The sequence below is a fragment of the Triticum aestivum genome, chromosome 2B (assembly GCF_018294505.1).
Source record: "Triticum aestivum cultivar Chinese Spring chromosome 2B, IWGSC CS RefSeq v2.1, whole genome shotgun sequence".
NCBI lineage: Eukaryota > Viridiplantae > Streptophyta > Magnoliopsida > Poales > Poaceae > Triticum > Triticum aestivum.
Window position 1 is genome coordinate 169371204 of NC_057798.1, and position 71168 is coordinate 169442371.

Here is a 71168-nt window from a genome sequence, read left to right on the forward strand (position 1 = left end):
GTTTGGAAGAAGGAATTTAACTTCTCGTACTCCCCACCCCAGTCGGATTGGACAGCAATGATTTTTGAGTCAAATTTACGCTCAACAAGTGCTTGGAAATTTTTGAACACTTGAAAGACGTCGGATCTTTTCTTAAGAAGATAGATCCAAGAAAATTTGCTGTAGTCATCAATAAAGCTTACGTAATATGTGTGTCTACCAACGGAGCTAGGGGCAGGCCCCCAAACATCAGAAAAAATTAATTGCAATGGCTGAGTAGAAACACTAGTAGAAATTGGATATGGCAATTGATGACTTTTAGCTTGCTGACAAGAATCACAAATAGTTTCAACATTGCGCTCACCAACATACGGGAGCTTATTTCTCCTAAGGAGTTTTTCAACTAAAGCAAAAGAAGCATGTCCTAAACGATCGTGCCATCGTGTTGACGAGAGTTTGACAACACCAAAAGCTTGTTTATTGAGTCTTGTGTGCTCCGGAATCAATGGGTAAAGCCCTCGAACACATCTACCGCGATAGAGAATTCTCCTCGTGGCCTGATCCTTGATCAAAAAGAAATATGGATGAAATTCAAGAAAAACATGATTATCAAGGGCAATCCTATGAACAGAAAGGAGACTTTTATTGGCACTAGGAACATGCAAGATTTTCTTAAGATGATTTTTTCTACGGGGAGTGTTAAAAATTGAGTGACCAATGTGGTGTATCCTCATACCTTCACCACTAGCTGTGTGGATTTGGTCCTTGCCGCAGTACTTCTCCTTCATGGTCACTTTCTCAAGTTCGTTGGTGATGTGGTTGGTGGCACCACTGTCGACGTACCAGTTGGTGTCGATCCCATAGGAGCCATCCGCAGCAACAGCAACTTTGTCTTCATCTTGAGAGGAGTCGTCGTCGTCGTCGTAGCGGTACCAGCAGTCTTTGGCCGTATGCCCTAGCTTACCACAGATTTGGCAACGAGGAGCATCCGGGCGTGACCTGGTGGAACCACCACGGCGGCCCCTGTTGTTGCCAGATGAGGAGCACCCGCCGCCACCGCGAGTGTTGCTGTTGCCGTTGCCGCCGCCAGAGTTCTTGCCCTTGTTGCGCGGTGGCCCGCGCTGATGAGAGGAGCCGCCGCCACGGCCGCGGTAGGCGGCGTTGGCAGACGACTTGAAGCCGCCCGAGGACTGGAACAGCGCCACGCGCTGATCAAAATTGCTCATCATGGAGAAGAGCTCGTCGATGGAGACCGGCGTGACGCGGGCGTCGAGGGCAGACACCAGGGGCTGGTAGTCCATGTCCATCCCATGGAGAAGATAGCAGACAAGTTCATCATCTGGCAGCGGCTTGCCAGCCGCGGCGAGTTCGTCCGCGAGACCGCGCATGTGGGCGAAGTAGGTGGAGACGGACTGCGTCCCCTTCTGCGCGTTGATGAGGGCCATGCGAATATTGTTCACCCGGCTGAGCGACTGGGACGAGAACATGCCCGCCAGAGCAGCCCAGAGCGCGGGCGACGTGATGATCGCGGTCACCTGCACGAGGACCTCCTTGGACAGGTTGTTGAGCAGGTAACCAAGAACCTGCTGGTCCTCCCTCACCCAGATTGGGTGGAGAGGGTTGGGCGTCGATGACTCCTTCCCGTCTTTGTCCTTGGTGACGAGGAGTCGGGCCGGCTCCGGTGTGGTGCCGTCGGCATAGCCGAAGACACCGGCGCCCCGCAGCTGTGGCACGATCTGGGCGCGCCACAGAACGTAGTTCGTGCGGGTAAGTTTCTCCGTGACCTGCTGCTGTTGAGGTTTGGGTGGGAGGAGCTGGAGGAAGACATGGCTAGGGCACTAATGGAGATGAGCTAGGCTAGATGAGATTGGAAGAGGAGGCTCTGTATACCATGTGCGAGAGCGGAAACGTCTTACCTCGATGTGAGGCGATGTGTTGCGTGTTATATGCAGGGGCGCAGGTTCCCTGGATAGCGCATACATGCGGTTTGAAGAGAATCAGGAGTACAACTTGGAGAGGAAGAATAGAGGAGATAAGGCTAGCTAGTTACAACAGAAAAGAGATAACAAGCCCGGCTCTAACAGCCTCTATACGTATCTACGTTGATCTCCTGCACATATACGCCGCACATATACGCCTTGTTTGACAATAATGCGTCCTGACGAAGAGACACGGGATATATTGTGCGCTATCCCAAAGATGTTAGTATGTGCGTGATTTCGGCTCCCTTATTCAGAGAGCACCGACTCTCTGTATGTACTAATGTACAGGTATGTTTATCTTTGATTTCTAAATGATTGACCATTTTCGTACAGGGAGGGTATACTGGAGGTTGCAATTAAAACATCATACGAAGACGATGGGGAGAAGATGCCGTTGAAGGGCAAGGTGGCCTTGTTCTCCTGCAAGATGATCGTCAACTACTTGTACTCCACGTGGCTCTTGTTGCTCCTCTATGGCATCTACCTCCGCCCATACGCTGTCCGGCCAAACGTGGACGCCGCCGCCCTCGCGGCCTTTGACCTCGCCCCGGACAACATGCTCCGCTACGACCTCGCCGCCAACATCACCTTCTTCAACGACCACCGGGTCTGGGCCATCCGCTTCAACCACTTCTCCGCGAGCCTCTACTTCAACGGCACCAAGCTCAGCCCGCCCGACGACACCTTCCCAAAGTTCAAGGGCAGACTGCGCCGGCACCGCACCGTGCACCCCGTGCTGCGCGGCCGCGCCAGCAACGTCAGCGCCGCCGTGGCGGAGGAGTTCTCCTGGCAGCGAGCGCAGGGGTGGTTCACCGTCGAACTCAGGCTCAGGGCCACGTTGACTTATCTCGTATGGCCCACACGGCACGTCTACTACTATGAGTACGACTGCTGGCTACCTTTCCCAAGCAACACCACGCCGGCGGTGATCGGCGGCGTCAAGTGCAGCAAGGGCAAACGGTTTGGGCTTTCCTGATTTATCTTGCACAGTATGTCGCGCGGCTAGTTTTTTGGTTTCAATGCTAAGTCAGTACTGTCGGCAATGTATCGCGGTGAAAACAAGCTGCTCATATTATATTTCGGTATTGCTATTTCTAAGATTTCTCGGTCAATTGATTGTTCTTGCTCATGGCTGTGTTGAGTTTTATTCATGATAGTTTATGGTGAACAAGTTCGGGGTTTCTAATTCTCAGTCAATGCTATACTCGTGAGATCTTACGTGAAGATCTGTGCAAATTTTGGTTTCAATTTTTTTTTATAAGTCACCCAAACAATTTATACCTTCTATTCATACCTACCAACAAAGTGTTCACTGTGATTTCTATTTCTGTTCACACCAATCAATGTTATTCCAAAAACGAGGTTAATTAGAACCCTAACATCTACCTCGTTACGATTCACACAATCATCTTTATTAAAATTGATGTAAAGCAACAAGGCCAACGATATTCAGCAAGCAGAGATAAGAAAATACGGTATTTCGGTTCTCAAATTTTGTTCAGGGTGATACCCTTTTTTACTACTGAAAACCCCAACTTAGCCAAGTATTTTGTTTTTTGCCGAGTTCATTACATCGGGGAACTCAGCAAAAGTGTTTTTTGTGAAATTCCTAAAAAAAACTACTCGGCAAAAAAGCAAAACTCGGCAAACAGACACTTTGCCAAGGGTCATGGACAAAACTCTCGGCCAAAACGCAAAACTTGGCAAACAGGCCTTTTCATAGTGCTACACTCGGTAAAAGAGCATCTCACTATGATGCACTGTTTTAGCTGTCGAGGTTGCATACGACCTCGAAAAGAAGGTCAGAAAATCAAAGTTGTTCATTTTGACGAGACGGAAATTTTTTATGTTGACAACTATTTTATTTTGGGATTTCTATTTTTATGCCCTAGTTGCTTAGTTCTACTTAGTTTTGCCCCACCCAACTAACATCCCTCACTATTCCCCTCCTCCACTCAGCCCACACTAAAAAATGCCTAAAATGGAGTGTTGTCATCGGGTCAAAGTAGTTGACCGTTATTTGGCTCATATACTGATGTGTGGGACACCCTAGAGCCCACCTGTCAGTGTCGGGTTTATTGGCAAAAAAAGTGTGGAATATAATGATGTAGGATCGAAAGTATGTCTAGAGGAGGGTAATTAGACTACCTAACCAAATAAAACTTAACATTTTCCCAATTTTAGTTGTAGGCAGATTTTAGCAATTCTGACAAGTCAAGTATCACCCTACACATGCAATTCTAAGAGTATAGCAGCGGAAAGTAAAACATTGCACATGTAAGTAAAGGAGGGGTTTGGAGATTTCAAACGCAATGAAGACACGATAATTTTTTGTGTGGTTCCGATAGGTGGTGCTATTGTACATTCATGTTGATGGAGACTTCAACCCACGGAGGGTAACGGTTGCGCGAGTGCATGGAGGGCTCCATCCACGAAGGGTCCACGAAGAAGCAACATTGCCTATTCCACCATGGCTTGCGTCCACGAAGGACTAGCCTCACTCGGGTAGATCTTCACGAAGTAAGCGATCTCCTTGCCCTTACAAACTCCTTGATTCAACTTCACATGGTCTTGGAGGCTCCCAAGTGACACCTAACAAATCTAGGAGGCACTACTCTCCAAAAGGTAATAGATGTTGTGTTGATGATGAACTCCTTACTCTTGTACTTCAAATGATAGTCTCCTCAACTCTCTCTCTCTCTCTCTCTCTCTCTCATAGATTTGGCTTGGGTAGGAGAAGGATTGGAGTGGAAAGAAACTTGAAGAGGCTAGAAATCAAGGTTCAAATGGTAGGAATGGAATCTCCTGATCTCAACACATGAGTAGGTGGTTCTCTCTCAGAAAATGAATGGTGAAAGTTGTGTTTCGTTCTGATGGCTCTCCTTGAGAGTAAGTGGTGGTGGAGGGATATAAATAGGCAGCACAAAATCCAACCGTTACAAGTCTTTGACCCAACTCGGTGGCACCGATCTGAAAATCTCGGTGAGACCGACTAGTGCAAAAGACTTGAACGTTAGCATTTTCGGTGAGACCGATTATACCATCTAGGTGGGACCAAAGTGCAATGGCTAGGTGATACGGAGCATCCCCGACTACCCGCACCGACACTCCATCACCACTGCAAGCACCAAGAGGACCAATGACTAGAGCACGTGCACGCAACATCGAGAACGAGGTCACTTCTTTCCTCTCCGAGTTTCGTTCGGTTTCACTTGAGAATGGGATTCTACCTCAAAGAGATACACTATGCGTTCTTAGGTACATTGGAGATCATCGTGAGGAAGCAAGGATGAAGGCCCAAGCACCCGCGGAACAAGAGAAGGAAGAAGAGGTCAAGAAGAATGAAGGCGAGAAGCTCCTGGACACCCCGGGTGCCCTAACGGAAGGACCCCGGGTGCCTGGACTCAAACACATGGGGAGGTCCGAACCCCCTGGACACCCCGGGTGCCCGGCCATCTCGGCCTTGGGTGCCCGGCCTCTGCCTGGGCTGCACCCCAGCCAGCCCCGGGTGCCCGGCCACAAGGCCTCGGGTGCCCGGCCCTCCACCTGGGCCTCACCCAACCTGCCCCGGGTGCCCGGCCAACCGGCCCCGGGTGCCCGGCCCTTGCCCCGCCAGCCGCTGGGCGCCACCCCGGGTGCCCGGGCTTGGGACCTCCAAGTGCCTGGCCACACTCCAACAAGCCCCTGATCGGTCCGGGTGCCCGGCCGGTTCCTCCCCGGGTGCCCGGACCCTTCTTCTGTGGCCACGCGTTTTAGGGACTTTTTAGTCCTTTGTGCCCCTCTTTCTCCTAGTTTCGTCCCTAGCCTTTATATACTCATCTCCTAGCCCATTTGGAGGGACAGCAAAGTATTTTAGATCACCAAAGAGAGCTTTGCTCCTTGTATCCCCTCCTCTTGGAGATCAAGCCCCCACCTAGGGAAGAATCCTTTGGATTGTCAAGGCCTCCTCTTGGAGAAGATCATCATCAAGACCTCACCTAGTGGGAAGAAATTACCTAGTGCTATTTTCTTTGAAGTGTTCATGTAATCTTGTGGACCTAAAGTATGCTACTCTAGTGGATGTGATATTTGGGTTTGTTTGAGTGTTTTGGTGCCTTGTGTTCTTGAGTGTTCTTCCTCCTTTTCCCCCTCCAAGTGTGAAAAGATCCCCTCTAGGGTTTCACCCTACAACATCTTGCTATCAGAGCAAGGTTGATTCACATCTTGGAGTCCCATCCCCCCATTTGCTAGCTTGATTTTGTTGTTTTTCATCCAAATTCGAAAATCCCCACAAAAATAGCCCCAAAAAAATTTCTTGCAATTTGTTGCATCTTGTGAGATTTGGTTGTTTTGGTCCATGGATTTGATGTTTGGCAAGTGGATCTAGCCCCTCCCCAACAATCCCCACCCTTCCCACCATGAAATCCCTGAAACTTTGCATTTCCCCTAAATTTTCCGCCCAAACCAGAGACCACCGGGTGCCCGCACCTCGAACTACCGGGCACCCGTGCCCCCGGGCTGTTTGCCCCAGCCGACCCCGGGCACCCGCACCTTCCACCCCCGGGTGCCTGCACCCCCCCCCCCCCCCGAATCAGCCCAACTACACCACCAATTTGACCATAACTTCCAACTCCCAAGTCCTTTTTTGTGTTCTTTACCTCGTTTGGAAGCTCTTGACATCCCCCATCCACTCATCTCATTACCACCACCATTAGCCTCCATCCAAAAAATCATCACAAAAACACCCACCTTCCGCATTTGACCGATTTTGAGTTGCAATTTCCGTTTCCTAAGGTGTTTCGGCTACTTAGGAGTGTGTGACATTGTCATCACCATCATCACCTCGGAGTCATATTCACCGCTAACCGTAAGAAAGGACGGTAACCTCGACGACACTTACTTCTTACCTTGCTTTTGCATTGATAGCCCGAGCCATTTTGTGTTGCTTACCCATCAAGACTAGCAAGTTGAGAATTGCCGGGTCACGCTATTGTGCACCGTAGTGATCGTGTTATCATCTTTGTGCCATAAGTCTCTGCCGTGCATATCTTACATACTTGTCTCATATCATACTCGGCTCGAGCATCAAGCATAGAAAAAAAAGTAAGAAAAGCTTTTAAGCAAAAGAGGAGAAACAAAGAGCTTGTAAGCAATAGCATTGAGCCATTTGCATAGTTATATCATCTTGGTCATCGCATACATAGCATAGTTGGGATTGAAGATGGCATGTTTGTCTCATAGGTTGGTGCACAAGCGTATCTTGCCCATTTGAGCAATCGAGCTAGCGTCTCTCTAGCATTCGCACAACAAGAGCATTTTCCATGGTTGCACATTTTGAGCTCAATCCTTGGTTGTGCGGATCCCATCTGTCTTTCGTGTGTGTGTTCCTAGTGATATCTTTGGGTTTGATCTATTTGCTTTACTTGCATTTTTGTGAACATTCTCAACCTTATTGATATCTTGACTAACATTTGCTTGAAATTTTTGCCACCATCCTAACCGAGCTCCTCCATAAGCCTCTCATTTGTAGGTGTGAGAAACAAACCCGGTTCCAATTCTCCTATTGTGGCATTACCTTGAGTGACACTTGTTACATCCTCAATCCTCGGAAAAGGTAACTTTGGTATTGTTCTCTCATTTTCCTACTCACCCCACTTGGTTATGATGGATAGGCCAAACTCATCGGCGAACCCACTTTTCGAGGAGCAAGGTGATGATTTCGGCTTCGTCTCCAAGAACCACTTCTTCATCGCGCAACGAGCGCTTCATCAAGAAAGTGAAGCATTGGGTGAACGCTTGGAGCAACTCGCCTCCGACCTTCGTCAATCGGAAACAAGGAACCGCGACTACATCGACGCCAAGTTCACCACACAAATGGAAGAGCTCCGCAACATGATCGTGCGACGCCCGTCTTCCTCAACCGCTTCTTCAAGACGGCGCCACTCAAGTCACCGTACAAGTCGGCCATCTTCGGACTACTCCTCTTATGATGCAAGTCCTCCACGAGCTCGCTTTCCTCGACGTGATGTTCCTCAAGATCGCCAAGCACAAGAAAATCCGTTCCATGGCAATGGCTTACAAGACCGAGTTCGAGCACGTGAAAGGGTGCGACACCAAGCGCAAGAAGCAATGGAGCAAGAGCAAATACATCCACAAGCGCCACGTCAAGTACCTCAAGAAGATGACACCATCTGTCAAGCACAAGCACTCAAAGCACAACAAGCACAACGCAAGGCCACTAGAGCCATTGAAGAGCGCAACCGCCAAGTGCGAGAACAAGAGGAAGCTCTTCGCCGTGAGATACAAGAAGAAGCTGCCCGACGCGAAGAGCAACAAGAAAGGCGCAACCAAGTGCATATTCCTCGTCCTCCTCCAAGACAAGAGCGACACCAAGCGGAACAAGTGCTTCAAGACCCTCCTCCACTCCAAGAGCGACATCGTGAGGAACGAGCATTTGAGGACCTTCCTCCACGGCAGGAGCGATATCAAAACCGCTACCATGATGAAGAACTCCACTACGGCAAGCTCAAGTTCACCATGCCCAAGTTCTCCGGAAGCAATGGTCCCGAAGAATATCTCTCATGGGCCTTGAAGGTGGACAAGATTTTCCGCCTTCACAACTACGACGAGGAAAAGAAGATCGCCATGGCCTCCCTCGAGTTCCAAGACTACGTCCTCATTTGGTGGGAACAAGTGATCGAGCAATGACATACAAGAGGCGAACCACCAATCATAACTTGGGAAGAAATGAAGGAACTCATGAGAACCCGCTTCGTGCCTACTCACTACACCCGTGATCTCTTCAAGAAGTTGCAACTCCTCAAGCAAGGCACGAAGACGGTGGGAGAGTACTACCAAGAAATGAGATTGCCATGATACGAGCCAATGTCAAGGAAGACGACGAGCAAACAATGGCATGATTCTTGAACGGCCTCAACCACCCAATCAAGCGGATTGCCGACTTCCAACCATACTCAAACCTTCTCGAGCTAGTTCATCAAGCAACCAAGGCTGAGCGACAAGTGCAAGATGACTTCAAATACGCCAAGTACTCGTCCAAGACCTACGGCTCCTACTCTCAAGCTCCTGCGACTTCGGCACCTCCTACCTCAACTAGAGCATCACCAAGTACCGGCGACAAGTCAAGTTCCAAGCAAGCTGCGCCTTCCTCGACTCGTCCTCCGGCAAGCACCTACAAGTCCAAGACTCCTTCATCTTCGACACCTACCGATGATCCCGTCAAGACAAGTTCATTCCAGTGCTTCACATGTGGAGGCTGAGGACACAAGTCTTTCCAATACACCAACAAGCGAACAATGATCTTCAACAATGATGGCACATACGACTCGATGAGTGAAGAAGAAATGGAAGCCATTGAGCATGTGGCCATGCACCGGCGCGTGAACGAAGATGAAGATGGTCAAGTCTTTTGTGACAACGATTCAAGTCCCTCTCTCGTGGTCTCCAAGGTCTTGACGCTCCAACACCACCAAGACGAAGACCAACGGTGCCACATCTTCCACACCAAGGCCAGCATCAATGGGCGCTCCGTCAAGGTCATCATCGATAGAGGTAGTTGTCACAACTTGGCAAGTGAAGAGCTATGTTCCAAGCTGCAATTGGTCAAGAAGAAGCACCCTCGTCCCTACAAGGTGCAATGGCTAAGCGACTCCGGCACCATTCAAGTGGAGCACACGGTGCAAGTTTCTTTCAAGATCGGCGCCTACGAGGACACCTTAGAGTGTGATGTGGTTCCTATGTCCGTGTGCCACCTTCTTTTGGGAATACCTTGGCAATTCGACCGCGACGTCATCCACAACGGACGAACCAACCACTATAGCTTCAAGATAAAAGGCAAGGAGTATGTGCTTCGACCAATGTCACCAAGACAAGTGATCGCCGACAAGCAAGCTTCCACCCATCGTGGAGATACTAGTGAGAGAGTGCACCACCAAAAAGAAAGTGAGAGCCACAAACCAAAATTGAGTGCCTCTTCGCCAAGAGAGAAAAACTTAGTCCTCCTAGCCACAAAAAGAGAGATGAGAGAAGTGTATGAGAACCCATCGAGTGTCATCCACTTTGTCCTCCTATGCAATGATGAGGTGACAAAAACTAACAATCCCAATCCTCTTCCTCTAGTGTTTTCCAACTTGTTGCAGGAATTCGAGGATGTCTTTCCCGATGAGCTACCTCCCGGTCTCCCTCCTCTACGTGGCATTGAACATAGGATCGACCTCATCCCCGGCGCACCTCTTCCAAACAAGGCTCCCTACCGCGTCAACCCCGAAGAAACTAAGGAGATCCAACGGCAAGTACAACAACTCATCGACAACGCACATGTACGTGAAATCTTAAGCCCTTGTGTCGTTCCGGTTATACTTGTGCCCAACCAAGATGGTAGTCTTCGCATGTGCTTAGATTGTAGACCCATCAATGCTATCACCGTTCGTTATAGGCATCCCATTCCTTGCCTAGAAGATATGCTAGATGAACTTAGTGGCGCCACCATTTTCTCAAAAATTGATCTTAAAAGTGGATATTATCAAATCTGCATACAAGAAGGTGATGAATGGAAAACCGCTTTCAAAACAAAATTTGGCTTGTACGAGTGGCTGGTTATGCCTATGGGTTTATCGGAAGCTCCCGGTACTTTCATGCGTCTTATGCACTTTGTGCTTCGTCCTTACATTGGAGTGTTTGTTGTGGTCTACTTCGATGAGATACTTGTTTTTAGCAAATCCATCAAAGATCATCTAGATCATGTTAGGGCTGTTTTGCACACTCTTCGCAAGGAACGTCTTTATGCCAACATGAAAAAGTGCACATTTGGTGTTGACAAGCTTGTCTTCTTGGGTTTCGTTGTTTCCTCAAAGGGTGTACATGTTGATGAATCTAAAATTGAAGCAATTAAAACTTGACCCCAACCCACTAATTTGCAACAAGTGCGTAGCTTTCTTGGCCTCGCGGGTTTCTATCGTCGCTTTGTGAAAGATTTTAGCACCATGGCCGCACCTTTGCATGCCTTGAGTAAGAAAAATGCTCCTTTTGTTTGGGGACCTTTGCAATCTACCGCTTTTGATGAGCTCACATCCTTGCTTACTCATGCTCCGATTCTTGCTTTACCCAACTTTGACAAAACTTTTGAGGTTCATTGCGATGCAAGTGGTACCGGAATTGGTGGAGTTTTGATGCAAGAAAAATGAGCTATTGCATATTTTAGTGGAAAACTATCCGGTGCTCAACTCAATTACCCCATCTATGACAAAGAATTGTATGCTTTAGTGTGTGTGTTGCATGTTTGGAGCATTACTTTAGACCGCATGAGTTTGTCATACATACCGATCATGAAACACTTAAATACCTTAAAGGTCAAACCAAGTTGAACAAACGGCATGCTAAATGGAGTGAATTCATTGAATCTTTTCCCTATGTGATCAAGTACATTAAGGGCAAAGAAAATGTTGTGGTGGATGCCCTTTCCCGCAAATGCATGTTACTTACTCAACTTGAATTGAATGTAGTTGGATTTGATCATCTCAAAGATTTGTATGTACGTGATGTGACTTTTGCTACTCCTTATGCTAAGTGTGTGACGCATACTTCTTGGGAACGATATTATATAAAAGATGGTTATCTTATGAGAGCTAACAAACTATGCATTCCCGAGTCTTCTCTTCATTTGTTACTTTTGCAAGAGGCTCACGGAGGTGGACTCATGGGACACTTTGGGCGCGACAAGACTTTTGCCATGCTTTCCAAGAACTATTATTGGCCCAAGATGTTTCGTGATGTCGGCCGCTTCACCAACCGGTGCTCTACAAGTTGCAAAGCTAAGTCATAATCTCAATCCCATGGTTTACCTTTACCTATTCCACATCAACCTTGGGAAGATATTAGCATGGATTTTGTGCTTGGATTACCTAGGACTCAAAATGGCAAGGACTCTGTTTTTGTTGTTGTGGACCGACTCTCAAAAATGGCTCATTTTATCCCATGCAATAAGATAGACAATGCTTCATATGTTGCCAATCTCTTTTGTAGGGAAATCTTGAGGTTGCACGATGTGCCAAAGACAATTGTGTCGGATCGAGACGTCAAGTTCTTAAGCTACTTCTGGAAGACGCTATGCGCCAAGCTCGGAATCAAGCTACTCTTCTCCATGGCGTATCATCCTCAAACCGATGGCCAAACGGAAGTCACCAACCGGACGCTTGCAACTCTCCTACGCGTGTTGATAAAGAAGAACATCAAGGAGTGGGAGGAGTGCCTACCCATCACCGAGTACGCCTACAACCGTGCAAAACACTCTACCACCGGCAAGTCCCCCTTCGAGGTCGTCTACGGTTTCTATCCTTTGTCGCCATTGGACATCCTTCCTCTACCGCTTCAAGAACGAGCAAACATGGACGCAAGTGCAAGATCCGCCTACCTCAAGAAGATGCATGAAGAAACACGTTCCACGATCGAGCGCCAAGTACAACGACTCACCGCCAAGCTCAACATCAACAAGTCTCCGATGGTGTTCCAACCGGGTGATCAAGTATGGATACATCTCCGCAAGGACCGTTTCCCCAAGGAACGCAAGTCCAAGCTACTCCCGAGAGCCGATGGACCATTCAAGGTGCTCGCACGCTACAACGACAACGCCTACAAGGTCGACATCCCACATGACAAGTACAACGTTAGCGACATCTTCAACGTCAAAAACTTGGCCAAGTACCATGGTGGTGAAGAGCACGATCTGTGGTCGGATCTCTCCCAAGGGGGGGAGATGATACGGAGCATCCCTCGACTACCCGCACTGACACACCATCACCAGCGCAAGCACCAAGAGTGCCAATGACTAGAGCATGTGCACGCAACATCGAGAACGAGGTCACTTCTTTCCTCTCTGAGTTTCGTTCGGTTTCACTTGAGAATGGGATTCTACCTCAAAGAGATACACTATGCGTTCTTAGGTACATTGGAGATCATCGTGAGGAAGCAAGGATGAAGGCCCAAGCACGCGGAACAAGAGAAGGAAGAAGAGGTCAAGAAGAATGAAGGAAGAAGCTCTTGGACATCCCGGGTGCCCGGACTCGAAGACATGGGGAGGTCCGAACCCCCTGGACACCCCGGGTGCCCGGCCATCTCGGCCCCGGGTGCCTGGCCTCTGCCTAGGCTGCGCCCCAGCTGGCCCCGGGTGCCTGGCCAACCGGCCCCGGGTGCCCGGCCCTTGCCCCGCCAGCCGCTGGGCGCCACCCCGGGTGCCCGGCCACACTCCAGCCAGCCCCTGACCAGTCTGGGTGCCCGGCCGGTTCCTCCCCGGGTGCCCGGACCCTTCTTTCATGGCCACACGTTTTAGGGACTTTTTGGTCCTTTGTACCCCTCTTTCTCCTAGTTTCGTCCCTAGCCTTTATATACTCATCTCCTAGCCCATTTGGAGGGACAGCAAAGTATTTTAGATCACCAAAGAGAGCTTTGCTCCTTGTATCCCCTCCTCTTGGAGATCAAGCCCCCACCTAGGAAAGAATCCTTTGGATTATCAAGGCCTCCTCTTGGAGAAGATCATCATCAAGACCTCACCTAGTGGGAAGAACTTACCTAGTGCTATTTTCCTTGAATTGTTCATGTAATCTTGTGGATCTCAAGTATGCTACTCTAGTGGATGTGATATTTGGGTTTCTTTGAGTGTTTTGGTGCCTTGTGTTCTTGAGTGCTCTTCCTCCTTTTCCCCCTCCAAGTGTGAAAAGATCCCCTCTAGGGTTTCACCCTACAACACTAGGGCAGAGCCGCGTATCGGTAGTTCCGATCGTTTTTTCTCGGTGATTCTGAAATGAAACGACTTCATCACAGAAACTTGGCAATGCCTTCTCGGTGAGACCGAGAACCAATTCGATCAGACCGATATGTAAGGATTTTGGCTGTAGCAGTAGGATGATCATCTCGGTGGGTCCGGAATGAATTGTATCAGTGGGACCGAAATGATGAATTAGGGTTTGGACAGATGTGATTGTGGGAAAGTAATGGAGGGATTTTGGAGCAATCTCACTAAGCACTTTGAGCAACAACCTCATCAACAATACCTCATCTCCTTTTGATAGTATTGGCTTTCCTAAGGGACTCAATGTGATCTTGGATCACTAAACCAAAAATGTAGAGTCTTGGGGTAGCCAATTCTTGTGCTTCACATTTTGAGGGGTCCACATCCATTAGTCCATGCCATGCCAATCATTGATCTTTTCTGAAATCTATCATCAATGTTCATTAGATAAATGACATATATGTTGTTATTAATTACCAAAACCACCTCGAGATTAGTTGCACTTTCAATCTCTCCCTTTTTGGTAATTGATGACAACATATAGATCAAAGCTTCGAAAAATACATCGTCGCTTTGAGAAGTATGTGATAAGTAAGAGCTGCCCCTAAATTTGTGCATTATTAAAAATTTGTGTTTGAACGCAAATGCACAATCGATTAGATGTGTTACTCTTCCATGCCACATACATCTTGGTGGAGCACTCAAAATGATAAAGTTGCAAAACAATTAGCACTCATCACCAAGCAAACAAGTGAATGATCATACAAGAGCATATGAAATGGATATCCAAGCAAGCATAGCATTAACGTACGGTATGATCAAGCACACAATAACATAGTCTCATACAAGCATCACACAAAAGTATCTCAAAGTACCATGAACCAAATTGTAGCAAAAACTCAAAGCAAATCAAGCGAGAAAAAGCAAAGCACTCACTCACTCGAAGCCCTATGATTTATACAAATTCTCCCTCTTTGGCAACAAGTACCAAAAAGTTCAGATAAGTATAGAGTTAAATGTCTCTAAGCTTGATCTCTTTGAAGCTCCTGGAGTGCCGGTGTGTGTTGATGTCGGAGTGGAGATGTGTGCATCTGCAAACGCTTCAGACGATGTCTGCTGAACTGGAGGAGGGGAGATGGCACGGGGCACTGAGGGGGCAACCGAAGGTGTAGCTGCTGGAGCACAGACATTACTAGCAATCACTTGGCAGTTATCATCATCATTTAGAAGCCTTCAGGTTTTCGCAAAGGACAAACAACCGACACATGTATCTATACCTATTTAATAAAGCAAGGTGTGTTTCGCCAATTTTTTTCATATGTTCATCGCCGATTTTTTTTCTATCCGAGGTGGTACTAAATTCTTATGCGTTCGTCTGCTAGGCCGCGCGCTGTGGCCTAGCGAAACCAGCAGACTTATTTTTCTACCCACGCAGCTGGAAAAATTCTATTTTCCGCACAGGGTGACAAGTGGTCGGAGCTTCGCACAGGATAACAAATAATGGGATGGTCCATTTTTCTTTGTTTCTGTGTTTTACTTCTATTTTTATTCACCTTCCCCTATCACTTTTTTCCCTTCCAAGTTTATTTTTCTTATAGAACTTATTTCATAAATTCAAAATTCTCAAAAAATGTTCAGAATAAAAAATCAAATTATAGAAAATGTTCAAAATTATAAAAAAAATTGTTGCTATTTTGAAAAATATTCAGAACTTCAAAAAATCCCATTTTTTGAAAAAAAATTATTGTTTTTCAAAACTGTTCGAGATTTCTAAAAATAAAATGGAATTTTAAAAAATGCTCCAAATTCAAAAAATATTTGTGTTTTAGTGAAATTTTCACAATTCAAAATAATGTTAAAATACGCATATTTTTTGAAAAATGTTATGAATTTTTAACCCATGTTCCCGTTCTAAAAAATGTTCACAAATTCAAATAATGTTCATGTTTTTACAAAAAAGTTGTTGTTGTCAAAAAATGTTTATGAATTTTAAAAGATGATCATGTTTCGAATTGTGTTCGCGTTTTTTCTAAAAGTGTACATAATTTTAAAAAAATATTTAGGATTTAAAAAATGGTTCATGTTTCCTACAATATTCAGAAACTTTATACCTTAAAATCTCCTCGATCGAAAGGAAAAGTAGATTGAATAATTTATGGCCTTCTCTGCCGTATGATGACATAACAGAACTCTTAAATGCCCTCCATCAATGAATGAAAAAATAACGGATTGATTTCTTCACACCCGGCAAAACCGAGAAGCTAAATGTTCTTTTTTCACATGCACACAGGGCTTTGCTTGCACATATAATCCTCATTAACTTTAAATGCATACTATTTTTTTCTCCCGTTGCAACGCACGGGCATATGTGCTAGTAACAGGTAATACTCAGTAATGAAACAATGCCCGGACACAGGAAGAATCTAGGCTCAAACACAAACTTGACTGCTTCATCTGCCTTCTAGAGTACTGTAACACAGGACCAGGGTTACACGCAGCTGGTAACAGCGCCTGAATACCACTTTAACATAATTACATCTTGCATGTAACAAGTATACACACCTGATAGTCATAGCTATTGCAAGTCTTGCATCCATCCTTCCCCGATTACACTGCAGAACTGTATCAATCAGCACTGAAGAATCACTTCACTCCCTCCTCTCTCTACTCCATGGGACAATCACTTCACTCCCCTACATCAGCGCAGATAGGATTTCCTGATCCAACAGTTACCAGTGTACGACTAATCGTGACCAACAAGGCTGGGTTTCTCTTAGCCTTATATACTGCAGTGCGATGGAAGTAACTTCAGCGAAACCTTCCAGGCCTTCTGCAACCAGGGTTGGATATAATTGGCGGGTAAATACTGGATAGAATTACTTCAAGAAAGTTGTGTCATCATCATCTTCGTCTGTATCTAACTCAAGCCCCTCAGCAGCTAGAAGTCTACTGATCTCATTCATCTTGTCTTCCTCCTCCCTCTTGCGCATAATGTCCCTCTTCCGTAGTACGAGGGTATGTCTTTTTAGAGTTGTGCTGTAGAACTCCATCGATGCCTTCCTTTCCTTGGCGAGTAATCTCCTTTCCTCCTCTGGGTCAACCTGGATCCAGCAGTTCTAAGTAAACCATGGTACGCCATGCAGGATAAGTGTCTTATAATTACCTTCGACCTAGAGAGACGTCGAGCACGAAGCGTCAATTCTCGTTGCTGTTGCTCGGCCCAAGCAGCTACCGCCATGTCGCCACGTTTATCAAAAGCTTTTCGCTTTTTCATTACCCACTCCATCCATGCCTGAGAAGCCTGATTGACGGAAAAGATATTTTTCAGCATTGCAAGAATACCTCATTTCTTTTCACCTCAGCGCTCTCAATTTCAAATTATCATAGTGATATAAGAATTTTATAAATCCTTCTTTGTGTTCTCCTAGTTACACAATAGACAGTATAATGTTTAATTATTTCAATATGATACACGAGAAGTTCCAGATACAATTTGACTTTTATTGACATCCATTGGTTGTTCCTGAATGCCATTATCAGTTCATCACTGGCTCAGTTTAGGAACAATACATTGGATGATAAACCCCACTCCAAGCGCTACCTTTAATAAATTCTTTTTTTGGACTCGTCTTAGAAGAAGAAAATGGTCAATGTAATTCACATTATGTGGTTAACACTAGTAGACTTACATGAATTCAAGAAAATTAGCAAAATCAATTAACAATCATGCAACTTCCTGCCATGTACCATCAAATCGTCACAATAAATGAAGTAGTTGAGCATGGAAATTCAGACCTTCATTGGATTCACAAAATGCTCTTTATCGTATGCCTTTCTCCTTTCGTCATCGATCAACAGCTCATATGCTGCTTGGATTTTGATGAAACGGGCTTCAGCGGTCTCTCCTTCCTCAAGGGTTCCCTTACCATCATAAACTTTGAGGCAACAAAATAATCAGATAGAACAAATTAGCTTATTATTTGGTTATGCATGCAAAATAGCATGAATTTACTTTAAAAGCAGTGTCTGCTGTATTCTGAAGGCAAGAATTTCCCCCATGGTTCATTGTTAGCTGTAGGTAACTACAAACCTATCACAACTTCTGTTTATGCAGTATCGTACACATTTCCCAGTCAATAGCTATGAGTTGAGGAATCAGACAGCTGGCCCACCAAAATCCGGACGTGTATTATAGTATCAACATGATCTATACACAGTGCAATTGATGTTTTATGACTGAATCCACATCATACAACAATACAATTAAACTTACCGAGTCAATACTTGTATACTAATATGTGAAGCTTACACTACCGCAAACAGAATTCATTCAAACGGTGATGTCTGGAACGCAATGAATAGAACAGCCGCATTGTGTAAATACAGGTAAAGAAGCAAACCATCAGGGTGATAGAACTTGGCCAATCTCCTGTATGCGACCTTTATGGTTTCCTCGTCGGCATCCCTTTCCAGCTCTACAAAACACGAAAACACACATTAGCTTCACAGAGAAAATTCTAAGACCACTCTACCTCCCATCTCACAAGGACACATTATAGTGCTACTAGTATGAGAAACACATAATTTTGGATCGAACTACAGAGCCACCACAACGGCAAGCTCCTCCAACGACCAAATCTAGCAACCAGTTCCCAAATTTCGAGCAATCGAAGCCCAGTAGTATCAAGGGATTTGGCAGGTGAACTGATCAGCGACTTCATGAAAAAGCAAGAAACAGATATGCCAAATCACAATTGCAAATCCATGCAAGCGCTTCTCTCACTAGCATCGTAGGCCATAGCTTCGCCGTACCGAGCGTCTCGTACGGGGACTTCTCCGAGTCCCAGCTCGCGGCGCGCGTGGCCGCCTTCCTCCGCACACCCCCCGCCGCCCTCGCGACCTCGTCGAGCACGAAGGCGGACGGCGCCTTGGACGGGAAGCGGAAGCCCACGCGGAGCCGCGGCACGAACCCGAGCCGCCTGGCGCCGCCTCGGCCGGCGGCGGCGGAAGAGTAGTAGGTGTGGAGGAGGGCGGAGATGGCTCGGAGGCTGCTCATCGCCGGCGACCTGGGGCGCAGGGGTTAGGGGAGAGAGCGAGCCGGAGCTCGGAGCAGCGGGCGGTTGTGTGGTGGAAGCTGGAAGGGAGGGAACGCCTCCCGACGGTGACACGTTGATAAATTCTCTTCTCAAAAATTTATACGCTGCCGGTGGCGTATTTTTTTTTCGTCAGTGACACTTATATTTTGCTAAAATACAAATGAAATGGCATAACTTTTGCAGAAACTCATAAGAAATCCATTTTCCAAATCTTCAGGTCATTTATCAACATTGGCATGATGTTGTTAACACTTTCCGCAAGCAAATACGTACATAATTACTTTACTTTGCAGATGCTTGTGTAGAGAGGTACAGCAACATAGTCTTCAACTGCTGATACAGCAACATTTAATCTATATTTATTCATTGCCAGTAAATGCTATATATACAGGTAGTACATATTTACAAATTACAGGTGCTGTACAGGGGGCAGAGCTGATCAGTTCTACCCTACAATGCCCTTCTCTTCTGCATAACTCATAGGCCATGGTTAGCTTTCTTCTATATATACACAAACCAAAACCATATGATCAGACATCCATCCATCCACCCATCTAGCTGAAGCTTCTTGCGGTGTTCTAAAAGGTTACATTATGCAAGTCATTTCTTTTTAGAACCACTGCGAGCGTAGGTGTGGGCTCTTTCCCACTGCGCGATGTCTTCGATCTGGGAAGGCGGCGGCGGCAGGATCTCACGCTCTACCATATCCCAGCCGTCCACAATGCTGTCGGGTGCTCCACCGTGCTTCGGCGGCTTACCGGTGTACAAGAAACTCGTGTTCGAGTTCAGGAGGAGGTTATCAAGAGAGCTCGGCTGGTTAAAACAGAGATTGTATTAGGCAATGCGATGCGCTGAAAGTAGATCCCATGCAAGCAAAAAAGAACTAAGCGGGAGTTTACCATGATAGCTGTGTGCGTGCTGTCCAACATGCTGCTGTTGGATGAGATGGCCGAACTCGCCTTCCATATTGATCTGTTTAGCTGTTGTGCCTGCTTTTCTGATCTGCAAACAGAATGTAAGGATCATTTAACCATTTTTTACTCAATGTGCCCCCTTTAAACAGGCTTTTATATGCAAATAGTGCTACGACATCTTTAGATGTACATTCCCAGCAGTTGTAAGAAAGATACGAGAATATAATTTGCAAATTTGAGCAGGTTATGGAAGATAGTACGCGCTGTTGAGAACCAGAATACGCTTGCCATTCTCTAAGAACAATATAAATTGTACCTTGAGGCGATATTTGATTCAAGAGCAGCTCGAAGGGTCTTTGAAGATGATAACATATGGAGCATCTTTGCAAATGCATCGAAAGTAGAAAGATTGGGCGGCACATCCAAGCCCAATGAGTTATAGTAGTAGGCAGTGATGGCAGACACACTTGTTTTTAGTAAAGATATCCCTCTTTGCAAGTCTTGATGCCTCTCAATGGAGTGAGAAGATGCGGCTGAGAAGTTGAAGCTATTGCTTCTCTTGGAGTCAAAAAGGGATTTCTGATCCGAGTCCACAGAATCAACACCAAAGTTACCCGAACCACTTTCTGTCCATGAATTTTCCTCGCCAACAGAGCAATTATTTTGCCTGGGCACAAAAAGTGGGTAAACCTTGCTGGAAAAAACAAAAACAATTTCACGTCAATAAAAAATTTAAATGTTAACGAGACAGAGATATGTGGCCTTTTCCTTGAGAGTATACCTCTGGGATTGTCGTGTGCTCCAATAGCTACTCCGCTGCCATACACGGGAACAGGAAGCCTAGTACAAAACATATATAATATATTAGCCGCACAAAGTTACTGGAAAACCAATAGAAAGCTCATGCTGCTACTCATGCTATTAGAAATCCAATCAAGCTTATCTTACAGAATATGTACATACTTTGCATACAAATGACACATGAAGGACCGACGCTGACTATGTATAAGGTTCTACGCTAAGCTTAGACAAGTTATATCCACAGAGATATTCTCGACAAAATAACTACATTTACAGGTCAAGAATGACATTATTATTCATACTCCCTCCATCTTGAATTACTTGTCGCAGAAATGGATGTATCTAGAACTAAAAATACATCTAGATACATGCATTTCTGCGACAAGTAATTCGGGGTGGAGGGAGTACTACATAGAAGTTTATATTGTTTGACCGCCAGGATTGAATGATTGGATCTTCAGATGTAGCATGCTAACTTCAAGAGCAAGCTTATGACAATAGATTAAGGGCACATAGTTGAATCTTACCCCAAAACCGGCTACATGAAGGGCTGGTGCCGATAGGATATGAATTGCAATGCTGAGGACTTGCAACATGTACCTGTCACAATAAGAAAATTATGCTACCCAACATTCAGAACCAAATGCACATGGTATTATTTGCAGACCGTTCTCAAACAATCTATCTGGCCCAATAAAACAATATTGCAATAACAAAACATGATAGTCTTGTTGGTCACAACTCAACTGTTAGACTCCATATGTAACTATATTGCCCTGATTTTTTTACTTACATAAATTCTGATTTTTTTTAGAAATGAACAATCTTATATAAGGTATTTACAAGATTAGACAGAATCGGAGGGTGCAATTTACTTAGGACCATGAATCGTAAAATAATGGACATTCATTTAATCATTCTGGTAATCAAGAGCAGTGTTACAGCTAGGTAAATAGGTGAATTTGGAGACTAAATATCAGAACAACAAATAAGTAGTAGTTTGAGGAAAGAAGTATACCCCAAGGAAGCTGATAACTCCTCTGATGGAACTGAATGTGGATCGAGACCACGAGGTAGACGAATACCACATATAACATCGTACGGATCACTGTGTCCATCCTTCTTTTCTCCATCTATAATAGCCTAAAAATTGAAAGAAAAAAATGTATATAAATCTGTGTCTATGCATGGTAACTCAGGTGGCATTAATATTAAATTAATCATTTTTATGTGAAAAAATTTAGTAGGTGAATATGCAACAATTAAATTATTAACATATAAAGCTGCTGTGTGAAATCTGTAGAAGTAAATTAGTTACAGTTACATGTTCTAAATATGAGCAAAGTTGAATGCAACTGAAGTTCTCAGCAGCGATCTCAAAATATACATATACAGGAAGAAAACACAAAGTCAGTAAAATAGCCAAGACCGTAATACTTACTCGCCTCATTGGGAACAACCTGCAAAGCTGCTTTACAGCTTTGGACTGCCGTTTGAGACGTTCGGAGGTTGTTGCCATCTGCCACAAAAGTGCAAATATTTCAATTACAGAGAATAGCAGAACAGACAGACATAATAATCACATAAATTATGGATATTGGATAATGAGTAAGAAATGAAGAGGCATGTTAGGACTTACAAGACCCATCTGTGCTGCTTTCATGGCGTTGGTGTGCATCATTGATGAATCGGTTTGCTTCGTTTTTAGCTGAAGATGGTGTAAAAGATACATTCAGGGTCAGTACTTTCTTAGTACTCCCTCCGATCCATATTACTTGTCGCTCAAACGGAGGCATCTAGCACTGAAATACGTCTAGATACATCCGTTTGAGCGACAAGTAATATGGATCGAAGGAAGTGGTGAATTTCACATTTCATCAAAGAGAAACACTGAGAAAGAAATAATTTTACCGTGATAAAAGCCACATTCAATGTACCACTTTTCACCTTGAGATCACTTGATGCCTGCTTGACCTTCATCTTCTCTGCAAACACATTAATTACCACAACTCAGTACCGCAAACTGGCAACTGGTAACAAGATACAATCCGCAAGAGTAAAAGAGATTAACCTAGCGCAGTTCGACTCTTTAACTCGCTGAGCCGATCCCTCAGCTCCTTGATGTCGTGAGCTTTGCTCAGTTTCCACATCCTCTGCTCCTCCGCTTTCCTCTGCCAGAAATAGACGAAACAGGCCAAAGTTATACTCTGTCTGTACAACTTTTCGTTCCAAACATATAATATTTCTGTACCGTTCTCCAACACCAATTGTAACATGATAAAATGTGAGCTACAAATCACTCTAGGGTCAGGTATGTGCCGGGCAATAGATTCCAGGCCCGAGGCACAAACACATGGAAATTGCCAGACTGAGAGACGGAAACCCAAACTAGTTAGCACTGAATTGGAGGACTGGCGAGTCGGGCACAGCGAGAGCGACGGACCAACCTTGGACTCGAGGCGCGCGGCGATGCGGGACTGGAGGGTGTCGCGGAGGTTCCTCCTCAGGCGCAGCGTCGCGTGGTACTCGAACAGCCTGCGCAGAGACACACAAAATTCCGACGCGGAGACGGGGGGCGGGCGAGGGTCAGGCCGGGGAGAGGCAGAGCTTCGATCGAATCGGGGATGGACGGACGGCGGGGCGGAGGGGCGTACCTCGTGTTGACGCACGCGGCGCAGCAGGAGGGGAGGTTGGATCCCTCGCAGAGCGCGCAGCTGCTGCTGGTGCTGCCGCCGCTGGCCCGCCGGGAGGTCATCATCTCGCGGCGATTCGAAGGGCGGCGGTCGCGGATTCCTGGTTGCCCGGTGCGCGGTGGCGGTGGCGGCGACGGCGAGGTCGTGGCGGGGGTAAGCCGTTTGCGTGCGTGGGGAAGGGGATGCGGGGTGGAGAAGAGAGGGGAGAGAGCTAACTTGCGTGGGTGTACAGAGAAAGAGTCGGCGAAGAGGACAAAGCCTTTTCCTGTTACAACTATTATTGGGCCGTGGCCCGTGAAAGAGTACTTTTCTTGGCCCGACATGACTCGTGAAGTTTTTGCCACTGAAATAACAGATTTGCTTTTTGAGTGAGAGGACAATCCCTTTTGCAGACTGCAAATTCACTTGTGATGAAGTTGGTAAATCACCTAAAAGACGTTCATCAATCTTTTTTTCTAGAAGACGTTCATCAATCTGACTTGCTAAAATTGATCGGCTCTGTTTCGCTGCACAAGCGATAAGGGTGGAGAACCCTAGCCTACACCGGGAAACCACCTCCTCCTTGCCACCGTCGGGACAAAGCCCGTGCGGCAGCAGGGTACCTGCCCCATGTGTTTGTCACCCCTGGTCGGCTCATGCTGGTGTTGGCGTGTGGGGCGACGACGAGCAGGAGGCGGCGCGTGGTCGCGGCGTGGCGCTGTGGGAGTGCTCCATCCGCGGTGCTTGTACAACGGTAACGAGCATGTTCTCCTTTCCCTAAACACTAGTCCAATGACAACATATATCTAGATAAAATGGAAAAACTAAAATTTTGAGATAAGCCTTATAAACCGAAAAGGAGGGATACACATCCTTTGTGCTACAGTAGTCATATCCCTGGATCGTGGTCGATATGCGTGGCTACTAGGCTATTACAGCCGTGGGACACTGCCATTGCACATTTGAGCATTACTCCCTCCGGAGGGAGTAGTTAATAAAGAGACCAAGTTCCCTCGAAAAGAAATTTCAGAACCATATAGGACTGAAACTAACGATTACATGAGAAATGCTGACTTGATACCGCAACAAGAGGAACCAGCAGGACTCATAAGCATCAAGGGTTCATCAACATACACGCAGCACATTGCCCAACTGATCCAAAGGATGACTGAGTCGGTGATCGAAATCCGCATGTGCATGTTAACAGCTAGGCAGACAAGCGAAAATATAGCTAGCTCAATTTACAATAGGACTGCTCAGTTATCAAGAGTTCAAGGCCAAGACCGTGCAAAGCTTGGCAAAATATCACCTACCATTACAAGCAGTAACCACAGCCTTCATGTTAACTGCTGCAACACCAACGGTCGGACATTGGGAAGAGAATCTGCTGGCCACGCTGGTTTTGCCTGAACAAGAGATGAACAAGGCACCAACATACCAGGCGCGAGCAGGAGGTTTGAGACCCCTACCGTCTCCAATTTCGCCTGCGGCGTGCTGCGAGCTTGGCTGACACCTCCTCCTCCGATAAGGGCAAGTAGTAGATCATCGGAGACGCCTGTGTCCTCCTGAAGAGATCATCAAGTGTCTTGATAGTTGTTTCCGGTTGCTTTGGAGGAGGTGGAAGCACCTCCCTTTCCGGCCTGGGGTTAGATGTGGGATATGACTTTGTATGAGGCTGTGGAGTAGGTGACAGACCCCATGCGGTACCAGCGCCATGGGGAAGCATGGTTTGGTTAGCTTCCGCTTGTTGGAAGGCTACTGCATTTGGAGTTGTATCCTTGCTGAGGGTGGTAGGCGGTGGCGGTGGGGGAGGGTGTTCGATTTTGAGCTTCACCTCAAGTGGATCAACAAATTCGGCAGCTAAGTAACTGCCATTGTTTAGGGGCCATTGGAGGCTGTAAACAGCATTCCTGGTAGCCACAGCTTCATCCACTGAAGAGTACTGTGGATCAGAAATAGGACAAGCAGGCAAGTCAACACCATGACATTATCAAATTTGAAATAGCAGTAAAACAAGTAATGCATCACGAGATTCTTTGAACCAACAATAAGGCACGACAATGCTAACATCTCAGGTTTGCATCCTTCATACAGAGGAATACCTAGCCAAAAATTAATCCCTACCAGGGCCACGTAAAAAAGCACCAGAATATTTATTAGCAGCCACAGGCTAAAGCACAAACTGTTGTTGTTATCATTTAGCAAATTTTAGCTGTAACACATGAAAGGCAAAACTTGGGAAGGCCTGAAAAGGCCATAGAAGGCGCAAACAAATGCTGAAATGCACCTCTAACAATATTCTGCACAGGCAAAATAAGACAATGAAGTTAGCGACATACTGTAACATAGCAGTGGGTCTTGATATCATCCATCCAGAAGCTGCAAACAGATCCAGTTCTACCAAGAAGCTCTTGCACAGCTTTCAAAGTAAATGGGCGCACAAATCGATCAACTCTCAAGGAAGTTGTTGCAGGCTTCTGAGGAAGTGGCACTGAACGATGAATACAGAAGGGAAAAAAATTAGATATGATGTACAGTACACTAGTGAATCTACTTTACTAAAAGAGCCGAGAAACCTCACCTATCTGCTCTTTGTGAGAACCTCCACTTGCTGTTGAATCAGACCTGCCAACAGAATGTTTTAGAGCAGGCCGAACCACAACCTTTGGAGAATCAGAGCTACTTAGTTTTGATGTTTGTTGCTTAAGAATTTTGGGAGTATCCACATGGCGCTGACGTTTGATGGGGTCATCCGCAGCAACTTCTTGGTCTGCATTTAACAGTGAGTTAGAACAAAAACATGACATGATTTCTCCATTTAAACCATTGACAAATTGTTATCAAATTTATTTGAGGAATGTACAATGTGAAACAAAGGCCACAAATCTTACTAAAGGACTGCAAAAAAATTGTCCTATTTCCCAAAACCGTACAAGAGCAGAATATATGAGGTGCAACTGTTTCATGCAAGATTTACCAAAGACAGAAAATCCACAATGACAAAGATTACGCAATGCAGACAATGAACTTTACACATGCACACACTACTGATACATAAAAAAATGTCACAGAAAAAGATATACTCCCTCCGTTCCGAATTACTTGTCGCACGTATGGATGTATCTAGATGTATTTTAGTTCTAAATACATCCATTTCATCGACGAGTAATTTGGAACGGAGGGAGTACTTTAATAGAAAACAAAAACGCTCAAGATATTCATATAGGAAAGGTATACAGGAAATGATCCAACACTGTATGCGTAGGGGTATGAAGACAAACCTCCAAGTTTCCTCTTTTCAGATGAAGTTACTAGCTTCTCTTCATGAACAATATCCATTGTCTCCACAGATGAATCATTGGCAACAGTATTAAAGAGGATCACCTCTTTTACCTCTTCATGGTCTGAGGTAACCGCAGTCTTTCCTCCAAGATCATCAGATCTGATAATGGTATCGACATGCTTACTTTCCATCACATCCTCCTCCATCGAGCTCCTGTCTAAATTTAGTTTTTCAGGAAAAGCGCCATCAGGACTGTCCTCTTTCTTGTCCAAGATCATATTGGTTTTAGATTCGATTTCTTGCAATGGGGTCCCATTCTTAGACAACTCTTTGTCATCGTCCAATGCCTGCAAATCATCACCTATGGAGGGAATGTTGCATGGTGGTTTGACCATATCCCTCTTAACCTCTATTTCCAAATCAGAATTGTCAGCATTCAGGTCACCTTTTACATTAGTTGATATATTGTCATGCGGAATCAGAACACACTTGATTTGAGAACCTGGAACAGGATTGGCCTCAGTTACCTGGTCTTTTGTCCCTGCCACGGTTGGTTTGCAGGTACTGTTTGTGCGCCCAGAATCTTCGAGGTCCTTGCCATTCATCAAAGCATTATCACTCAAATCTATCACAGGAATCAGAGTCTCAGCATTTTGTCCTGGTGCAGCTGCAACAGCATCAACATCCAATGGATCAACATGTGACGCACTAGCATCAGGTAGTGATGATACTGCATCTTGCTCTACAATATCAGCATCTAACTTGTCTTTAGCAGAAGTTGCATCCAACTTGACATCAGTACTGGCAACATCACATGGTAGATAATTAGCAATCACTTTCTTGATGGTGCCTTCTTCTGGAGTCTTCTCTGCAATAATCTCACTATGGCGATCAGCTTGTGGAGATGCTTCCTTCACTACATTACTGCCACTTGGAGCTGATTCTAGGTGATCTCCGTTGGCTGCCACTGCGCCACTTGGAGAAATTTCATCAGCTTTTGCCATATCAACAAGAGGAGCATCACTAACTTCAATAGCAGCAACAAGAGTTGTCTGACTAACTTCTTCGTTACTAACTACAGCATCCTGACTAACTTCTGTAGTAGCATCGGCACTTTTCTCACTAGCCTCTGCAACAAGAGTTGTCTGACTAACTTCTTCGGTACTAACTACAGCATCCTGACTGACTTCTGTAGTAGCATCGGCACTTTTCTCACTAACCTCCGCAACAAGAGTTGTCTGACTAACTTCTTCGGTACTAACTACAGCATCCTGAATAACCTCTGTAGTAGCATCGGCATTTTTCTCACTAGCCTCCGCAACAAGAGTTGTCTGACTAACTTCTTCGGTACTAACTACAGCATCCTGAATAACCTCTGTAGTAGCATCGGCACTTTCCTCACTAGCCTCTGTAACAGAACCAACAGGATATCCTTCCAGGGTTGCGACCTGAGAAGGACCTTCATCAACATTTTGTTCCACCGCAGCCTGGCAAACAGATGCATCAGCCGAACCAGGGGCTTCGTCCTCTTTGAGATCATCATCGGGAGGAGATCCACCAACTGGCCCGTCTCCACCAAATATATCACCCTGAAGTTCCTCAAAGAGCCTTTTCACAAGATCATCCTTCAAGCCATCGGTAGGTAAGTTCCTCCTAGAGAGCTCATCCTTCAGTTCCGTGAAGTTCCACTGATCAATTGGCTGATCATTCAGCACAGGATACGTCGACATTGTGGCTGGAAAAATCCTGCAGTCTCATGAAATCAGCTAAACCATTAAACATGAATTTTTTACCAGAATAATGAAACAAAAATGTTAACAAATTTCAATTTATGAAGTAAGCAAAACTGCTTACTTCTTAAGTTGCAGTTACCAAATAATGCAAACTGTCAGAAGACATGAATGCATATGTTCTTGCATTGTAGGGAGTAGGAACTCTGATAGAGTAGCAATTTACATGCTAAACAAAAATATTCTTCAGAGAGATATAGCTACCAGACGATTGGTGGGTAAAATTATAGTCAAGTGAAATGCTCCATGTGCACTGTGCATCTGTGTAATATCTCGTAAGTGTGAAAAACTGTCAATTGCAGTCCTCAAACTGAAAATTCTGGATAGGATAGACCATTCATGCACCATAAAACAAAATTACATGGGCCATTCATGCACACAAACGGCATACCGAAACCACATAATTTATTCCAGAGCATACCGAAGCCACAAGAAACACCCGAACAGAAAAACGACAATGGCCACCATAATCTCCTCTCACAAAGCAGACCTACGACTAAACCCTTCATAAACCCCCCCTCAAATCCAGCGTGTTAATGCCTAACTATCTGCACAATGTCCAAATCGCACGGGCGCATCAAAACCCTAGGAGGCGTGGACGGGCGTGATGAGCTCACCTAGCGACGGCCGCGCAGCGAGATCCCCAAACGGTGCCGGCCCCAGAGCACCCTTCAGCGAGCCTCGAAATTCAGAAACCTGCAGGCATGCAGGCGCACCAGATCAAAACCCCAAGCCACAAAACCCTACTGGAATTTCGCAAAGCACGCGACGGGACGGCGACTGCACGGACCGGCCGCCGCGGACCCGCGGAGACCGCGCGCCCCCCGGAAGGAAACAACCCCCCAAAAAAAGGGAGCGCCGAAAACCTCGCAAAAAAGCCCCAAAAAAATCGCAGCAGAAAGGAGCGGGCGGGAGAATCTAAACTATGACTCCATGGGAGGAGGAGGAGGAGGAGGAGGAGGCGGGAGTGCGGAATCGAGTTTCGCATGATCGGGACCCGTGATTCTACCCGACGGCCGCCGCGGCGTCGATTCCGACGAGGGTTTTGCTTTCGCCCCGCCGCGCCGCGGCCAGAGAGAAGAGAATGTCGTGGTGTTGGCGCTGCAGAGTGCCTCCTTGGTGGGGTCATATGGGCAGTTGCTATCCGGGAAGAGCAGCGGCCAGCTGGTGGTCGATGGTCGCTGACAGGTGGGGCTGCGAATGGGTGAAAACGCCTCTCATATCCTTTAAAAAAATACGCTTTCCCTGTGAGTGGGCGAACTATTGGTTTCCGTTTTCCTGATCTATCTATAATGCTCTCGTGGAAGAGGCAAAACCCTACCGCCCACCCCGCGATTCCCGAATTTTACGAAAATGCCACTCTTCTCCTCCAAATTCGCACCGCTGATCCACCGCCTCCGCCGCCTCTCCACGGCGGCGGCGACCGCCGGCGGCGAGGACCCGAAGCTGTCGCGCATAGCGGACGAGCTCCTGGCGCTCTCCTCGGCCGAGCTGGATGACTACTCGGCCCTCATGCGCCTCAAGCTACGCCTCTCGCTCACCTCCAACCCAGCTGCCGGATTAGGTCCTGGCGCGGCCGGGGACGCGGCCTCCGGGTCGGCGGGGGCCGAGGAGGCCGCGGCGGTGAAGACGGCGTTCGACGTCAAGATCGAGAAGTACGACGCGGCGGCCAAGATCAAGATCATCAAGGAGGTGCGCGCGATGACGGACCTGGGGCTCAAGGAGGCCAAGGAGCTGGTGGAGAAGGCGCCGGTCGTGGTGCGCGCGGGCCTGCCCAAGGAGGAGGCCGAGGCGCTCGCCGCCAAGCTCAAGGCCGCCGGAGCTGCCGTTGCGCTCGAGTGATCCAGAGCCGTAAGGTGTCCCCATTTTCGATTCCTACCGTTCCTAGAGGATGCAACTCTTATGTGTGTGTTAATTTGTTTTGAATTGGAGTTTGTTGGGATTGGAGCAATTAGGTAGGGGTATAAGAAGATGCAGGGTTTGCTTGCATTGTTGTAGCTTATGACTAGCCTCGAAGCATAATCACTGATATATCTTCCTGGATCACGCAATAAGGTGTTTCTGTGTTGTGCTTTATCCTACTGGTATGGATTGAACATTTCAATAGCTACATTGACTATGTTGAGTAAATAGGCAATTTCTCGATTAAATTAATCCATGAGTAAATCACTAGCATGGCATTGACTAAGTTGATGACGAACTGACTCTGATCTAAACATGCACGTACTAAGCAAACAGTAGACAAATCTACACATACTGCTAGTACTGCTAATATGAAAATAATCAGGAGCGGGATAAACAAGTTATACCCTCCAGTAGGCCACGCAGAGGCCGCGGCTTTGGTGGCAGCAGCGGCGTCCTCAGCGACCTTCTTGTCGGCTTCAGCTTTCTCGGCGGCGGCACGGTCGGCGTCGGTGGACATGGTGATGACGAAGGCGACGCGGACGTGGAGGAAGTAGACGATCGGAAGCGAGCAGTCGCGTAATCACTGCCCAAAAACCTATTCGCCCCTCACCCCGTACAGGAACCAGAAGGGCGTGGTTTCGGAGACCTGCTCTCCCGTCGACCGTGTACGTGGCGGACGGGATGGAGTCACCGGCGGCAGCAGCAGCAAAGGAACGACGGTGGGCGTGCGCGTGAGCAGATGTGATCTGTTCGTGGCGGCTAGGGTTAGGAGACACCGCATACTTATAGGCGCAGCCGCGTGGAGAGACGTGGGCTCGACCCACGTCCGAGTCCGTGACAGCCCACGATCCGACGTCTCAGATCGTGGCCCAGCTGTCAGAAAACTCTCCGTTAGTGACTGGCAAAAATAAGCGCGTAGGTGTGAGCTCGGCTCGGCTCAATCCCGCAACCCGCGGCGCGTCGTGACGAGGCGTGGCGTGGCGAGGCGGGCGGCGGAGGAGGAGTGCGCGAGGGCCTCTTCTCTTCTCAAGCTCCAATAGCATGTAGAAGAGAAACCCTTATAAACCACTCCAACTCTCCTTCCACTTCCGGGGTGGGACTAAACTTCCCACCACACCTAGTGCCATATAACCCACATGGGCCCTTACAGATTTTTCAGAAATTGCAATATGGGCCTAGAGCCCATCTCAGATTTCAGCAATCCCCCACCAGATCTCGAGGGCCCATTGTGTCCTCTGTTCCAATTGCTGTTTCGATATACCAGTGTTTCAGTAAAGACCTGTTAAGGTTGAACTTCACCTAGAACAAGTGGCTACACTCCTTCACAACTGAACAATGGACTATGCCTTGAATTGTCAGTTTGGCGTAAAGAAGTTTCACTACATGTCTTACTAGTACTAGGCTGCCGAAGGCTGACCCCTCGGGTGGAGCATATAAGTCACACTCCTGGCCTATTCATGAGCTTACTAGAGATCACCCCAATCTCATAGACTGTGACCAGCAGTCGGGCTCATATAGGTGTGTTCCTCCAAAGATCGCTCTGTAGGATAGCATCTTGCTTTTATAAGCTTTGGAACACATTGAGACCGTAGTCATCCTACCATACAGTATCGAGAGTATTGCATCTCCAACGGAGTGGGTTAGTATAGTTACTCTCCTTAGTTCACCACTGGCTTGTTTTCCCAGGTCCTAGTTCACGGGATCTCCGATCACATAGGTTGGGTTACCACCATGGCAACTCATGTGGGTCTCATACCCATCTCCCTCGATGCATTATCTATCACAACACGTGATAGCCCTTTTGTAAAGGGATCTGCCAGATTCTTAGCCGTATGGACATAGTCCAACGCTATCACTCCGGAGTTTCTTAATTTTCTAACAGCTTTTAATCTCATTCTTATGTGTTTGGTGGACTTCATGTTGTCCTTTGAACTCTTCACCTTGGTGATGACAGTCTGATTGTCACAGTTCATAAGGATAGCCAGAACCGGTTTATCAACCAATGGCAAGTCCATCAAAAGATCTCGAAGCCATCTCGCTTCAACACCAGATGTGTCTAATGCCGTTAATTCTGCTTCCATTGTCGATCTCGTTAAGATCGTTTGCTTGCAAGACTTCCAGGAAACAGCGCCACCTCCAAGAGTAAACATATACCCAGTTGTGGCCTTCATCTCATCAGCATCAGAGATCCAATTCGCATCACTATACCCTTCAAGTACCGACGGGTATCCGGTATAGTGAAGTCCATAGTTCATAGTACCTTTCAGATAGCGCATAACTCTCTCAACAGCATGCCAATGTACATCACCCGGTTTGGAAACAAACCGGCTCAGTTTGCTCACAGCAAACGCGATGTCAGGCCTCGTTGCGCTCGCTAGGTACATCAGTGAACCAATGATTTGAGAGTATCTCAATTGACCTTTAGCCATGCCTTTGGACTTTCGAATCAATACGCTAGGATCATATGGTGTTTGAGATGGTGTGCAGTCCGAATATCCAAATATCCAAATATGGTGTTTGAGAGTATCTCAATTGATCTTTAGCCATGCCAACGCTTGAAGTATGTACCGGTAAACTTATCCGGTTTCAGTGCAGCGGCAAAACCACTTGCCGAGAAATTCCTACACATAATAGGTTTTTGGATTGTTGAGTAAATAGGCAATTTCTCGATTAAATTAATCCATGAGTAAATCACTAGCATGGCATTGACTAAGTTGATGACGTACTGACTCTGATCTAAACATGCACGTACTAAGCAAACAGTAGACAAATCTACACATACTGCTAGTACTGCTAATATGAAAATAATCAGGAGCGGGATAAACGAGTTATACCCTCCAGTAGGCCACGCAGAGGCCGCGGCTTTGGTGGCAGCAGCGGCGTCCTCAGCGACCTTCTTGTCGGCTTCAGCTTTCTCGGCGGCGGCACGGTCGGCGGCGGTGGACATGGTGATGACGAAGGCGACGCGGACGTGGAGGAAGTAGACGATCGGAAGCGAGCAGTCGCGTAATCGCTGCCCAAAAACCTATTCGCCCCTCACCCCGTACAGGAACCAGAAGGGCGTGGTTTCGGAGACCTGCTCTCCCGTCGACCGTGTACGTGGCGGACGGGATGGAGTCACCGGCGGCAGCAGCAGCAAAGGAACGACGGTGGGCGTGCGCGTGAGCAGATGTGATCTGTTCGTGGCGGCTAGGGTTAGGAGACACCGCATACTTATAGGCGCAGCCGCGTGGAGAGACGTGGGCTCGACCCACGTCCGAGTCCGTGACAGCCCACGATCCGACGTCTCAGATCGTGGCCCAGCTGTCAGAAAACTCTCCGTTAGTGACTGGCAAAAATAAGCGCGTAGGTGTGAGCTCGGCTCGGCTCAATCCCGCAACCCGCGGCGCGTCGTGACGAGGCGTGGCGTGGCGAGGCGGGCGGCGGAGGAGGAGTGCGCGAGGGCTCTTCTCTTCTCAAGCTCCAATAGCATGTAGAAGAGAAACCCTTATAAACCACTCCAACTCTCCTTCCACTTCCGGGGTGGGACTAAACTTCCCACCACACCTAGTGCCATATAACCCACATGGGCCCTTAGAGATTTTTCAGAAATTGCAATATGGGCCTAGAGCCCATCTCAGATTTCAGCAATCCCCCACCAGATCTCGAGGGCCCATTGTGTCCTCTGTTCCAATTGCTGTTTCAATATACCAGTGTTTCAGTAAAGACCTGTTAAGGTTGAACTTCACCTAGAACAAGTGGCTACACTCCTTCACAACTGAACAATGGACTATGCCTTGAATTGTCAGTTTGGCGTAAAGAAGTTTCACTACATGTCTTACTAGTACTAGGCTGCCGAAGGCTGACCCCTCGGGTGGAGCATATAAGTCACACTCCTGGCCTATTCATGAGCTTACTAGAGATCACCCCAATCTCATAGACTGTGACCAGCAGTCGGGCTCATATAGGTGTGTTCCTCCAAAGATCGCTCTGTAGGATAGCATCTTGCTTTTATAAGCTTTGGAACACATTGAGACCGTAGTCATCCTACCATACATTATCGAGAGTATTGCATCTCCAACAGAGTGGGTTAGTATAGTTACTCTCCTCAGTTCACCACTGGCTTGTTTTCCCAGGTCCTAGTTCACGGGATCTCCGATCATATAGGTTGGGTTACCACCATGGCAACTCATGTGGGTCTCATACCCATCTCCCTCGATGCATTATCTATCACAACACGTGATAGCCCTTTTGTAAAGGGATCTGCCAGATTCTTAGCCGTATGGACATAGTCCAACGCTATCACTCCGGAGTTTCTTAATTTTCTGACAGCTTTTAATCTCATTCTTATGTGTTTGGTGGACTTCATGTTGTCCTTTGAACTCTTCACCTTGGTGATGACAGTCTGATTGTCACAGTTCATAAGGATAGCCGGAACCGGTTTATCAACCAATGGCAAGTCCATCAAAAGATCTCGAAGCCATCTCGCTTCAACACCAGATGTGTCTAATGTCGTTAATTCTGCTTCCATTGTCGATCTCGTTAAGATTGTTTGCTTGCAAGACTTCCAGGAAACAGCGCCACCTCCAAGAGTAAACATATACCCAGTTGTGGCCTTCATCTCATCAGCATCAGAGATCCAATTCGCATCACTATACCCTTCAAGTACCGACGGGTATCCGGTATAGTGAAGTCCATAGTTCATAGTACCTTTCAGATAGCGCATAACTCTCTCAACAGCATGCCAATGTACATCACCCGGTTTGGAAACAAACCGGCTCAGTTTGCTCACAGCAAACGCGATGTCAGGCCTCGTTGCGCTCGCTAGGTACATCAGTGAACCAATGATTTGAGAGTATCTCAATTGATCTTTAGCCATGCCTTTGGACTTTCGAATCAGTACGCTAGGATCATATGGTGTTTGAGATGGTGTGCAGTCCGAATATCCAAAACGACTCAACACCTTCTCAACGTAATGGGATTGCAGAAGTGTGATCCCACCCTCATTATCTCTCAGTAGCTTGATGTTCAAGATAACATCAGCCACACCAAGGTCTTTCATCTCAAAGTTCTGAGATAGAAACGATTTGACCTCCTCAATGACTTTGAGGTTTGTTCCGAATATCAGTATGTCATCAACATACAAGCACAGTATAACTCCTTCGCCCCCACCATGGCGATAGTATACACATTTGTCAGCCTCATTAACAACGAAACCAACAGATGTCAGAGTTGTATTAAACTTATCATGCCATTGCTTAGGTGCTTGTTTCAGGCCATATAAAGATTTTATCAACCTACACACCTTTCTTTCCTGACCATCTATCACAAAGCCATCAGGCTGTTGCATGTAGATTTCCTCCTTTAGCTCTCCATTTAGAAAAGCCGTCTTAACATCCATCTGATGGACGAGAAGACCATGTGAGGCCGACAACGAGAGTAATACTCGAATGGTGGTCAGTCTAGCCACAGGTGAATAAGTATCAAAGAAATCTTCCTCTTCTTGCTGGTCATAGCCCTTGGCCACAAGCCTAGCCTTGTACTTTTCAATCGTACCATCGGGCCTAAGCTTCTTTTTGAACACCCACTTACATCCCAGTGGTTTGCAACCATAGGGACGGTCAGTGATCTCCCATGTCCCGTTAGCCATGATGGAATCCATCTCGCTACGGACCGCATCCTTCCAGTAGTCAGCTTCTGGAGAGGCATACGCTTCTGAAATAGAAGTGGGAGTATCATCCACGAGGTACACGAAGAAATCATCACCAAAGGTCTTTGCAGTCCTTTGTCTCTTGCCCCTACCAAGGGTTTCCTCGTCATCCTCCTCGGGATTTTCATCATGTGTTTGTTCATAATATTCCATAGGGATGGCAGGTTCAGGAGTCTCCTCAGATTCCTGTCTAGAAGTGCTTTGCATATCTCTCATAGGAAAAATATCCTCAAAGAATGTAGCATCCTTAGACTCCATAATTGTACCGATCTTCTGGTCAGGTACCTCCGATCACGCTAAGAACTGCTCCGAGAAACACAACGGTAGCCTCCTTGAACGCCTTCTCCTGTTCAGGAGCAATCGTTCCCATGGAGACACCGGTGACCCAGAACACGTTCATAGCCATGAGCCATAACGTGGTCTTAGTCTGCCAACGCTTGAAGTATGTACCGGTAAACTTATCCGGTTTCAGTGCAGCGGCAAAGCCACTTGCCGAGAAATTCCTACACATAATAGGTTTTTGGATTGTTGAGTAAATAGGCAATTTCTCGATTAAATTAATCCATGAGTAAATCACTAGCATGGCATTGACTAAGTTGATGACGTACTGACTCTGATCTAAACATGCACGTACTAAGCAAACAGTAGACAAATCTACACATACTGCTAGTACTGCTAATATGAAAATAATCAGGAGCGGGATAAACGAGTTATACCCTCCAGTAGGCCACGCAGAGGCCGCGGCTTTGGTGGCAGCAGCGGCGTCCTCGGCGACCTTCTTGTCGGCTTCAGCTTTCTCGGCGGCGGCACGGTCGGCGTCGGTGGACATGGTGATGATGAAGGCGACGCGAACGTAGAGGAAGTAGACGATCGGAAGCGAGCAGTCGCGTAATCGCTGCCCAAAAACCTATTCGCCCCTCACCCCGTACAGGAACCAGAAGGGCGTGGTTTCGGAGACCTGCTCTCCCGTCGACCGTGTACGTGGCGGACGGGATGGAGTCACCGGCGGCAGCAGCAGCAAAGGAACGACGGTGGGCGTGCGCGTGAGCAGATGTGATCTGTTCGTGGCGGCTAGGGTTAGGAGACACCGCATACTTATAGGCGCAGCCGCGTGGAGAGACGTGGGCTCGACCCACGTCCGAGTCCGTGACAGCCCACGATCCGACGTCTCAGATCGTGGCCCAGCTGTCAGAAAACTCTCCGTTAGTGACTGGCAAAAATAAGCGCGTAGGTGTGAGCTCGGCTCGGCTCAATCCCGCAACCCGCGGCGCATCGTGACGAGGCGGGCGGCGGAGGAGGAGTGCGCGAGGGCCTCTTCTCTTCTCAAGCTCCAATAGCATGTAGAAGAGAAACCCTTATAAACCACTCCAACTCTCCTTCCACTTCCGGGGTGGGACTAAACTTCCCACCACACCTAGTGCCATATAACCCACATGGGCCCTTAGAGATTTTTCAGAAATTGCAATATGGGCCTAGAGCCCATCTCAGATTTCAGCAATCCCCCACCAGATCTCGAGGGCCCATTGTGTCCTCTGTTCCAATTGCTGTTTCGATATACCAGTGTTTCAGTAAAGACCTGTTAAGGTTGAACTTCACCTAGAACAAGTGGCTACACTCCTTCACAACTGAACAATGGACTATGCCTTGAATTGTCAGTTTGGCGTAAAGAAGTTTCACTACATGTCTTACTAGTACTAGGCTGCCGAAGGCTGACCCCTCGGGTGGAGCATATAAGTCACACTCCTGGCCTATTCATGAGCTTACTAGAGATCACCCCAATCTCATAGACTGTGACCAGCAGTCGGGCTCATATAGGTGTGTTCCTCCAAAGATCGCTCTGTAGGATAGCATCTTGCTTTTATAAGCTTTGGAACACATTGAGACCGTAGTCATCCTACCATACAGTATCGAGAGTATTGCATCTCCAACGGAGTGGACTAGTATAGTTACTCTCCTCAGTTCACCACTGGCTTGTTTTCCCAGGTCCTAGTTCACGGGATCTCCGATCATATAGGTTGGGTTACCACCATGGCAACTCATGTGGGTCTCATACCCATCTCCCTCGATGCATTATCTATCACAACACGTGATAGCCCTTTTGTAAAGGGATCTGCCAGATTCTTAGCCGTATGGACATAGTCCAACGCTATCACTCCGGAGTTTCTTAATTTTCTGACAGCTTTTAATCTCATTCTTATGTGTTTGGTGGACTTCATGTTGTCCTTTGAACTCTTCACCTTGGTGATGACAGTCTGATTGTCACAGTTCATAAGGATAGCCGGAACCGGTTTATCAACCAATGGCAAGTCCATCAAAAGATCTCGAAGCCATCTCGCTTCAACACCAGATGTGTCTAATGCCGTTAATTCTGCTTCCATTGTCGATCTCGTTAAGATCGTTTGCTTGCAAGACTTCCAGGAAACAGCGCCACCTCCAAGAGTAAACATATACCCAGTTGTGGCCTTCATCTCATCAGCATCAGAGATCCAATTCGCATCACTATACCCTTCAAGTACCAACGGGTATCCGGTATAGTGAAGTCCATAGTTCATAGTACCTTTCAGATAGCGCATAACTCTTTCTACAGCATGCCAATGTACATCACCCGGTTTGGAAACAAACCGGCTCAGTTTGCTCACAGCAAACGCGATGTCAGGCCTCGTTGCGCTTGCTAGGTACATCAGTGAACCAATGATTTGAGAGTATCTCAATTGATCTTTAGCCATGCCTTTGGACTTTCGAATCAACACGCTAGGATCATATGGTGTTTGAGATGGTGTGCAGTCCGAATATCCAAAGCGACTCAACACCTTCTCAACATAATGGGATTGCAGAAGTGTGATCCCACCCTCATTATCTCTCAGTAGCTTGATATTCAAGATAACATCAGCCACACCAAGATCCTTCATCTCAAAGTTCTGAGATAGAAAGGACTTAACCTCCTCAATGACTTTGAGGTTGGTTCCGAATATCAGTATGTCATCAACATACAAGCACAGTATAACTCCTTCGCCCCCACCATGGCGATAGTATACACATTTATCAGCCTCATTAACAACGAAACCAACAGATGTCAGAGTTGTATTAAACTTATCATGCCATTGCTTAGGTGCTTGTTTCAGGCCATATAAAGATTTTATCAACCTACACACCTTTCTTTCCTGACCATCTATCACAAAGCCATCAGGCTGTTGCATGTAGATTTCCTCCTTTAGCTCTCCATTTAGAAAAGCCGTCTTAACATCCATCTGATGGACGAGAAGACCATGTGAGGCCGCCAACGAGAGTAATACTCGAATGGTGGTCAGTCTAGCCACAGGTGAATAAGTATCAAAGAAATCTTCCTCTTCTTGCTGGTCATAGCCCTTGGCCACAAGCCTAGCCTTGTACTTTTCAATCGTACCATCGGGCCTAAGCTTCTTTTTGAACACCCACTTACATCCCAGTGGTTTGTAACCATAGGGACGGTCAGTGATCTCCCATGTCCCGTTAGCCATGATGGAATCCATCTTGCTACGGACCGCATCCTTCCAGTAGTCAGCTTCTGGAGAGGCATACGCTTCTGAAATAGAAGTGGGAGTATCATCCACGAGGTACACGAAGAAATCATCACCAAAGGTCTTTGCAGTCCTTTGTCTCTTGCCCCTACCAAGGGTTTCCTCGTCATCCTCCTCGGGATTTTCATCATGTGTTTGTTCATAATATTCCATAGGGATGGCAGGTTCAGGAGTCTCCTCAGATTCCTGTCTAGAAGTGCTTTGCATATCTCTCATAGGAAAAATATCCTCAAAGAATGTAGCATCCTTAGACTCCATAATTGTACCGATCTTCTGGTCAGGTACCTCAGATTTCACTACTAGAAATCTATAGCCAACGCTGTTCTTAGCGTAGCCCAAATTAATGCAGTCCACGGTCTTATGTCCAAGCTTACGCTTTTTGGGGATCGGCATGTTGACTTTCGCCAAACAGCCCCAAGTGCGCAAGTACGAGAGTGTCGTCCTTCTCTTTGCCCATTTCTCATAGGGAGTGATCTCACTATCCTTTGTCGGAACTTTATTCAGGACATGACATGCCGTCAATATAGCCTCCCCCCACCATGCCTTGGATAAACCTGATGTATCTAACATGGCGTTAACCAAATCAGTTAGAGTACGGTTTTTCCGCTCGGCAACCCCGTTTGACTGGGGTGAATAGGGAGGCGTCCTCTCATGAATAATGCCGTGTTTCGCACAGAAGGAATCAAACTCACTCGAGAAGTACTCTCCACCACGATCTGACCGGACTCGTTTAATTTTCTTTTCAAGTTGATTTTCAACTTCTGCCTTATAGATTTTAAAGTAGTGTAGAGCCTCATCTTTAGTATTTAACAGATACACATAGCAATATCTAGTGGAATCATCTATCAATGTCATGAAATATCTCTTTCCACCTTTAGTCAACACACCATTCATCTCGCAAAGATCAAAATGTATGAGTTCTAATGGTGCCAGGTGTCTCTCCTCCGCGGCCTTATGAGGCTTGCGAGGTTGCTTAGCTTGCACACATGAAAGGCACTTAGAACCTTTGGCTAAAGTGAAACTCGGGATTAAATCCAACTTGGCTAGCCGCGTCATAACACCAAAACTAATGTGACAAAGACGTGAATGCCAAACTTCAGATTCATTAACATTCGAATGAATATGGTTCACGACTTTATTACAAAAATCTGCGAGGGAAAGGCGGAACATCCCTCCGCTCTCATAACCTTTTCCAACAAAGAGTCCATATTTTGTAACAACTAATTTATTAGACTCGAAAACCAACTTAAACCCTTCTCTACATAGAAGGGAGCCACTAACGAGGTTCTTCTTGATGGCGGGGACATGCTGCACGTTCTTCAGCTGCACAATCCTTCCCGAAGTAAACTTCAGATCGACCGTGCCAACACCATGAACAGAAGCACTCGCGCCATTCCCCATCAATACGGACCCGTGACCTGTGACCTGGTAAGAAGTGAACAATGAAATGTCAGCACACACATGAACACCTGCACCTGTGTCCACCCACCAATCGTTGGGTTGAAACACTGAAAAAACAGTAAATAAATTACCGTACCCAGATGCACCATTCTCATTGTTGCCCACAATCATGTTGACAGACTTGGAGTCCTGTCCTGACTTCTTGTACTTGTTTGGGCACTTGTTGGCCCAATGTTCAACCGAACCACAAGTAAAGCAGCCCTCGTCCTTCTTGTTCTTCTTGAAGGTCTTCTTACCCTTCTTCTTAAAGTCGGTATTGTGTTGGACACCGTTCTTTCCCTTGGGCTTGTGGGAGTTGAAGTTCTTCTGGTTCACCATGTTGGCAACAGAAGTCCCTTCGGCCCCTTTTCCGTGCGAGTCTTTTGCCCTCGAATTCTGCTCAACACTCAGATGGCCAATGACATCCTCCACAGAGAATTCACGCCTCTGATGTTTCAGAGTGGTGGCAAAGTTCCTCCAGGAATTAGGGATCTTAGCGATTATGCAGCCCGCGACAAACTTGCCCGGTAACTCGCACTTGAGAAGCTCAAGTTCCTTAACAATGCATATTATCTCATGAGCCTGCTCCAATACAGGACGGTTTTCAACCATCTTGTAATCGTGGAACTGCTCTATAATATACATCTCGCTCCCTGCATCGGCGGCCCCGAATTTAGATTCGAGCGCCTCCCACAAGTCCTTGGCGACATGCACATGTAAATATGCGTCGACCAGTTTATCTCCGATCACGCTAAGAACTGCTCCGAGAAACACAACGGTAGCCTCCTTGAACGCCTTCTCCTGTTCAGGAGCAATCGTTCCCGTGGAGACACCGGTGACCCAGAACACGTTCATAGCCGTGAGCCATAACGTGGTCTTAGTCTGCCAACGCTTGAAGTATGTACCGGTAAACTTATCCGGTTTCAGTGCAGCGGCAAAACCACTTGCCGAGAAATTCCTACACATAATAGGTTTTTGGATTGTTGAGTAAATAGGCAATTTCTCGATTAAATTAATCCATGAGTAAATCACTAGCATGGCATTGACTAAATTGATGACGTACTGACTCTGATCTAAACATGCACGTACTAAGCAGACAGTAGACAAATCTACACATACTGCTAGTACTGCTAATATGAAAATAATCAGGAGCGGGATAAATGAGTTATACCCTCCAGTAGGCCACGCAGAGGCCGCGGCTTTGGTGGCAGCAGCGGCGTCCTCGGCGACCTTCTTGTCGGCTTCAGCTTTCTCGGCGGCGGCACGGTCGGCGTCGGTGGACATGGTGATGATGAAGGCGACGCGGACGTAGAGGAAGTAGACGATCGGAAGCGAGCAGTCGCGTAATCGCTGCCCAAAAACCTATTCGCCCCTCACCCCGTACAGGAACCAGAAGGGCGTGGTTTCGGAGACCTGCTCTCCCGTCGACCGTGTACGTGGCGGACGGGATGGAGTCACCGGCGGCAGCAGCAGCAAAGGAACGACGGTGGGCGTGTGCGTGAGCAGATGTGATCTGTTCGTGGCGGCTAGGGTTAGGAGACACCGCATACTTATAGGCGCAGCCGCGTGGAGAGACGTGGGCTCGACCCACGTCCGAGTCCGTGACAGCCCACGATCCGACGTCTCAGATCGTGGCCCAGCTGTCAGAAAACTCTCCGTTAGTGACTGGCAAAAATAAGCGCGTAGGTGTGAGCTCGGCTCGGCTCAATCCCGCAACCCGCGGCGCGTCGTGACGAGGCGTGGCGTGGCGAGGCGGGCGGCGGAGGAGGAGTGCGCGAGGGCCTCTTCTCTTCTCAAGCTCCAATAGCATGTAGAAGAGAAACCCTTATAAACCACTCCAACTCTCCTTCCACTTCCGGGGTGGGACTAAACTTCCCACCACACCTAGTGCCATATAACCCACATGGGCCCTTAGAGATTTTTCAGAAATTGCAATATGGGCCTAGAGCCCATCTCAGATTTCAGCAGACTAGTGTGAAAGTATACAAAGATGCCATTCTTGTTGGCATTACTGTAGCTGATAGCTGGGATGCCATTCTTGTTGACATTACTGTAGCTAGTGGTTAGAATATGCTAGTTTCAGTTATTTGTTGATCTGGAATGATGCCAATATGAGATGGCATCCAGTCTATGTCAAAAGTACATGAAACATTATCATGAGCACATTGGTGAGGATGAAGCGTAGATTCGTCTGGATGGACAAGATGTGCTCAGTTGCTTGAAATTGATGTTTGTGAAGGTGAAGGTCATATACTTTGCATGATCAACTTTAGCATTTGTGAACAGTTTGAATAATCAGTCCAAAGACCCATGACTTATATGAGGGTTCTGCTGTGACACAATAAAGCAAGAGATTGTAATCATGAAGATATGTATAATTGATAAAGGTCTCGTTGACCACTTATTTTGATCATAAAATGTTTATCCCTTTATAGGTGTTGACGCGTTGTAGAGTATCGGCATGTAAGAAGTTGTTCAGAGTTGAATGATAAGTCGTTAGCCGTTGTCTGATAATGATTTTTTTTTTTTGCGGGAGTTGTCTGATAATGAATTAACCTGAAAGGGAAGAGATTTAGTAGTTAGAAATGGCTAACTGAAAATGTTTCCGTAGAATGTAGATATATGAAGTTTTCCTTTGTAAGAGTTTGGTTGTGTTTTTGTTCTGCTACAAGGCGAGTATTTGAAGCATCTGCATCATTTTGGTGCAGGATGATACACTATCAGCTGAAGCTGATATGTGGACCAGATTGGTTGTATTATCAGCCTATCGGGGAGCTTACAAAACAAAATAGTTGGTACCTTCAAGCATCCACTAGTTGAATCTTCAAAGCTGCTTTCTTAAAGTTGATCTCATAGAAACGAACATAAGTTTTGTATGTAGTTATGTAGGGAAATCAGATTTCTTGAATAAGTTGTATGAACAGCATGGAGAACCAAACCTTGTGGCATTTCTTGTAAACTCCCATAATGTGCTTTATAAAACCTCGAAACTAAGAATATTGGCTGAGATTAATCCTTCTGCTGTTCAAACTTTCTGTTAGTAGAATGGTTATTTCAATGGCATATTGTCTATGCTGAAAGTAGGGGCTGGTAGGTGAATATATAAGCTATACATAATCTCTGCAGCAAGAAATGAGCTGCCAATCTGTAACTGTAAGGTCACTTCTGGATGTGAAATCTCGGTAATTAGCAAAAAATTGCATGTTTTAGACTACTTGGCATCAAACATGTCCTTGTAAGAGTTTTAGTTGTATGACTATTATGCTACAAGGGGAGCATTTTAAGTATATGCATCATTTTGGTGCTGGATGATACACTGTCAGGTCTAGAAGCTAGACAGCCTATCAGGGATCTTACAGAACAAAAGAGTTTGTAGATTCAAGCATCCACTAGTGGAATCTTCAAAGCTGATTTTCTTACAGTTGATTTCATACGCAAACATACTTTTTGGATGTCGATATGAATGGGAATCAAATTTCTTGAATAAGTTATATGAACAGCATGGCCTCTGGCATGTCTTGTAAATTCCCATAGTGTATGTTGTAATAGCTCGAAATTAAGAATGTTGAATGAGATTAGTCCTTTTGCTGTTTAAACTTCTTATATTGCTACAATGGTTATTTCAACGGTATATTATGTATGCTTAAAGTAGGGGCTAGTGGGTGAATATTTAGGGGCTGTTTGGATTGGAGCCTGGAGCTGCCAAGCCAAAAATTTGGTAGTTGACCAAGTGCTGGCGCTCCTTTGGATGGCCACCAAATAATTGGCTCGCCCAGGCCGTGGGGGGCTTCCCCAGTTCATTTTCTCGCCAAAGTTGGCAGGGTCGCGGGCGGCTGAAAGCTGCGCCAAAATTTTGGCTTTGCCCACGAATTGGCAGGGCGTCCTGGGGCGTCATCCAAACAGCCTCTTAAGCTACATAATCTTTGCCGCAAAAATTGAGCTGCCGGTCTGTTAATGTAAGGTAATTTCTGGATGCCAAACCTTAGCAAAAGTTTGCTTGTTTTGGATCACGTAGCATCAGCATGTTCCTGTGAGTATGGCGCTAAGGCAAGGGTTTGCTATGTTGATCATGAGAGTGTGTGCGCCAGCTATGTTTGATCCATGACACCGGCTTTTACAAGCCATTGTTTGAGATCTCCTTTCACTGGGAATCCATTAAAACTGGCCAGATATTTTTGCAGCATTGTGCTTAGCTCCTTTTCAGTGAGAATTTATTGAAACTGGTTAGACATTGTGCTTTTGTCATGTTAGGTAACATTGCCTACCTGTAGCTGTTCATCTGTGTTGGAGATTTTTTTTATTTTTTTGGGCCAGTTTGGTACTCCCTCCTTCCATCTATATAGGGCCTAATGCATTTTTCGAGGCCAACTTTGACCAAATATTAGAGCAATAATATATGACATGCAACTTACAAAAGCACACCGTTAAATTCGTATGTGAAAGGAGCCTTCAATGATATAATTTTCACATTGTGCATGTCATGTACTATTAATCTTGTCAATAGTCAAAGACGATCTTAAAAAACGCATTAGGCCCTATATAGATGGAAGGAGGGAGTATGAAAAATCTCTAGGTAGCTAGTTTTTTAGTTGGTGCTGCTGTGCTTGTTTTTCTTTTTCGTGGTGTTGTCTCCGGCTGCTATTCTCTATACTAAATCAGAGGTGTATTCTTGTCTTCAGACAATTAGGCATAGTGATCCGATAGTATCCTTCGTACCGAAATTCAGAGTTGCAAAATTGAACATCTCCGATTTCAGGGTCGCAAAATCAAATATCTCTTATGGAGCCAAACGGGGAACATCATGCAACCTGTATTGTTGTCTTTGTGACATCGCAGTGCAAAAAATTCTGACATCCCAATGCCATGCGTGCCTTGTTAAACAAACTTGTTACGGGGTATAATAAGCGCAAAATGGCGATAGAGTCTAGCACGTAGAATGTACTGTAAATACGAGATTTTCAGTATGTTTGAAATGTTGGAATTTCATCGAAAACAGGCGAGGGTGATCAGTTAGGCCTGTCACTTGTCACCGGGATGCTCCCATGGTCCATTACACTACCATGAACACTGAATTTATCTTATTTTTGTTTCTAGCTACTGCTTTAGATCGAATTAAAATTTGATTTTAATATGCCATGGTGGATGCATGTTCTATCACGAAAATTATAGAACTTTTTAGAGGTGATTTTTGAGTTGGGATACTAACTCAGAATTGATAAAGTTCTAGAAGTAAAATAGTTGTCTCCTCTGAATGCATACTTGCTTTTCTTGACAATGGGTATCTCTCTCTTTACTACTCCCTCTGTAAACTAATAGTATATTTTAGTGATCTAAACGCTCTTATATTAGTTTGCGGAGGGAGTACTATCTTATCTTTTTTTTTAGACGTGCCAGCAGGAGCATACTACCTCATAGGTGTCACTTATGCTATATTCAAACTACTAGATGACCCGTTGCGCCCATGGCGCAAAAAGCGCGAGCAAGCCGGGTATTCATAGCATGGATATGTCATTGATTTAGAGACCAACTAAGGTCAAGGACTATTTGAGTAATAGTTACCACACATTTGTAAAAGCGAGAAACATAGAATTGATTTTCTCAACACAGAGGCACTATAAATCCTACGAAACTACAATTAGACCATTTGGAGTACTTCCAGTTCGTACAACCAAGTAGCCGAGTCAGAAAGAATAAGGTGATCACCCGCAAAAAAAAAGAATAAGGTGATGTGAAGCAGATTTCACGGGCCACAAAACAGTACATGACGCAAGTCCTGAACCTAAACTATATTATCAGATAATGCCGGTGGCTGCCTACACCACTATCAGAGGGAGTCTGTACAGTGAGATGGAGCTCCCCAGCTAGTTCCTCAAAGGCAAACACATATGGTGCTCCTGCTCTCATATTTGTCATGCGAAAGAATTGAGCCCAGTTTGTTGCGATGGGAGCTCTGTTGTCGACTCCAATGATAAGCCGAGCAATGACATTGGCGCGTCCGTTTCCAACTTTGATTGGGAAAACAGTATACCCTTCATACATGTGTCTTTTGAGGTATTATTTTGTGAAGTGGAAAAGTACTGCAATAGATAGTAAACATTGTCAAGATGCAGCCTATCAGGATTCTTAGAAAGAACAATGCAAGGACTGGAAGGGATTACTATTCTTTGGCCACTCGCTGCAAATGCCTGCTCAGGCTACATACATAGCAGGCAATGGAAATTTCTTTGCGTCTATTAAGCTGTTCAAACTGTCAACATGTTGTCTATATCATGTACCCTTATTTCCGAACAGGAAACAATATCTAAGCTCATCTATATATACCCGTAACCGCGGGTACCTATTGAATTTAACCTTTAAAAACAAAAATGAGTACGTGAAAAGAAGTAACAAACAACATTCTTTTTCTTTGTATAGATTTACCTTTTTTATATTGGCCTGCGATGTACGGACTGTAAAATTATCTGTTTATTTCCGTGTATAAATCAGGCAGTAAGTGACAGGGAGAACGCCAAATCTGAAAGTCCTATCCATCTCCTCTTGTTTCATAGTGACTTCCTGCAAGAAAATGGCAAGGTTGTTATAACTGGTAGCCTGTGGCTGCCTCCAGAGTTTGTCTAATCACGCAGACTTTTTAGGTTAGAAAACTTCACAGCTCCATTTAGAAACCTAAAGGAACCCATGCGCTCTGTCATTTGAATAAACTAACTGAATAGTTTGGGAGAAACGTGCAGTGGACAGAGATACACTTCTTCTCAAAACCGAAGATCACAAGGTAGGTAATCATTTAACCTTACCTTGTGATCTCAATAGAGACTAACATGCACGTTTCTCTGAATAGTCCTACAGGAGACCCAATCAGCTATGAATAAAATTTAGTAAAAGCATTTGATAGCATCCAAAAGAAGTAATATAGGTATAATTGGACCACCACCTCTGTTTCGCTAGAACAGAAAAAAAAACTCTAATCTGTGACCAAAAACAATATAAGAAATCAAGAGCGATTGGTATTGATGATTTGGATTTTACAGAGAAAATAAATGTACATATGGCATTCCTGTTCTTCAATAGAGAAAAGTGCAACAACCATCCACAAAATAAACAAGCCTCTGGGTGTTAAAAAAAGAGGTTTCTTTTTAACCAGTAGTGTCTTGGCTTTACTACGAAGGTTCAAATACATTGTTGCTGCCACTAACTAACGAAACAAGAGTTGGCATACAAAAACACAATGGTCACTCCACCCTTGTGGAATGAGAACATAAACTAATCCCAAATTTGTACTATCCTTTTTGCATAAGTATGGTCCACCAACCTAAAACCTAGAAAGCTTCACCAAGCATATTGCATAAGCACTTTTTTCTTTTAGCTAATTTCAACAAAGAATATCATTAGTAGTTGACACCGGAGGAAATGCTCACTAACAACCTCAATAGATGCTAACCAAGCCGTATCCACATTCCCTCCATCCTCCTTCATCTGCCGCAATCCATATACATCACCAAAAATCACTAAAAATTATTGTGGAACACAATGAATATCATGTAGAAAGAGACACCATAAAAATGCATTTTATATATCTATATGAATAAAAAATTGCTTTGTTGCACTTTTGTCGAGCAAGTAAAATCAGTAAGAGAAGAAACGTACACATAAATGACAGGGTAAATTTTCTTTTTTCATAGATCAAAATAATAAAGGCAACAAGCAGTAGATTCATGAACTTGTTGCTGCTACACAGACAGAAAATTGAGGCAGCCTACATCAACTGCCCAAGTTGATTGTGAGACTTATGTTATTCCAGAACGTGGTGTGCATGTGCCACCAAAATGGCTCTGACGGATGCCATTGACACCACTACTTGCTAATTATTCCCAAGTTGATTGTGCAGAACATCCCACATAATCTGCAGCCATAAAAAAATAATTGACTGAGTGGAGCCCTTATTATGGGGAAACACAACTTGAAGGCAGCAAACCTTGATATCCATCAGTTGATTCAGTTCTCACACAACAATAGCAAATAGTTTAGAAAGATCTAAAACCTGGAGAGGCAAGAATCACGTGAGTAACTTTGGATTCATATGGTGTGCTGCCCCAATGACTCTGTGTGTAACAATAAAGAGAGGCCGTGGAAGAGAGAGGGGGCACAAAGGGGAGAGGGGAAGTACCTGTGTGTGAAGGGAGGCTGGCCTCGCCGGCGTCCGTCCCTCCCGCTCCAGACCGGGAACGTCGGAGAAGGTGAGGAGAGGTGGGGGACCAGCCTCGCCGGCGTCCGTCCCTGCCGCTCCAGATCGAGAACCTGTGAGGCCCTGCACTGCCGCCTTGGCTCGTCGCCTTGCAGCCTCACCCGCCCCCACTGCCATCGCCAGGGGATGCGGCCGCAGCATTCTCCTCCGGCCAGATGTGACGAGGAGAAAGGATGTGTGAGGAGGAGAGATAGGGGTGGCGGCGGCAGCGGCTCGAGAGGATGAATGGGGGGAAAGAGAGGTGGCGGCGAGGCATGGCTAGGGATGTGGGGCTCGAGAAGGATGCGGGATTGGTGGATACTGGATACGCCCACGATCGCCTCGGTCAAAAAAATTCACTCAACGCACAGGCCACACACACATCACACACTGTCAAGCCGGCCCTGGGAGCGATGGAGGCCCACTCGTCATTCACTTGAGCACGAAAGAGCAGCGTGGAGAGAAACCAAGTGGTCCGATTTTTGACAGCAAGGTCAAAAAGCTCCAGCGAGACAGATTGGTCGAGCCAGATTGAAAGCGCGATGCAGATCCCTCGTATGGGCGGGTAGCACAGCGTGTTTTATATGTTCCACTAGATGACCCGGTTGCGGCAATGGCGCAAGAATCGAATTAGAAAGAATGTTAGTAGTGCATAAGTAGGAGATGTTATTGGAAAGATAATGCAATGTGGATTATATTACAAATCATGAAAGCAATATCAGAGAACCAAATAATGTCACCACCTCTGTACTAACAACCAACATTTTAGCATAAGCAGTATCACAGGAATGTTTACTTGCACATCAGGAGTATCACAATTACAACTAAAGAGGCATTGTCCTCGGTGTTGTCCTTGAGCCCTTCACAAGGAGAGTTCCAAGCCTCGCAACTTCTTCCTCCAGCTCTGCACATGACCCTCAGTTACGAACCTCGTCCCTCAGCAATTAGACTCCGGTAGTTTGCAAACTCCCATTTCCCATTGCAGATTGATTTACATGGCTACTCTCACCAATGAGAGGACCAAGCACAGAAAAGATTCAGAACTTTTGGAAGCAAAATTTATAGAGCTATGAGGTCTCTGAGCACTTACCATGCCTAATCGCATGAATCCAACAAATTTGCCAACTCAAATGCTACAAAGACCAAATGATGGTGTGAGGCAGCTCACCATATATTATCGACTCTTACAATGATAGATCCATAGATCAGCGAGGATATTCATAAATGCTTCACCTAAGAAGGCCAAGATGCCATACACACAATTAGAGCCAAAACAACACTTGAAGCAGTGGAAATAGCCATCCACTTGCTGGAGGAAATAAATGAAATAACAAGCAAGAAGAAAGCAAAATGATGTCGGCAGTGTATCAAACAATCGTACTGAAATGATCAATACACAAAAAAAGGAAGCGATCTCTAGTTGTCAACGCACTGAATTTAGCATATAAATGACATGGTGACTAAAATAATTACCTTAGATCATCTTAGGAAATGTTCCAGCAAAGAAGGCAATGACTTTTCCGTATCACCCATAGCATGATTTTTTCAACTTCAAATCGTATGATACCATGGACTCTGCATATGTTGATAGGACATAATAATTAGCCACAAAAAACAGGGGTACGGATAACACATTGAAAGTAAAAGCTGAGAGCAAATTTAATGCTTACAGCAAAGAATGGGCACAGATAACTTACTGGTTCATCTGCCACTACTTTATTATCTATGAAGAAACTAAAAGTCAAATATACAACTAAATCAGGAATAAGAACACCATAATAATTAGCTACAAAAAACAGGGGTACGGATAACACATTGAAAGTAAAAGCAGAGAGCAAATTTAATGCTTACAGCAAAGAATGGGCACAGATAACTTACTGTTTCATCTGCCACTACTTTATTATCTATGAAGAAACTAAAAGTCAAATGTACAACTAAATCAGGAATAAGAACACCATAAAACACTGGGCTTGGTCTGCATGCAAACCATTAATCTGATTGGAGATGGAAAATTAACCAATATTGTACCTCGTGCATTGGCACGGGTCTCGCCGATCTGAGCCTGGCAACAAAACATACCAGCATGTAAAGGAAGGGTTGTAGAAAAATTAAGAGAAGCAGATGCCAAGTAAACAAAAAGCATGTATCTTAGTCATCTCGATCATATTATCCATAGCGCTCCTCTAGGAATGAGCGAGAAAATGATCAAAAATCATATGGCAAAGGAATATCAAGGACATCAGAAACAACAACAATAAAGGAAACACTACGCATTGCTCTGAAAAAGGTCCCGACCCTGGCGGGCGCGCGTGAAGGGCCGACGTGGCGGCATATCGACTGCACCTGGCAATTGTCTTGCTATTGCTAGCCCTCATCGCCGATGTGCTCCTTCCTTAGTCGCTGCCCTCGAACCTCCTACTTAGCCGGGGAGGGGAGGGTCGCGGGGCGCATGAGCCGTGTGAGATCGGCAGCTGCCATCTCCCACCCATTGAGCCGCCTACTTGACCGGCACCTGCTCCGCCCCTCCTTCGGCCAACAACATCTAGGTTGAGCACTTCCTCGGAACTACTGATACAGAATTGAAAAACAAAGAATGGAAAATGCCTTATTAGCAACACATGGATACCCCCAGTTTATAGAAGGATAGTAAGCATGGAGATGAGTTCATAGACATGGTGCTCACGAGAAGGGTTGCTGGTGATTCCTATATTCTTCAGCGGAGGAGAAACCAAATTAAGAGAGGATCATCATGTTCTATCTTACTCGAGTGACCAAAAGATGATATAATCATTAATTAATTTGTGCAAGAATAATATTAATAAATTCAATAGTTTAGAAAGAGTGAAGAACAATATTAATCAATAGAAAGAGCGAAGAAATTACCTCCTTCTGTTCAGTAACACCGCCATGTACAAATCATATAACCTGCAGATTTCAAAAGAAAAACTTATGGCCTCATAAAAGTTGTGGCATAGTTCTAAAAAGTTGGATCGTGAGATTCAACTTTTATATAACAAGTAATTTATATAGCAAATTTCACACTCTATATTCTTTCTCATATCTTTTCTTAATGTCCCGTAACTCCATCCATATAGTTTATATAACAAGTATTTTGCACAAAAAATAGTTCACACCCTCAGATCATCACACTCTGTATAGGCAACAACAACTACCAGACGTACGACACAATCTGTTCTACTAAACATGTCACGCATGGCTGGTATTCCAAAAGAGAGCAGTCACATGTGAAGAAGGGTCTCACTCAAGGTCATCATGTTGTGTTCTGTTTCTGGCCATCAGTCTCAAGGATTCATGTTCAGACTCCAAATTCCACTTTCTTGTGTATGCACAAAGGACAACTAATTGGACTCTGCATCTATAGTTTTCTGCTTCAACAGGTTAAGAAGATTCATGTCCAGAATCCAAGTCACAGCTTTCTTGCTTATGTAGAAAGAGGGAAAGACAGTAATGCTCCATTGCCTTCTAGATTTATTACATTTAAAAGCTAGATAGTAGAGCCAGTTCCTACAGGTCAAGTAAATTCTACGCAAATAGTGCCATGTAACCAGTATACATACACAATCAGACAAAAAGAAAAACATGGACATAAAAATTGTTGCACCCATGATTTCTACTGTATTTGCAACATCCATCCATTTATCTCTGTATATCCATGAAAGCAAGAGTCATCGTCAAAATGTTTGTCCGTTCAACAAGCGAGCAGTTACTACAACGCTTCTATTGCCCACCCCTACTTAAATGTTTTGAAAAGGTTATGTCATAGGTGGTTCCGGTATGGTCTTTTAATAGGTTAATAAGTCATTTCTCGATAAGTTGATGCTTGCATGGTCTGTCCTGTGCACGGTGGGTTATTAGAAGACAAATATATCAAAATGAAGTGAGTATTAACCACACAAACACACACAATTTTGATTTTTTACATTAACTTTCCTTGTCATAGACCTCGTCCTAGATGAGCAGAGCTTCTGCTCTTAATCACAACAAATAAATCAAAGTAAATATAGTGCTAATCGTTTGTATGTACACTCGCATACTAACAACAGGCCGCAATTACTAAATCCCAAAAATTAGGCCTTTTTTTGCGAAGACCCAAAAATTAGGCTATGACTGAACCGAACTTCCAAACCAATGTCGAGGGTCACAGATATTCTACAAGATGAATTGATGGAAATGGAAACATAAAGTATGCACTGGCAGTAGAACCAAAATTTGCAAACCTGTGACGATGAAAAAAAAACTGAATACAACAAACTATATCTCAGCCATGCCATCTGAAGGTTCTGAACCATCCAAATAAATTTTATACCAAGATTATTGATGCATTCCTGTAAAAGAATAAGATACAGAAAAGGCAGTTAAAAACCCAGGTGCAGGTCTGTTTAAAATTCAGGGGCAGGTCTGTTTAAAATTCGGATCAATTCTACATCACTGTTTTCCAATTCTACATCACTTGTTTGTGAATCTCCAAGGAAACAGACCTAAACTTTGTGAATCAGTATGTGGTGCATCCCAATATTATTCTTATCAACACGGGGTGCATTGTCAGGTAGTATACCTGAAGTCCAGAATTTAGTTAAGCAATAGAGCACACTTTATATGTATACGTACTTAATAACCAGAGTAGAATGTAAAAAGTCTATGGAAAGGGAGATAACAAACTAATAAAATACCTTGTCATGGCAAGCCTGTAAATACTTCCATAAAGCAACCTGGAACATCAAAATCCAACTATGAAATTCTTAGTGTGACACCTCCTAAAAATATAGTGCAGTTAACGGATCTAAACTAATAAGAAAATAATTTACTACATGCAGAAAAGATATTGTTCCATCATGACATCTTGCCAGTTCTGTCATGAGAAGAAGATGACCAACGAACTGTCAAGGGACTCTGGTTTACCATTACAAAGAGGCAATGGATTCAAAATGAACAATTATAGCATCAAATAGAGCAGAGCATTTGTATTTGTCAGCATAGGACATTGCAAGAGTCAGAAGAATATCATCACACAAGTACTGGAGCATCACAACACCGTCTACAAATAATTCTCATGAACTCTAAGGAAAGAACAAAAATTCTAAAAGAACTAAAAGTTGACTCTTTTGCGCATGTTCACGGAGAATTAGGTTTCCTGCTGACCATGCCTCGTTATATTATATTGCAACAGAAGAATAATAAAGATTTAGGAAATTTAAAATCAAGTATTACCATTCATTTCAACAGAAAACAAATTGTTGGTGAGCCAATATACATGTCTAAAATGTCTGTATAGTATAGATATTAGAGTTTATGTTAAATAGAAATTAGTTTCAGGTTTTTATTTGTCAGCAAAATGCCTAGGATGATCATGCATGTCTTAAAAATAAGAACAAAAATGATCCTATGTAGTTCTTTTATACAGATCAAAATCATAGATATACTCGTGCTTTCCCATTAACTCTCCCAGCTAAAACTCGGTTAATTTGCCGACGTACAACAGTTTTAGAAGGGTCCCGGTCAGCCCAGGTTCGTCTCTCACTCTGTGAGCCTGCTCAAGAATATTAGTCGTCCATCGATTGTGGACGATATCACTACTTGATACCTGCCTTATTAATTAGTTCAAGTCTACATCAACAACCGCTACTTGAGAAGAATTAAACTCTACTATTAGCTTGTGCGTACAATGCACATTCTATTAATGCTACCAACATTTGCTATTAGACTCTTAAATCAGAATTCATGTTTCTATTTTCTAAATCAGAATAATGACCTTGGTATAGCAGAAACAAACACACATGTAGCTAGCTGAATTACCTCACAAATTTATTAGCAAGGTAGTAGCAAAATCTTGAGCTCTTTCCGGTTCTTGCCATGTTTCCACTCCAGCAATCCCTCCCTAGCTACTGCCCAAATCTTCACTGATGCCTGCAAAAAGTGTGCATGTGTGACTGCACTAAGACAATCAAATGAACAAAGTCCGACCAAGAAAACAAAACTTATACCAATAGTTCTTAATTTGCATCCAACCACGGCATGAATGATCTATCGATTCCAAGCATTTCAAAGATGATATTTCTTTTCTCTATTGTCAAGTAAGAACAGCAAACAAGAACACCAAGCGGACCGCATCAACATATCATCAAGGAATACACCACTCCAGGAGTAAAACCATGAACCTACAGGGGTCGCCAAAGAGGCGGTGTGAGAGGAGGAAGGCTCCAGGAAGGAGCAAGACTGCTGCAGCACCCGCGACAACAGTGCACGGTCTGTCAGGGGGCAAACCTTCTTGCGATGGCGACGACCACATCCTTTCTCTGTTCGCACTTCCCATCGGCGGCGGCCCCATTGGCACTCTCCATCTGCAGCAGATCCATGGCCGGTGAGGCATCGCAGCAATGGCAAAGAGGCAGCTGCGGTGCAGGGAGTCCACACAACTCCACGCACGCGGTGAGCTCCTGCTGCTCGCCGCGCTCCTTCGCACAGCCGATACGAGGCAGCGGCGTAGGATGGAGAAGCTCCCGACCGGCAGCGCTGGGAGGGCACGAGAGCTGCGTCGGCCGCTAGACGTGAAGAAGAGGGTTTCCAAGTAATTTTCTTGTCATACTAAATCCACAGATGTGACAAAACTGCTCGAGTGTATTAAACCTGAATGTACACATGTGTGATTTAACACTAACTTTACTACAGATTTGATTCAGTTCATCAACATGAATTTGGTTGCCACCATACACATCAGCCGGACGATTACCAGATATTTTTTTTTGACTGGGACGATTACCAGATATTACTATGATTAGCTTTAACAAGGGGACAAACAATTTGTTAGTGGTTAGCTCAACAAGAATCTAAACAATTCATGGCATTTATCTCCTAAGACACATCCAACAGTTGTGAAGAAACAGTTACATCAGGGTGGGGATAGGAACAAGGACTGAGAGAGATGAGGAACATGCCTAGTACAAATCCAATCTCAGTCCCTTTTTCTCATCGTTGATTACAACTGTTGCCATTACGAACACCTACAAAATATATGTTCTCAACTCCTGAATATCCCACGAGAAATAGCATCAATAAAGAACGATGAAACTGGACTTAAATTCAGAGAGAGAGAGAGAGAGAGAGAGATCACCTTGTTCTTATCCAAGCTCTTCCTCAAGATTCATCCCCTTATTTTTGTTCCTCGGATCTGCACACATATGTTTAAAAAAACAATAAATCAAAAACTGGGGAGGAAAGAACATGAAACTGGATTTAAATTGAGAGGGATGGAGAGAGAGAGAGATATCACCTTGTTCTTAGCCAAGCTCTTCCTCAAGATTCATCCCCTTCTTTTTGTTCCTCAGATCTGCACACATATGTTTAGAAAAACAATAAATCGAGGAGTGAAAACTGGGGAGGAAGATAACTCTGGCCGCAGATGGGCAACCTACACTGGGGACATGTGACGACGGCCGGCATCCCCTGGAACTCCGACCTCGCTGCTCCTTCCCTCATGCCCATCGCCCTCATCCTCCCCTGCTCCACGCCCACTGCTTCAGCGATGTGGGCCCGGTCTCTCCAGCCCCTCCACTGCCGTACGCTCCGCACCACCGCCACGAAATCTCCTCCTCCGTGGAGAGCTCCCGCAGGCGCGGCTCCTCCTCCTCTGCATCTCCAAGGTGAGCAAGGAGGCCTGGATGGTGGTCGCCGTCACCATCGGAGAAGCTCCCCTCCACGCAAGCAGCTAGTGGGCGCCGGCTGGGGGGAGCGACCGGCGAGGCTCTGGCCTAGGTCGGAGAGGCAAGCAGGGGAGCCGGCGTCGAGGAAAGAGGAGATGAGGAGACGAGCGGGGAGAGGGAAGGGGCGGCGTGGGAGAGAGAGGAGGGAGTGAGCGAGGAGATAAGGCTGCTGCGTTACTTTTTCCCTTTTACCCCTCGTTGATCTAGGGCTTGTTGCTTCTGTTACACAGAATTGGACGAGAGCCACGCCATTCTCTTGACCCGACTTGTAACGAGGCCCACTCGTCATTCACTGTGGAGACAGTCATGAACGTGAAAAAAACGGACGACCCACCACACGCCAGCAGCCAAAAGCGGAGCGACAGTAAAAAATTGGGCGGCCGAACGAGCGTGGCGCACGCGGTGGCTTCAGATGGGCGGGTACTCTAGCAGCTTTTATATGTTAGATGTGGATGTGGATTTTTGCGGCCATGGAAGCCCGTTAGCAAGGAGCATGAGTGGACGGTCATCGCCCCCTTGATGAGCAAGTACAAGGAGCTTGTTGACGCCTTCTTATGGTTACCTACCCTCCTTGAGGCATGTCTTTCTTAGCGGGCTTGTGTTGTTGTTGCCCCTAATTGGTACCTTTTAATTTGTTTGGTCCTGTCCAAACTAGCTCTTCTTCTTTTTTGTGCTTTTTTTTGCTGTTGTGAATTTCCAGTTTCCGGATGAGACTTGTTTGTGGTGGTGTTTGCTTTATTTATAAAGATGGGGCAAGAGCATGGTAGGAAAAAAATATACGATGACTGAGGATAGCCGAGGATAGAAACAAAAGGAAGGAAGGAAGGAAACATAAATAAGGAAGGGCATACCCTGCCCTCTAAGCTAGTCTATATCTCGCTCTTCTCCTTCCAAAGGCATAAGTCATCTACAATCTACTTTACCACCGTAATCACCAAGGATGATTTTCTATCGAAGGTTCTTAGGTTTCGCTCTTTCCAGGGGTACTAGGCAACATAGCACATTACTGACAAAGATGATGTTTTCTCTTGGCCTCCACCATTCCTCTATGGTCATGGTCGAGGATCCAATTGTTGCCATCTCATGGTAAGAACTTTGGAACAAAAACCAAACATGTCGGACGGACAAGCAAAGGAGCAGCAGATGGACCATCAACTCAGGATCTTGACCGCAGAATTTGCCCATGGGTTCAGTAGGTCACTACCCTCGTAAGCAGTTCGTCCGCCATTCAGTTCTGATTCTTAAGGAGCAGCCACAAATGGAAGGAGACTCTAACCTTTGTGGTCAGGTTGATCGTGCTTCTAGCATCGTTGGTAACCTTTAGGAGATTGATTTAGTGATTGCTAAGGTGCAATGTCATTGCACGTTTGTAGTCGAATAGTCAAAGTTGACTCCACCAAATCAACAGTTATCATCTCATCGAAAGATCGGGTCACCTTCGCCCTATCAGTCCTCGTCCTTGTCCGTAGCATCCTTGATAGAAAAAAATGAGTTTCTTCCTTGATATATTGAAAAGCAAGGGAGCTATCTCGGCTGGAGAGAGGACATCCACCTAATCATCTTGCCAAAACCTAGCCATGTTACCATCATCGATCGTGACACTTGTTGATACGTCTCCAACATATCTACTTTTACAAACACTTTTGCCCTTGTTTTGGACTCTAACTTGCATGATTTGAATGAAACTAACCCGGATTGACACTGTTTTCAGCAGAACTGCCATGGTGTTGTTTATTGTGCAGAAAACAAAAGTTCTCGGAATGACCTAAAAATCCACGGAGATAACTTTTGGAAAATATAAAAAATACTGGCGAAAGAATCAAGGCCAGGGGGCCCACACCCTATCCACGAGGGTGGGAGGCGCGCTCCCTCCCCCTGGACACGTCCCCCTGTCTCGTGGGCCCCCTGATGCTCCATCGACCTCAACTCCAACTCTATATATTCCGTTTCACGGAGAGAAAATCAGAGAGAAAGTTTCATCGCGTTTTACGATACGGAGCCGCCGCCAAGCCCTAATCTCTCTCGGGAGGGCTGATCTGGAGTCCGTTCGGGGCTCCGAAGAGGGGGATTCGTCACCATCGTCATCATCAACCATCCTCCATCACCATTTTCATGATGCTCACCGTCATGCGTGAGTAATTCCATCGTAGGCTTGCTGGACGGTGATGGGTTGGATGAGATTTACCATGTAATCAAGTTAGTTTTGTTAGGGTTTGATCCCCAGTATCCACTATGTTCTGAGATTGATGTTGCTATGACTTTGCTATGCTTAATGCTTGTCACTAGGGGCCGAGTGCCATGATTTCAGATCTGAACCTATTATGTTTTCATGAATATATGTGAGTTCTTGATCCTATCTTGCAAGTCTATAGTCACCTATTATGTGTTATCCGACACCCCCGAAGTGACAATAATCGGGATACTTCTTTGTGATGACCGTAGTTTGAGGAGTTCATGTATTCACTATGTGTTAATGCTTTGGTCTGGTACTCTATTAAAAGGAGGCCTCAATATCCCTTAGTTTCCACTAGGACCCCGCTGCCACGGGAGGGTAGGACAAAAGATGTCATGCAAGTTCTTTTCCATAAGCACGTATGACTATATTCGGAATACATGCCTACATTACATTGATGAACTGGAGCTAGTTCTGTGTCACCCTATGTTATAGCTATTACATGAGGAATCGCATCCGACATAATTATACATCACTGATCCAATGCCTACGAGGTTTTCACATATTGTGTTTCACTTATTTACTTTTCCTTTGCTACTGTTACAATCACTACAAAACTGCTATCTTTACTTTTGCCACTATTACCATTACTATCACACTACTTTACTAATAAATACTTTGCTGCAGATACTAAGTTATCCAGGTGTGGTTGAATTGACAACTCAACTGCTAATACTTGAGAATATTCTTTGGCTCCCCTTGTGTCGAATCAATAACTTTGGGTTGAATACTCTACCCTCGAAAACTGTTGCGATCCCCTATACTTATGGGTTATCAAGACTATTTTTGTTGGGGAACATAGTAATTTCAAAAAAATTCCTACGCACACGCAAGATCATGGTGATGTCATAGCAACGAGAGGGGAGAGTGTTCGTCCACGTACCCTCGTAGACCGTAAGCGGAAGCGTTAGCACAATGCGGGTGATGTAGTCGTACGTCTTCACGATCCGACCGATCCAAGCACCGAACGTACGGAGCCTCCGAGTTCAGCACACGTTCAGCTCGATGACGATCTCCGGCCTCCGATCCAGCCGAGCTCCGGAGATGAGTTCCGTCAGCACGATGGCGTGGTGACGATGATGATGTTCTACCGGCGCAGGGCTTCGCCTAAACTCCGCGATGATATGACCGAGGTGGAATATTGTGGAGGGGGGCACCGCACACGGCTAAGGAACGATCCGTAGATCAACTTGTGTGTCTATGGGGTGCCCCCCGCCCCCGTATATAAAGGGGGAGAAGAGGAGGGGGCCAGCCTAAGGTGAGGCGCGCCCTAGGAGGGGGAAACCTACTCCAAGTAGGTTTCCCCCCTCCCTTTCCTAATCCAAGAAGGAGGGGGAAGGAAGGAGTGGGAGAGGGGGAAGGCAAGGGGGGCGCCGCCCCCCCCCCCCCTTCCTTGTCCTATTCGGACTCAAGGGGAGGGGGCGCGCCACTTGCCCTGGCCGGCCCCTCTCTTTCTCCAATAGGGCCCATCAAGGCCCATTACTTCCCGGGGGGTTCCGGTAACCCTCCGGTACTCCGGTTTTCTCCGAAAACTCCCGGAACACTTCCGGTGTCCAAATATAGTCGTCCAATATATCAATCTTTATGTCTCGACCATTTCGAGACTCCTCGTCATGTCCGTGATCACATCCGGGACTCCGAACAAACTTCGGTACATCAAAACTTATAAACTCATAATAAAACTGTCATCGAAACGTTAAGCGTGCGGACCCTACGGGTTCGAGAACTATGTAGACATGACCTAGAACCATTCTCAGTCAATAACCAATAGCGGGACCTGGATGCCCATATTGGTTCCTACATATTCTATGAAGATCTCTATCGGTCAAACCGCATAACAACATACGGTGTTCCCTTTGTCATCGGTATGTTACTTGCCCGAGATTTGATCGTCGGTATCCAATACCTAGTTCAATCTCGTTACCGGCAAGTCTCTTTACTCGTTCTGTAATACATCATCTCATAACTAACTCATTAGTTATAATGCTTGCAAGGCTTAGGTGATGAGTATTACCGAGAGGGCCCAGAGATACCTCTCCGACAATCGGAGTGACAAAACCTAATCTTGAATTATGCCAACCCAACATGTACGTTCGGAAACACCTGTAGAGCACCTTTATAATCACCCAGTTACGTTGTGACGTTTGGTAGCACACAAAGTGTTCTTCCGGTAAACGGGAGTTGCACAATCTCATAGTTGCAGGAACTTTGTATAAGTCATGAAGAAAGCAATAGCAGTATACTAAACGATCAAGTGCTAGGCTAACGGAATGGGTCATGTCAATCACATCATTCTCCTAATGATGTGATCCCATTAATCAAATGACAACACATGCCTATGGTTAGGAAACATAACCATCTTTGATTAATGAGCTAGTCAAGTAGAGGCATACTAGTGACTTATATGTTTGTCTATGTATTCACACATGTATCATGTTTCCGGTTAATACAATTCTAGCATGAATAATAAACATTTATCATGATATGAGGAAATAAATAATAACTTTATTATTGCCTCTAGGGCATATTTCCTTCAGTCTCCCACTTGCACTAGAGTCAATAATCTAGATTACATAGTAATGATTCTAACACCCATGGAGTCTTGGTGCTGATCATGTTTTGCTCGTGAGAGAGGCTTAGTCAACGGGTCTGCAACATTCAGATCCGTATGTATCTTGCAAATCTCTATGTCTCCCACTTGGACTTGGTCCCGAATGGAATTGAAGCGTCTTTTGATGTGCTTGGTCCTCTTGTGAAATCTGGATTCCTTTGCCAAGGCAATTGTACCAGTATTGTCACAGAAGATCTTCATTGGTCCCGATGCACTAGGTATGACACCTAGATCGGGAATGAACTCCTTCATCCAGACTCCTTCATTCGCTGCTTCAGAAGCAGCTATGTACTCCGCTTCACATGTAGATCCCGCCACGACGCTTTGTTTAGAACTGCACCAACTTACAGCTCCACCGTTTAATAAAAATACGTATCCGGTTTGCGATTTAGAATCGTCCGGATCAGTGTCAAAGCTTGCATCGACGTAACCATTTACGACTAGCTCTTTGTCACCTCCATATACGAGAAACATATCCTTAGTCCTTTTCAGGTATTTCAGGATGTTCTTGACCGCTGTCCGGTGATCCACTCCTGGATTACTTTGGTACCTTCCTGCCAAGCTTATTGCTAAGCATACGTCAGGTCTGGTACACAGCATTGCATACATGATAGAGCCTATGGCTAAAGCATAGGGAACATTTTTCATTTTCTCTCTATCTTCTGCTGTGGTCGGGCATTGAGTTTGACTCAACTTCACACCTTGTAGCACAGGCAAGAATCCTTTCTTTGCCTGATCCATTTTGAACTTTTTCAAAATTTTGTCAAGGTATGTGCTTTGTGAAAGTCCTATTAAGCGTCTTGATCTATCTCTATAGATCTTGATGCCCAATATGTAAGCAGCTTCACCGAGGTCTTTCATTGAAAAACTTTTATTCAAGTATCCCTTTATACTGTCCAGAAATTCTATATCATTTCCAATTAATAATATGTCATCTACATATAAAACTAGAAATGCTACAGAGCTCCCACTCACTTTCTTGTAAATACAGGCTTCTCCAAAAGTCTGTATAAAACCATATGCTTTGATCACACTATCAAAGCGTTTATTCCAACTCCGAGATGCTTGCACCAGTCCATAAATGGAACGCTGGAGCTTGCACACTTTGTTAGCACCTTTTGGATCAACAAAACCTTCTGGCTGCATCATATACAACTCTTCTTCTAGAAACCCATTCAAGAATGCAGTCTTGACATCCATTTGCCAAATTTCATAATCATGAAATGCAGCAATAGCTAACATGATTCGGACAGACTTAAGCATCGCTACGGGTGAGAAAGTCTCATCGTAGTCAACCCCTTGAACTTGTCGAAAACCTTTTGCAACAAGTCGAGCTTTATAGACAATCATATTACCATCAGCGTCAGTCTTCTTCTTAAAGATCCATTTATTCTCAATGGCTTGCCGATCATCGGGCAAGTCAACCAAAGTCCATACTTTGTTTTCATACATGGATCCCATCTCAGATTTCATGGCCTCTAGCCATTTTGCGGAATCTAGGCTCATCATCGCTTCCTCATAGTTCGTAGGTTCATCGTGGTCAAGTAACATGACTTCCAGAATAGGATTACCGTACCACTCTGGTGCAGATCTTACTCTGGTAGACCTACGAGGTTCAGCAGAAACTTGATCTGAAGTTTCATGATCAATATCATTAGCTTCCTCATTAATTGGTGTAGTTGTCACAGGAACCGGTTCTCGTGATGAACTACTTTCCAATAAGGGAGCAGATATAGTTATCTCATCAAGTTCTACTTTCCTCCCATTCACTTCTTTCGAGAGAAACTCCTTCTCTAGAAAGGATCCATTCTTAGCAACGAATGTCTTGCCTTCGGATCTGTGATAGAAGGTGTACCCAACAGTCTCTTTTGGGTATCCTATGAAGACACATTTCTCTGATTTGGGTTCGAGCTTATCTGGTTGAAGTTTCTTCACATAAGCATCGCAGCCCCAAACTTTAAGAAACGACAACTTTGGTTTCTTGCCAAACCACAGTTCATAAGGCGTCGTCTCAACGGATTTTGATGGTGCCCTATTTAACGTGAATGCGGCCGTCTCTAAAGCATAACCCCAAAACGATAGCGGTAAATCAGTAAGAGACATCATAGATCGCACCATATCAAGTAAAGTACGATTACGACGTTCGGACACACCATTTCGTTGTGGTGTTCCGGGTGGCGTGAGTTGCGAAACTATTCCGCATTGTTTCAAATGTAAACCAAACTCGTAACTCAAATATTCTCCTCCACGATCAGATCGTAGAAACTTTATTTTCTTGTTACGATGATTTTCCACTTCACTCTGAAATTCTTTGAACTTTTCAAATGTTTCAGACTTGTGCTTCATTAAGTAGATATACCCATATCTGCTCAAATCATCTGTGAAGGTGAGAAAATAACGATATCCGCCACGAGCCTCAACATTCATCGGACCACATACATCTGTATGTATGATTTCCAACAAATCTGTTGCTCTCTCCATAGTACCGGAGAACGGTGTTTTAGTCATCTTGCCCATGAGGAACGGTTCGCAAGTACCAAGTGATTCATAATCAAGTGATTCCAGAAGTCCATCTGTATGGAGTTTCTTCATGCGCTTTACACCGATATGACCTAAACGGCAGTGCCACAAATAAGTTGCACTATCATTATCAACTCTGCATCTTTTGGCTTCAACATTATGAATATGTGTATCACTACTATCGAGATTCAATAAAAATAGACCACTCTTCAAGGGTGCGTGACCATAAAAGATATTACTCATATAAATAGAACAACCATTATTCTCTGATTTAAATGAATAACCGTCTCGCATTAAACAAGATCCAGATATAATGTTCATGCTCAACGCTGGCACCAAATAACAATTATTTAGGTCTAAAACTAATCCCGAAGGTAGATGTAGAGGTAGCATGCCGACCGCGATCACAACGACTTTGGAACCGTTTCCCACGCGCATCGTCACCTCGTCCTTGGCCAGTGCTCGCTTATTCCGTAGTCCCTGTTTCGAGTTGCAAATATTAGCAACAGAACCAGTATCAAATACCCAGGTGCTACTACGAGCTCTAGTTAGGTACACATCAATAACATGTATATCACATATACCTTTGTTCACTTTGCCATCCTTCTTATCTGCCAAATACTTGGGGCAGTTCCGCTTCCAGTGACCAATCTGCTTGCAGTCTCAGTTTCAGGCTTAGGTCCAGACTTGGGTTTCTTCTCTTGAGCAGCAACTTGCTTGCCGTTCTTTTTGAAGTTCCCCTTCTTCTTCCCTTTGCCCCTTTTCTTGAAACTAGTGGTCTTGTTGACCATCAACACTTGATGCTCCTTCTTGATTTCTACCTCCGCAGCTTTTAGCATTGCGAAGAGCTCGGGAATAGTCTTGTTCATCCCTTGCATATTATAGTTCATCACAAAGCTCTTGTAGCTTGGTGGCAGTGATTGGAGAATTCTGTCAATGACACTATCATCAGGAAGATTAACTCCCAGTTGAATCAAGTGATTATTATACCCAGACATTCTGAGTATGTGTTCACTGACAGAACTATTCTCCTCCATCTTGCAGCTATAGAACTTATTGGAGACTTCATATCTCTCAATCCGGGCATTTGCTTGAAATATTAACTTCAACTCCTGGAACATCTCATATGCTCCATGACGTTCAAAACGTCTTTGAAGACCCGGTTCTAAGTCGTAAAGCATGGCACACTGAACTATAGAGTAGTCATCAGCTTTGCTCTGCCAGACGTTCACAACATCTGGTGTTGCATCAGCAGCAGGCCTGGCACCCAGTGGTGCTTCCAGGACGTAACTTTTCTGTGCAACAATGAGGATAATCCTCAGGTTACAGACCCAGTCCGTGTAATTGCTACCATCATCTTTCAACTTTGCTTTCTCAAGGAACGCATTAAAATTCAATGGAACAACAGCACGAGCCATCTATCTACAAACAAACATAGACAAGCAAGATACTATCAGGTACTAAGTTCATGATAAATTTAAGTTCAATTAATCATATTACTTAAGAACTCCCACTTAGACAGAAATCTCTCTAGTCATCTAAGTGATCACGTGATCCAAATCAACTAAACCATAACCGATCATCACGTGAGATGGAGTAGTTTTCAATGGTGAACATCACTATGTTGGTCATATCTACTATATGATTCACGCTCGACCTTTCGGTCTCCGTGTTCCGAGGCCATATCTGCATATGCTAGGCTCGTCAAGTTTAACCTGAGTATTCCGCGTGTGCAAAACTGGCTTGCACCCGTTGTAGATGGACGTAGAGCTTATCACACCCGATCATCACGTAGTGTCTGGGCACGGCAAACTTTGGCAACGGTGCATACTCAGGGAGAACACTTCTTGATAATTTTAGTGAGAGATCATCTTAAAATGCTACCGTCAATCAAAGCAAGATAAGATGCATAAAGGATAAACATCACATGCAATCAATATAAGTGATATGATATGGCCATCATCATCTTGTGCTTGTGGTCTCCATCTCTGAAGCACCATCGTGATCACCATCGTCATTGGTGCGACACCTTGATCTCCATCATAGCATCGTTGTCGTTATGCCATCTATTGCTTCTACGACTATGCTACTGCTTAGTGATAAAGTAAAGCAATTACAGGGCGTTTGCATTTCATACAATAAAGCGACAACCATATGGCTCCTGTCAGTTGTCGATAACTTCGGTTACAAAACATGATCATCTTATACAATAAAATATAGCATCACGTCTTGGCCATATCACATCACAACATGCCCTCCAAAAACAAGTTAGACGTCCTCTACTTTGTTGTTGCAAATTTTACGTGGCTGCTACGGGCTTAGCAAGAACCGTTCTTACCTACGCATCAAAACCACAACGATAGTTCGTCAAGTTGGTGCTGTTTTAACCTTCGCAAGGACCGGGCGTAGCCACAGTTGGTTCAACTAAAGTTGGAGAAACTGACACCCGCCAGCCACCTGTGTGCAAAGCACGTCGGTAGAACCAGTCTCGTGTAAGCGTACGCGTAATGTCGGTTCGGGCCGCTTCATCCAACAATACCGCCGAACCAAAGTATGACATGCTAGTAAGCAGTATGACTTGTATCGCCCATAACTCACTTGTGTTCTACTCGTGCATATAACATCAACGCATAAAACCTAGGCTCGAATGCCACTGTTGGGGAATGTAGTAATTTCAAAAAATTTCCTACGCACACGCAAGATCATGGTGATGGCATAGCAACGAGAGGGGAGAGTGTTCGTCCACGTACCCTCGTAGACCGTAAGCGGAAGCGTTATCACAACGCGGTTGATGTAGTCGTACGTCTTCACGATCCGACCGATCCAAGCACCGAACGTACGGAGCCTCCGAGTTCAGCACACGTTCAGCTCGATGACGATCTCCGGCCTCCGATCCAGCCGAGCTCCGGAGATGAGTTCCGTCAGCACGACGGCGTGGTGACGATGATGATGTTCTACCGGCGCAGGGCTTCGCCTAAACTCCGCGACGATATGACCGAGGTGGAATATGGTGGAGGGGGGCACCGCACACGGCTAAGGAACGATCCGTAGATCAACTTGTGTGTCTATGGGGTGCCCCCCGCCCCCGTATATAAAGGGGGAGAGGAGGAGGGGGCCGGCCTAAGGTGAGGCGCGCCCTAGGAGGGGGAAACCTACTCCAAGTAGGTTTCCCCCTCCCTTTCCTAATCCAAGGAGGGGGAAGGAAGGAGTGGGAGAGGGGGAAGGCAAGAGGGGCGTCGCCCCCCCTTCCTTGTCCTATTCGGACTCAAGGGGAGGGGGCGCGCCACTTGCCCTGGCCGGCCCCTCTCTTTCTCCAATAGGGCCCATCAAGGCCCATTACTTCCCGGGGGGGTTCCGGTAACCCTCCGGTACTCCGATTTTCTCCGAAAACTCCCGGTGACCGAATATAGTCATCCAATATATCAATCTTTATGTCTCGACCATTTCGAGACTCCTCGTCATGTCCGTGATCACATCCGGGACTCCGAACAAACTTCGGTACATCAAAACTTATAAACTCATAATAAAACTATCATCGAAACGTTAAGCGTGCGGACCCTACGGGTTCAAGAACTATGTAGACATGACCTAGAACCATTCTCGGTCAATAACCAATAGCGGGACCTGGATGCCCATATTGGTTCCTACATATTCTACGAAGATCTTTATCGGTCAAACCGCATAACAACATACGTTGTTCCCTTTGTCATCGGTATGTTACTTGCCCGAGATTTGATCGTCGGTATCCAATACCTAGTTCAATCTCGTTACCGGCAAGTCTCTTTACTCGTTCTGTAATACATCATCTCATAACTAACTCATTAGTTATAATGCTTGCAAGGCTTAGGTGATGAGTATTACCGAGAGGGCCCAGAGATACCTCTCCGACAATTGGAGTGACAAAACCTAATCTTGAATTATGCCAACCCAACATGTACCTTCGGAAACACCTGTAGAGCACCTTTATAATCACCTAGTTACGTTGTGACGTTTGGTAGCACACAAAGTGTTCTTCCGGTAAACGGGAGTTGCACAATCTCATAGTTGCAGGAACTTTATATAAGTCATGAAGAAAGCAATAGCAGTATACTAAACGATCAAGTGCTAGGCTAACGGAATGGGTCATGTCAATCACATCATTCTCCTAATAATGTGATCCCATTAATCAAATGACAATACATGCCTATGGTTAGGAAACATAACCATCTTTGATTAATGAGCTAGTCAAGTAGAGGCATACTAGTGACTTATATGTTTGTCTATGTATTCACACATGTATCATGTTTCCGGTTAATACAATTCTAGCATGAATAATAAACATTTATCATGATATGAGGAAATAGATAATAACTTTATTATTGCCTCTAGGGCATATTTCCTTCAATTTTCTGGCGCCGTTGCCGGGGAGCATAGCTCTATTCCTTGAGTCACTTGGGATTTATATCTACTGATCACTATGAAGAACTTGAAAGACGAAACAACTAAGATTTTTCCCTCAACTACGAGGGGAGGTAAGGAACTGCCATCTAGCTCTGCACTAGATTCTCCCTCTGTTTTGAGTAATCTTGCGACACCTAAACCTGCTACTGCTATGAATTCTGATATGTCGCATGTTATTGATGATGCCACTTCTGCTATGCATGATACTTATGATGAAACTACTTCTATGCTTGATACTACTGTGCCATTAGGTGATTATCTTGATGATCAACTTGCTAGGGTTAGAGAGAACGAAATTATTGACGATGAAATTATTGATGATAGTGATGATGAAGGTTCTCCCCCTAAGTATGAATTGCCTGTTGTTCCAGAGGGTTATGTTGTGGATGAAGAAGCTGCTAGAGATCTTTTTGCTTGCAATGATAGATCTGATCTTAAGAAATTACAAGCTAAACTTAAATAGAAAACTCTGAATGCTAGAATGAAATATGACCCTGCTTTTGCTACTTCACCTATCTTTGTTACTGATAAGGATTATGAATTCTCTGTTGATCCTGAAATAATTACTTTGGTTGAACCTGATCCTTTTTATGGCTATGAATCTGAAACTGTTGTGGCACATCTTACCAAGTTGATGATATAGCCACCCTGTTTTACTAATGATGAGAAGTCTTGCTATTATTATATCCTTAAGTTATTTCCATTCTCATTGAAGGGTGATGCTAAAACTTGGTTTAATTCTCTTGATCCTAGTTGTGTGCGTAGTTCCCAGGATATGATTTATTACTTCTCTGCTAAAAATTTCCCTGCTCATAAGAAAGAAGCTGCCTTGCAGAAAATATATAATTTTGTGCAAATCGAAGCAGAGAGTCTCCCACAAGCTTGGGGGAGGCTTCTCCGATTACTTAATGTTTTGCCTGATCATCCTCTTAAGAAAAATGAAATACTTGATATCTTTTATAATGGACTAACCGATGCTTCCAAGGACCACTTGGATAGTTGTGCTCGTTGTGTTTTCAGGGAAAGAACAATCGACCAAGCTGAATTGTTATTGAATAATATGTTGACTAATGGACTCTTCCTGAGCCAATTCCTGAGGCAATTCCTAAGCCAATTGAGCCAGCTCCTGAACCTATTCTTAAACCAACTCCGAAGAAGAGGGGTGTTCTATTTCTCAGTCCTGAAGATATGCAAGAGGCAAAGAAATCTATGAAAGAAAAAGGTATTAAAGCTGAAGATGTTAAGAATTTACCTCCTATATATTGATGAAATACATGGTCTTAATCTACCCATTGAAGAAACACATTGTCTTGATAACCCGACACAGGTAGTATAGGTAAATTCTCTCTATAGATATGATAAAGTTGAAATCCCGTCTACTAAATTTCATAGCCAATGCTTAGATGAATTTGATGGCTTTATGGCTAGACAAGAAAGTTTTAATGCTTATGTTGGTAGATAATTAAAGAGCAATGCTATCATGATATGACGCTTGAGTGTTTATATGGCTAGAGTTAAAGGTGAACTCAAACTCATTAGCAAATGTGCTTCTATGGTTACCACTCAAGTAGAGCAAGTACTTAAAGCTCAAAGTGATTTGCTCGATGAATTAAATAATAAACATGACTTTGCTATTAGAGTGGCTACTAGAACTGGTAGAATGACTCAGGAACCTTTGTATCCTGAAGGCCACCCTAGGAGAATCGAGCAGGACTCTCAGAGAAATAATGTAGAGGCATCTAGTCCTTCTAAAAAGAAGAAAAAGAAAAATGATAGGACTTTGCATGCTTCTAGTGAACCTGTTGTAGACACACCTGAGAATCCCAATGATATTTCTATTTATGATGCTGAAACACAATCAGGTGATGAACATGAACCTAGTGATAATGTTAATGATAATGCTCATGTTGATGCTCAACCTAACAATAATAATGATGTAGAGATTGAACCTGTTGTTGATCTTGATAACCCACAATCAAGGAATCAACGTTATGATAAAAGAGATTTTGTTGCTAGGAAGCACGGTAAAGAAAGAGAACCATGGGTTGAGAAACCCATGCCTTTTCCTCCTAAACCATCCAAGTCAAAGGATGATGAGGATTTTGAGCGCTTTGCTGAAATGATTAGACCTATCTTCTTACGTATGCGCTTAACTGATATGCTTAAAGTAAACCCTTATGCTAAATATATGAAGGATATCATTACAAATAAAAGAAAGATACCGGAAACTGAAATTTCCACCATGCTTGCTAATTATACTTTTAAAGGTGGAATACCTAAGAAACTAGGAGATCCAGGAGTACCAACTATACCATGCTCCATTAAAAGAAATTATGTTAAAACTGATTTATGTGATCTTGGAGCCGGTGTTAGTGTTATGCCTCTCTCTTTATATCGTAGACTTGAATTGAATAAGTTGACACCTACTGAAATATCTTTGCAAATGGCTGATAAATCAACTGCTATACCTGTCGGTATTTGTGAGGATGTGCCTGTTGTGGTTGCAAATGTCACTACCTTAACAGACTTTGTTAT

At 45.0% G+C, this 71168-nt stretch overlaps 4 protein-coding genes and 2 long non-coding RNA genes across 31 annotated transcripts; 1 reads left to right on the forward strand and 5 right to left on the reverse strand.

Annotated features, from left to right (window-relative positions):
• Nucleotides 1-16167: 16167 nt before the first annotated feature.
• Nucleotides 16168-18897, reverse strand: LOC123044134 (uncharacterized J domain-containing protein C4H3.01). The gene is made up of 5 exons (XM_044466780.1): nt 18556-18897; nt 18144-18218; nt 17539-17678; nt 16907-17044; nt 16168-16844 (listed from the first exon to the last, which is right to left on the reverse strand). The coding sequence occupies exons 1-5, from the start codon at nt 18797-18799 to the stop codon at nt 16620-16622; spliced, it is 822 nt and encodes a 273-aa protein (XP_044322715.1). The 5' UTR covers nt 18800-18897; the 3' UTR covers nt 16168-16619.
• Nucleotides 18898-19176: 279 nt separating this feature from the next.
• Nucleotides 19177-23476, reverse strand: LOC123044135 (uncharacterized). Its single transcript, XM_044466781.1, has 12 exons — nt 23209-23476; nt 23002-23089; nt 22626-22725; nt 22466-22539; nt 22194-22262; nt 21996-22073; nt 21573-21697; nt 21082-21154; nt 20535-20593; nt 20070-20447; nt 19739-19841; nt 19177-19652 (listed from the first exon to the last, which is right to left on the reverse strand). The coding sequence occupies exons 1-12, from the start codon at nt 23310-23312 to the stop codon at nt 19440-19442; spliced, it is 1464 nt and encodes a 487-aa protein (XP_044322716.1). The 5' UTR covers nt 23313-23476; the 3' UTR covers nt 19177-19439.
• An 894-nt stretch (nt 23477-24370) lies between these two features.
• LOC123044136 (uncharacterized) lies at nt 24371-29429 on the reverse strand. The gene is made up of 6 exons (XM_044466782.1): nt 29309-29429; nt 28917-28995; nt 26508-28255; nt 25808-25996; nt 25566-25717; nt 24371-25168 (listed from the first exon to the last, which is right to left on the reverse strand). The coding sequence occupies exons 3-6, from the start codon at nt 28237-28239 to the stop codon at nt 24692-24694; spliced, it is 2550 nt and encodes an 849-aa protein (XP_044322717.1). The 5' UTR covers nt 28240-28255; nt 28917-28995; nt 29309-29429; the 3' UTR covers nt 24371-24691.
• A 173-nt stretch (nt 29430-29602) lies between these two features.
• LOC123044137 (50S ribosomal protein L7/L12) lies at nt 29603-43903 on the forward strand. Its single transcript, XM_044466783.1, has 2 exons — nt 29603-30155; nt 43599-43903. Exon 1 carries the CDS (start codon nt 29653-29655, stop codon nt 30139-30141), a length of 489 nt encoding a protein of 162 aa, XP_044322718.1. The 5' UTR covers nt 29603-29652; the 3' UTR covers nt 30142-30155; nt 43599-43903.
• Nucleotides 43904-46461: 2558 nt separating this feature from the next.
• Nucleotides 46462-49468, reverse strand: LOC123040966 (uncharacterized). Its single transcript, XR_006418335.1, has 4 exons — nt 49055-49468; nt 48313-48363; nt 47311-47445; nt 46462-46967 (listed from the first exon to the last, which is right to left on the reverse strand). It is a non-coding gene; the product is annotated as an uncharacterized lncRNA (long non-coding RNA).
• Nucleotides 49469-49789: 321 nt separating this feature from the next.
• Nucleotides 49790-57133, reverse strand: LOC123044138 (uncharacterized). 26 transcript variants are annotated; one of them, XR_006419854.1, is made up of 14 exons: nt 56542-57133; nt 56400-56456; nt 56241-56297; nt 55394-56130; nt 55114-55287; nt 54926-55036; nt 53803-53841; nt 53439-53457; nt 51795-52036; nt 51455-51679; nt 50782-51173; nt 50585-50686; nt 50202-50344; nt 49790-50110 (listed from the first exon to the last, which is right to left on the reverse strand). It is a non-coding gene; the product is annotated as an uncharacterized lncRNA (long non-coding RNA). The 26 variants fall into 26 exon arrangements; XR_006419850.1 differs by having other exon boundaries at nt 51140-51173; nt 51407-51679; nt 56542-57131; XR_006419849.1 differs by having other exon boundaries at nt 51407-51679; nt 56542-57131.
• Between the last annotated feature and the right edge of the window lie 14035 nt (nt 57134-71168).

Coding starts and splice junctions, on each gene's coding strand:
- LOC123044134 (XM_044466780.1), bottom strand. CDS start 18,799: ATGAGCAGCCTCCGAGCCATCTCCGCCCTCCTCCACACCTACTACTCT. Junction 17,679..18,143: donor CAAGTTCTATCACCCTGATG/GTTTGCTTCTTT, acceptor GTTGCCTCAAAG/TTTATGATGGTAAGGGAACC. Junction 16,845..16,906: donor GACGTCTCTCTAGGTCGAAG/GTAATTATAAGA, acceptor TGCTGGATCCAG/GTTGACCCAGAGGAGGAAAG.
- LOC123044135 (XM_044466781.1), bottom strand. CDS start 23,312: ATGATGACCTCCCGGCGGGCCAGCGGCGGCAGCACCAGCAGCAGCTGC. Junction 22,726..23,001: donor CCGCGCGCCTCGAGTCCAAG/GTTGGTCCGTCG, acceptor TATTTCTGGCAG/AGGAAAGCGGAGGAGCAGAG. Junction 22,540..22,625: donor AAAGAGTCGAACTGCGCTAG/GTTAATCTCTTT, acceptor ATGTGTTTGCAG/AGAAGATGAAGGTCAAGCAG.
- LOC123044136 (XM_044466782.1), bottom strand. CDS start 28,239: ATGTCGACGTATCCTGTGCTGAATGATCAGCCAATTGATCAGTGGAAC. Junction 25,997..26,507: donor TGAAAAGAGGAAACTTGGAG/GTTTGTCTTCAT, acceptor TGTTAAATGCAG/ACCAAGAAGTTGCTGCGGAT. Junction 25,169..25,565: donor AGACCCACTGCTATGTTACA/GTATGTCGCTAA, acceptor TCTGATCCACAG/TACTCTTCAGTGGATGAAGC.
- LOC123044137 (XM_044466783.1), top strand. CDS start 29,653: ATGCCACTCTTCTCCTCCAAATTCGCACCGCTGATCCACCGCCTCCGC.